The 72,089-nt window shown below is 44.2% G+C and overlaps 1 protein-coding gene and 2 non-coding genes across 3 annotated transcripts; all 3 read left to right on the top strand.

Moving 5' to 3' along the window:
- Positions 1-9,049: 9,049 nt before the first annotated feature.
- On the top strand, positions 9,050-9,154 carry LOC149767899 (U6 spliceosomal RNA). The gene has a single exon (XR_016400099.1). It is a non-coding gene; the product is annotated as a U6 spliceosomal RNA (small nuclear RNA).
- A 20,801-nt stretch (positions 9,155-29,955) lies between these two features.
- Positions 29,956-30,056, top strand: LOC149767898 (U6 spliceosomal RNA). The gene has a single exon (XR_016400089.1). It is a non-coding gene; the product is annotated as a U6 spliceosomal RNA (small nuclear RNA).
- A 1,020-nt stretch (positions 30,057-31,076) lies between these two features.
- Positions 31,077-38,830, top strand: LOC149767897 (ent-copalyl diphosphate synthase 1, chloroplastic-like). The gene is made up of 15 exons (XM_089929463.1): positions 31,077-31,208; positions 32,233-32,324; positions 33,531-33,621; positions 34,068-34,356; positions 34,452-34,635; positions 34,739-34,953; positions 35,045-35,165; positions 35,248-35,360; positions 35,483-35,712; positions 35,964-36,079; positions 36,165-36,263; positions 36,354-36,602; positions 37,269-37,407; positions 37,543-37,752; positions 38,411-38,830. The coding sequence occupies exons 2-15, from the start codon at positions 32,293-32,295 to the stop codon at positions 38,642-38,644; spliced, it is 2,322 nt and encodes a 773-aa protein (XP_089785589.1). The 5' UTR covers positions 31,077-31,208; positions 32,233-32,292; the 3' UTR covers positions 38,645-38,830.
- The last annotated feature ends 33,259 nt before the right edge of the window (positions 38,831-72,089 follow it).

Raw genomic sequence — 72,089 nt, 5'->3', positions numbered from 1 at the left:
ATCAAAATCAATCTTTAAATCAATCTTTGGGTCATCATAAGTATTAATGATACACCGAATCATTAGCGAGAAGGATACATCAAAGCAAGGTGAGGAAGAAAAGGAAGATGACTATAGTTCACCACAACATCAGGATCTACCTAAAGAATGGAGGTATGCACATGGTCACCCCAAAGACTTAATAATAGGTGATCCATCCCAAGGGGTAAGAACTCGATCCTATCTAAGGAATATTAATAACTACCTTGCTTTTGTATCTCAAATAGAGCCTAAAACTTATGAAAAAACCGAACATAATGTAAATTGGATCAATGCCATGCAAGATGAATTGAATCAATTTAAAAGAAATGATGTCTGGACATTAATTGAAAGACCTAGAAACAAATCAATTATTGGAACCAAATGGGTATTTAGAAACAAACTTGATGAAAATGGAATAATAACTAGGAACAAGGCTAGACTAGTAGCTAAGGACTATAATCAGGAAGAAAGGATTGATTTTGAGGAAACTTTTGCCCCAGTTGCTAGATTAGAAACCAATATTACAACTTGCATTTGCTTGTTATATGAATTTTAAATTATATCAAATGGATGTAAAGAGTGCCTTTCTAAATGGTTACATAACAGAAGAAGTATATGTAGAACAACCTTCTGGCTTTGAAGATCATGAATTTTTCGATTATGTATTTAAATTGCATAAGGCACTGTATGGTTTGAGACAACCTCCTAAAGCTTGGTATGATAAACTTAGTAATTTTTGCTAGATAATAAGTTCAGTAAAGAAAATATAGATAAAATACTATTCATTAAGAGAAAAAATAAAAATCTCCTTGTAGTGCAAATATATGTAGATGATATAATATTTGGTGCTACTAACAATTCTTTGTACAAAGAGTTTGCTGAGCTAATGTAGGATGAGTTCGAGATGAGCATGATGGGAGAACTCAATTTCTTCCTCAGACTCCAGATCAAGCAAACTAAGAAGGGGATCTTCATTCACCAAACAAAATACACAAAAAAATTCCTCAAGAAGTTTGGGAAAGAAGACCCCAAGAAAATGGGAACTCCGATGAACTCTACTAGTAAGTTGGATAAAGATGAAAAAGGTAAGAGTGTAGACACTAAACTTTATAGAGGTAGGATTGGTTCTTTGCTTTATCTTACTGCTAGTAGGCTTGATATTATATTTAGTGTTGGAATGTGTGCTAGATATCAGTCTGAACCTAAAGAATTGCATTTATCTGCTGTTAAAAGAATTCTTAGGTATTTAAGAAGTACATCTAGTATAGGACTATTTGTTCGGCTAAAGCCACTGTTACGGGCTAACTTCTCCTTCTGATCACGAGGTACTCTAGAGATTCTTGTTTTGAACTCAATGCATACTCAGATGCTGATTTTGCGTGGTGCAAATTAGATAAAAAAAAGTACTAGTAGGATATGTCAATTTTTAGGTGCCAACTTAATCTCATGGTTTAGCAAAAAGCAGAATTCAGTTGCACTATCTACGGTTGAGGTCGATTACATTGCAGTATAAAGCTGTTGTGCTCAAATATTATGGCTTAAGCAACAATTAGAGGACTACGGAATTAAGCTTGACAAGATTTCCATAAAATGGGATAACACTAGTGCAGTTAATTTGACTAAGAACCCAATTCAACACTCTAAGTCAAAAGCATATTGAAATTAGGTATCACTTCATTAGAGATCATGTGCAAAATAGAAATATAAATATTGAACACGTGTGCACAGAAAGGCAATTAGCTGATATATTTACAAAACCTCTTAGTAAAGATAGATTTTGCATGCTTAGAAGAGAATTAGGAATATGGGACCCTTTTGTTTAGAAAAGAAGATCAAATAATTAATTTAGAGCTTCCTCACATGTGTATCAGTGTCCCATAAAAGTTTGATAATGATCAGAGAACCAAAAAAATCAAAAAAAAAAATTCATGGAGGCCTGAATTGGGGCCAACCCGAGGCCAAAGCGGGGGCGACCCCCTTGAGTTGACCCAAGCAAAAGCTGGGGTCGACACGACGACGGGATCCCCAATTTTAAGGGGGAGCCGTGAGCTAGGTTAGGGCATTTTTCTCCCCTATATCCTCCAAGAAACCCTATTTTCTCCTCTCCACTCCCTTCCAATCACTTTCAAACAGTGGTAGATCCCTCTCCCAAGCCGTTAGATCAAGTTGTAAGGAAGGGTTAGGTCAAAATGAGACCCAAACGAGCCGTGGCCAAGAGATCTAGTAGAGTGACACGCCGTGGAAGAGCAAACAAGTGAACCATCTACAGTACCTCCACGAGCCGAGCCACAAGTAGAGCCTCCCCAACCTCCTTCCCCTTTGGTTTTGCTCGCTAGGTATGAAGGGAGACCGGTTACAAAGGGGAGGCGCCTAAACTTCGACTTTTGGGATCAAGAAGGATTTAGGCTAAGTGGATGGATCAAGCATCAAGGATGGGAGTACCTCTGCTCCCTAGATCTACCGACCTACCTGGGCTTGATCTGTGAGTTTTATGCTACCCTACGGGTCAGTAGTAGAGGGCTCGTGTTCGAGGTCCGAGGAGTTGAGATTCATGTCTTTGAGGACAGTTTAAGATAGTTGCTCCATCTTTCTTGTGAGGGTGCCATATCGGATAGGCCAGAGGATAGGATCTGAGCTCTACAGTTGATCATTGAGAAAGATGAGATCGACTATTCTGATGATCTAGTAGCCAGTGCCTTCTCTGTTGAGATGAGATTGCTTCATAACTTCATCGGTCGGATACTATTTCCGAAGAGTGGGAAATTCGACCATGTATCCGAGAAAAATTTGGCTATTATGGAGCATGTTATCAGGGCATTCCCCTGAATCTCCCAGCTATGATGATCAGATAGATGCGTGAGGCCATGAGTAGGGCGAGGGTCTCTCTACCCTATGGTATGGTACTCACTCTGATCTTCAAACAATATGAGATTTCTTTAGGAACTGAGATCTCCAGAGACCTACGGCACACCGACACCTACACAGCATAGATACTTATTTGTATGGGCTACGACAAGTTGAATGGCCACTAGGTGCGCATAGGTGTAGGGGCACAGGCACCAGAGCATGATGTACCGGAGCTCGGAGACTCGATTCCTGAGCCCGAGATTCCTACTAAGCATCCGACGTCACATGCAGAGGCAGGGTCGTCATCATCTGCACCTACTAGCCTCATGAAGGAGGACTGGAGTAGGTTGACTGATATCATGGTAGCTCAGGTGATGGGTCTCTCTGACCGGATGATGAGTAGATTGGATAACATTACAGCTGAGGTCAGAGGAGTATTTGCCCAAATGACGAGTCTCACAGACTGATTGACCACTTTAGAGAGAGATTATCATGGTCACCCTGGAACTCGAGCAGCTGAGTTAGAGGTCTCGGCATAGAACTAGCCAGTTCATAGGGCTCACAGACCATCACAATCATATCATACCAGACCTCCACTCACCACTTACACCAGAAGATCTAAAGCTAGATCATAGCCTTTGGATGCTACTAGGCCTGCAGATAGCACTATAGGAGCTCACTTAGAGTAGTGCCTTGAGTCATTCTAGATCTCTATGTGTTTTTGCCTTTTGTTGATTGTATCATTTATAGCATTTTGAACATATGGAAGTAATTTTGGCATCTATGAAATACAATGTCTTCCTTTGATTTATAATCTTTGTCATTGGCATGCAATTCACCTTGGTATTACATATTTTTTTGATGATGACAAAAAGGGGAAGAAATATATAAGAAAAAGGGAAAAACATATAAGAGAAAAATATAAGAAGAGAAATCAATATTTAAGGGGGAGAACATTGAATACATGCAAATCTGAATTTTCATTAATATACATCTTATTTTTATAATTTCGATCCATGAAACTGTATAATACATAAGCTTTTGGCACATAACTAAAGAAAGTTTCATAGCCTCGATACATAACTTGAAACTCTCAATTTGGCACAAATCCTTGAAAATTTTTACTCAATGAGACATAAGAGAAAACGAGAGTAAAGTTAAAAGAGATTTGACATCAATCTGATGATGATAGGGAGAGCTATTGGTTCCTTGATACATACTCCAAAAATAAGACTATCTTGAACCAAAAGCACCTTATGATGTTAAATTAAACTTTGCATATGAATGGCAAATCAACGATATGTAGTATTTTGTAATCATCAAAAAAAGGGAGATTAAGAATCAGAATGCTATTTTGATGTTTACAAAACCATGAAGGTCATAGGAAAGTACCAATGCAATTAACAAAATTAATCAAATAAATAGATAATCAAGTGAGAGAGTAGTGATATACTCTCGATACATCCAACAAACTTGATACACTCATGGTACACTTATCTACAATACTTAATATGATCCTCAAGAACTCATCCAAGGATAATTCTACTAAAAGAACTTGAGATAAAATCTAATTTCCAGTTTGATCAAACTAAGAGGGAAGTTTCTCTTGATAAGGGACATTTCTGTAATTCTGTTTATTAAAGAAGTGAAACTTGAATGTGCCATACTTCATCAATTTTATTGAAAAATTTTTTTATTACTTCATTGTGCTAAACTAATATTCAATGCAAAAAAACATGGTTAGAGTCGACCCCAAGTAGTTTGGAGTCGATCCTGATACATTTGGCACGACCTGGCACGATGTGGCACAACCTTGGAACACTTGGCACAGAGTTGGAGTCGATCCCAGAAGTAATAGAGTCGATCTTGGCACTTTTTGGTACACTCTGGCACAAGATGGCACAAATGGCACAGACCTTGGATCGACCCCAGGAAACCTTGAGCCGATCCCAAGTTGAGTCAACCCCAAGACATGATGAGCTGATCCCAATGAAAAGAGCCAGAAAAGCAACTCTCTGGAGTTTCTGAGAGGGTCGACCCCAGATAATCTTGAGTCAACTCCACTAAAGCTTGAGTCGACCCCAAGAGAACATGAGTCGACCCCAGCCTGAAGAATCAGAAAATTGGGTCTCTGCAATCCCTAAAAGGATCGACCCCAGGAAAGCTCGAGTCGACCCCACTGTAGCTCGAGTTGACCCCAAGAGAAGATGAGTCGACCCCAGCCCAGAATGATAGAAAGATAAGTCTCTAAAAATCCTGAGAGGGTCGACCCAAAAAAAGTTTGAGTCGACCCCACTGTAGCAGAAGCCGACCCCAAAAATACATGAGTCGACCCTAGTCTGTGGAACAGTAACTTGAGTCGACCCCAAATTTGCTTGGGTCAACCCCAGCACGACTGACAACATAACGGCTAGTTCTGCATAAGTACTTTTTGAGTCTCCAATGGCTAGAAATGGCTAGTTTCTCCATTCCAACGGCAAGAGAGTTACTATTAGAATTGGGAAAGTATTTAAGGAGAACTATTCATCAGTGGAAAGAATCCTTTTTTAAGAAGAGCATTCAAATGAAAAACCAAGCTTTCAAGTGCTTCATCATTTGCTTCATTCCAAAATCCAAAAAGAAGGTGGTTGAGCACATTCAAAGAGAAATCAAGAGCTCCACCAACTCTTGAAGAGTGAAGCAATCTCAGTAAAGAAAAAAAAAAGCATCTTCAAAGAAAAAACATTTTTCTTTTCTTCTCCTTAGTGCATATTTAATTTATATGCTCATTTAGGAGCTTTGTTTCTTGTATTTTTAATCTTGTTGTAAGGTTTGTTGGTGAGACCATAAAACCAACGGAATAGGTTGTTGGTGGGCCCAAAAAACCAACATAGGTTTTTGGTGAGCTCGAAAAATCAATTGTAAAGATTTTTGGATTGTGAACCCGGAAAACAATCCAACTGTAATCCGATGGATTATAGTGAATTTCCAAAGGGATGCTTGGGGAGTGGACGTAGGTGTTGTGAGGTGCACCGAACCACTATAATTCTTGTATGTTCGTATTATCTTGTTTGTGTTTTCAATTTCACATATATAATTGACACTAACTAAATCACTCACACACACATCACTTAAGAAGAGTGAAGATCAAAATAATTTAGAAAACCCAATTCATCCCCCCCCCCCCCCCTCTTGGGTTGTCACATTGGGCAACACCACCCCTCCAAAAAACAAAAAAATACAGACAGGTCAAGAAGAAAGGATTTGGGTTCACCTCATCACTCAATCACTAGTGGAGTCACTCTGCTTGTCTTCCTCCCTGGAGTACTAATCTAGCGCCTGTCGAGCCATAGATCACATATCCTAGATGTAGAAATATGAAGAGTATCTGATGGTCATGGTTATGGTCATTAAACCTTTATCTATAGTGAACCCCTGCAGTCTGTTGTCAAACATGATTATTCTGAACATGTATTGCTGCTGCTTTTGTATGCTGATTATGTCGATGGATTTTAGAGCACACACCGTCAAACTATTTTCATGCTTGGCCAGGTGGCACCCTGACCACCGGAGAAGGAGGAGGGAGAAGATGGAGGAGACATAGAAGGTTTGGTAGAGGATTGTTCAGAGGGTTGGAAATCTTATAGGGGCTTTCCGAACAACTCACCATCGTGATTCTCGTTGTAGTTGAGCATGATCGGCGGCCGCTCAAGCGGCCATGGTGCTACTAGACAATGGCCGCAGGACTGACACGAAACGGCCGCAGCGCCTTCGCTCCCATCTCACTCGAGAAAGCCGGAGCAAAAGATCTCGATCGTGATCTTCTGCTTCAGTTTCTTCCTGACTATGGACTGAAGCTGGTTGGGCTTGCCGACTTCAGCCCAAATGGCCCATTTTGGGCTGGATCTCACGTTCTCCCCCATTAAGAAAATTTCATCCTAAAAATTTAAAATATCTAGGCTTTGTAAATTTAGAGATGCTCGGCCCATTGAGTAACATAAATCCAAGATCTCATTCTCCTCAATCAAAATCAGTATGATAGATAATTTTGGATCAATTATCAAAAGTTTCATATAAACTAGCAAGATTAGCACTAGATAAGTGACTAAGATAAATCTAAGATTGAACTCATCATCTTGATGCAGGTTCACTCCTGATCAGATTGGGATCGATTCACCACAAAATTGATTAAAATTAATTGTATTTGGGATATGTTAACCCCATGGTTTCAACGGTTTACCATTTGATTTTAATGATAAGAAATAAATGAATTTAGTTCATTATTATGATTAATTATAGCAAACAAATAAAAATTAGAAATTGAGATTTCTTTTGAAGGCAAATGATGGAATTCTGAACAAGTATTAGTATTTTCAGCATAAATTTTTATTGAAATATAATATTAATACAATTTTTGACGATATGGAAAGAAGACTTATTTGTCTATAACTTTTATATTCAATATATTTTCAAATTTGAACTTTAGCTATGAGTATCTATCTGTAGCTATAATTCAGGTTGACATATGTTTACTCTTTTAGCTGTAACTTTTCAACCAAATATTTTAAAATAATTCTTGTCAGGTTGAAAAGTTAACTTAAAGGTATACAACTTCCATATGAAATATATTTTCAAATTTGGATGTTAGCTATGAGTATTAGGGTCTATACTCTATCTATCTGTGGCTGTAATTCAAGCTGACATATGTTTACTCTTTTAGCTGTAACGTTTCAACCAAATGTTCTTTTGAAATGATTCTTATTAGGTTGGAAAGATAACTTAAAGAGCTACAATTTTTATATTAAATATATTTTTGAATATTGACTATGAGTAATAGCGTTTGCAATCTATCTATCTATAGCTGTAATTCTGGCTGACATATGTTTACTCTTTTAGCTATAACCTTTCAACTAAATGTCCTTTTGAGATGATTCTTATCAAATTGGAAAGATAACTTAAAGAGCTACAACTTTGTCTCCACCACTAAGTCAAATTCAGCCTTTTTATTTATCAAAAAGGTGCTGCAAGACAGAAAACTAAATCCAATCCAAATCTGCCTATATTAAATGTGTTGGAAAAGAGTTTTCAAAGCTTCAAATTATTTTAAATGGGAAAATGGCTTCTCAAGCCTATAAAAGGAGATTCATATCTCATATTGCAGTAAAAGAAAAAAAAAGGAAGAGAGATCCATAGAGTTTGAAGAGAAATCAAGAGAGTTGTGCTTATAAGTGAAAATTCTTTCTTGTTGAAAAATTGAGTGTAGTACTTTTATTCTTATTATTTTTAATTAAGTATTGTAAGAGAGTTGTGGAGCTTTTGTTAGCTTGAGTGATAGAGAGTAATTACTTGAGAGGATTGTACTCTAAATAAACAAAAGAGTGTTTGAGGAAGTAGATCACCAAGGGTTAGCTCGGATATCGCCAAGTGTTTAGCTTGGTTGCACCTGGAAGACAAGCGATTTGTAAAGCTTTGGATAAGCATAGTGGATTAAATCTTAAAAAGAAGTTCCGAAGAGTGGATGTAGGCTCACAAGGAGACTGAACCACTATAAATCATTGTGTATTACTTTTCTTCCCTTCTCTCTTTATTTTTCTATACTTAGTTGCATATTTGTGATTATTACTTGTTATACTTGTTGCATCTAGTTTATTTCATTAGATTCAAAAATTTGAGGAGATTTGATTTTATTTCTGCAAAATTTTATAAAATCCAATTCACCCCCCACCCCCCTCTTGGGTTGCCTAGTTGGGCCAATAGCATAGAATTTGAAATGAAATAGATCTTATACACTTATTATGGTAGAGTGTTGATCCCTCAAAAGATAATGACCAACCTTAGCGTCAAATAATCAACTAACATTGTTCATGATATACTCAATTTTCTTAATTCTTACTTCCCAAGCATACTAGATCAAGATTAACCTTCGAGATAATTGTCATATTTGCACCATTATAGTAATCATATTCTAGATCCAATTTGAGCAAAGCCAACTCTAGATTTTCTTGACAATTCCATTCTACAATTTGACATTGATCTCTCTTTTGACGATATCAATTCTATGCTCCAATAATTTAAAAGATTCCAGATTAGGTTACTCATGAGCATATTCAACCACCTCAAATCTTTACTTTGAAACTTATTTAGGCATTTTAATGAAATCCCACTAGTAGTTCACCTGCGATGATACAAAATCCATGATCATATATACACACACACACACACATTCGATAAAATTGGAACGATATAGAGAAGATTAGCATGGGCCCTGCGCATATGATACATAAATCGAGAAATGGTCCAAATTTTTTTATGGAAGAACCCATGCAAGCATATGTTGAGTCCCACATCGGTTATTTACTAAGTAGATCTTGGGTACTTATACTAGATCAATAAACCCAAATAAAACCTTGTGGTTAGCTTTTTTGGGTGAGATCCTAAGTTGCTACAAATGGTATCAGAGCAAACTCGGCCCATAGCCAATATGGACTAGGGGATACTACAATACGAGTTAATGAAGGCAGATCATGGGCCGATCGTGGTGCTTATGATTAGATTTGAATGAATTTGAACGAGGGAGTATGTTAGGATCCGTGCAGACGTGTATTTAGTATCACATCAGTTATTCACCAAAGTGTTCTTGGGTACTTATAGAGGACTAAGAAACTCAAATAATATATTTCGGCTAGCCATTTTAGGTGAAATCCTGAGTTGTTACATCGGTAGCTAATTGAAATTTTTAATTTTTTTAGAATATAAATCTAATTGGTGCCAACTTGGAGGGTGCCTTGTTATAATTTTCAAATATGAAAATACATCAAGATCTTGGATTATCATTGTTGCTGGTGGTCCAAACCGAGAACGATTGACACAGCGGTGTGAACGGGGTTCCGTCTGAGTTGTCTTGGTTGGTGTTGGTTACGCTCCACCTTCCACCGGGAAACCTGCGAGCAAGCCTCGCACCACCACTGGGGTAGTGGGGGCCCTCCGACGATCAAGTCAGAGGAGATTGGAGGAGAATGAGAGATAATAATCGCAAGCAAGAGAGTGCTCTGGAAGATATTGCTTACCCCCCCCCTTCTCCCCCCAGCCGCATATATACCTGGCTGGGGGGTCTCTGAGGGGGGTTTGTCATCGTGGGCGCGGCGGAGTGGCCACTGACATGGCCGTTACAGGGCGTCGTGGAGCAGCGCTGGGTACGGCCATGACAGGGCGTAGTGGAGTTCCGCTTTGTACGGCTGATACAGGAGATCGTGGAACAGCATCGAATACAGCCGTTGCAGGGAGTAGTGGAGCAGGAGGCCTCGGCGTGCCTCTGGGAAGCAGCCTGTCGTTATCAAGAGATCTCCGACTCGGGGTCGGAGTGCTGGATCAGGGGGCAGCCGACCCGGGGTCGGGCTGCGGTGCTGAGGATATCCGACTTGGGGTCGGATTGCTAGATTAAGGGGCAGCCGACTCGGGGTCGGGCCGCGAAGCCGAAGATGTCCGACTCGGGGCCGGACTGCTGGATCGAAGGGCAGCCGACTCGAGGTCGGGCTGTGGAGCCGAAGATGTCCGACTCGGGGTCGGATTGCTGGATCAAAGGACAGCCGTAGTCTTCATGGGCGCGCGTGCCAGTCACGTGGAGCATGGCGGCTTAGTTCCCCCGTAACAGTAGCCCCCCACTTCCGAGCCTGGAACCAGAAGGGGAACGGGTGAAGGGAGTGATGCTTCGAGATTGCCGCCATCCCTCGGAGAGGCGCGCGCGCTTCGAGCTCCCCGCCTTCTTTATGGCGTATGGCGGTTGTTGCTGACCTGGCAGTCTGAGGATTTCGGCGGACATCCTTCCTTAATGGTGTCGATTTGCCTTTGGGGCGCGAGCGACCCTTCGGCGGCCAGGCGTCCTCTGGCGTCATCGAGGCATCACCCGCCTTTCCGCCTATTTAACCGGGGGCCCTCCCCCGTCCGTCTTCCTCTTTACAGACATTTTCGAGTTTCCCCTTTGCGCTGCCGTTGTTGCCGTCGGACTGTTCGCTTGCTTCTCCTTTGACGCTCTCGGAGCCGTTCTTCCTTCTCTTCCGGTGAGTTACCCCATTCTTCTACTTAGGGCTCTTCGTACTTTCTCCTTTTGTACTAGTGTACCCCAGTCGTTCCGGTCTTTCCCCCCTTCTTGTCCCCGTCCTGACCGTAGGTTTATTGGCCATTAGGAATGGGCGAAGTGAGAGCAGACCGCATTAAGTCGGAGCTGGTCGCCGAGGACTTAGACAAACTCATGGCTCGGTACCACCTTCCCGAGGCCTGCAACGTTACGCTCCCGGGGCCTGAGGAGAGGATGTCCCATCCTCCTCCAGGGAAGATCGCCATCAATGAGAGCATTCTCCAGGCCGGGTTCCGCTTTCCCCCTTCGGACTTAGTCGTGCAGGTACTCCGGGGTTTAAGAGTTGCGCCGACGCAACTGGTGCCGAACTCGTGGCGTGCCCTGACGGTCTTCCAGGTTCTCTGCCGCATGCACGAGATTCCCGCCACTCTGAATATTTTTTGGGAGTTCTACAGCCTGAGTGGCCACCCCCAGGACAAAGGATGGTGGTGCTTTGCGGCGCGGCGAGGGTGCGGCCTCGTCAAAGAGGCTCCTTCCTCCATTCACGGCTGGAAGGAGCGTTTCTTCTTCATCGATGTAGATCCCTCTTGGGAAATCAGGGCGACCTGGGAGATGCCGATGAAGTCCCCGATCGGCCTATCGAGACTGTCGAGGGAGGAATCCGATGGCTTGGCCGCCTTGAAGGGGTTGGTTGCCGAGGGCCAGCTCCCCCCGGTGGCCCGCCTTATTTCCGAGGATACCTTGGTGAATGTCGGTCTGAGCTCGGTCCCCACCGACCGTGAGCCCACCACCATTTCTTTTTTGACTCTTTTCTCCTCTTTCGTCTCGTTCTTTCCTTCGGTTTCTCAGCCCTCGACCATCTCGTTCTTGTTGCAGAGATTGACGACGTCATGCGGTCGGACAAGGGACCGGCTGTTGGTAGGTCGTCCCTACTGGAAGCGGTCCGGAGGAGGAATCGAGCTCCTCCGAGCGGGGCCCCGCCGGCGAAGAAGTCCCGCAAGGAGGTGCCTCCGACGCCGACCGACGAGTCCGGGCCCACCGATCAGGGAGACGCCGTGGGCACGGACCGGCAGCTGACGCTGTATCAGCCCTCCGGTGGTGAGACTGCCGCTATTCCGGAGGTATCATCCGAGCCCGCTCGAGACAGACGGGTCGGGCGTGATCGGTCCCCGGTCCGGCCTTCGACTCAGCCGGCTCCTGATGATCCGAGGAGGGACGCGCCGAGGCCCCGGCCGAGTGGGGCCCTATCAATTCCTGGAGTGACCCCCGCCCCGAGCACAATCAGCAGGACTCTTTCCCAGGCGATGGATAAGGGTAAGGCTGCAGAACCACCATCCGGCTCCGGAGAGAAATCGGGGTCGGCCTTCACTACCGATGGCGCCCGAAACCTCATCGAAACAGTGCTGCTGGAGAAGGACCGTCGGCGGGTCCGGGAGTTGGGGGTCTCTGACGTCGGGGCTGCCAGCTGTGTCTGTCTCATGTCGGTGAGTGTTCTTCTGGCTGCTTTTCACCATTTATTAGCTCTGTTGTTCTCCGCCTGACGCCCTCACTTTTCCTATCTCTTAGCTCGCCCAGTACATGATCCGTCTAGAGGAGTGCTACAAGGAACAGGCGGGGCTTCTGGCGAAGGCCGAGCACCGACTGAAAGCAGTGGAAGAGGGAGGCCAGGCCGTGGCGGGCAGGACGACCGGGGACCTCGAGGCGAGGCTCCGGGAGGCCGAAGAGCGGGCACTCGGCTTCGCCGCCCTCGAGAAGCAACTGTTGGAAGCTCGGGAGCAACTCAAAGTCGCCTCGGGCCTCGAAAGCAGGGTTAAGAAGGCGGGGGAACGAGCTGAAAAGCAGTGCCGGAAGGTCGCGGACTATCGAGAGAGGTGGAAGAAGGCTCAGCGGTCTGCCGACAGCGCCCGCAACCGAACCCGGTCTCTTGAAGCCAAACTGGGCGAGTTGGAGTCAGCCTTGGAGAGGTCCCGCGCGAACGACCAAGAGCTCCGTTCGCGCCTGGAGGAAGCTGAGGCCGCTCGCACTGCTGCCGAGGCGGAGCGTAAGGAGGCTCAGGCTAATCTGCTGAGGGTCTCCTCCGAGGCTGAAGACCGGATTGTGGCGAAGGTCTTGGAGGCTAAGGCTCAGATTAAGGAGCGAGCAGAGGCGGCGCTGGCCGAGAAGAGTGCGGAGATCTGGCGCCAGGCGGTACAGGCTTATCGTCAGTCCGCCGAGTTCACCCGTGATATGTCGGAGGCGGTACGGGCCTATCGTCAGTCTGACGAGTTCGTCCGTGACGCGTCGGACGCGGGGTCCGAATCCTTCATCTTAGGCTTCGAGGAGGGCCTGGCAAGGGTGTCGGCTAAGTACCCCGAAGTTGACCTGAGTGGGATTTCCCTTCTCGACTCCTCTCCGGCGCCATCGCCTGCTGATTCTCCTACCGCCTCCCTACCCCCTGCGGACGAGCCCGACGCTCCCGACCCGGGGGTTTCTCCAAGCTGACCTCTTGTACCTTTCGTTGTCCTCTTTTTTTGTATGTCGGCATTTTGCCAAATTGTATGGGCCTTGGCCCTGAAACAATGAAAATTAATACAAGTCGAATGTTTCTTCATCTCGCTTTCGTCCTCCTCTTTTTTTCTTTTTAACTCTTGGCGACGTCTTGCCGACTCCTGACTCTCGAAGTTCTTCCGGCCCTAAGCCAGGCATCCGAGGGTTAGGCCTCAGGAAATTCTTCCGGCGCTAGGCCAGGCATCCGAGGGTTAGGCCTCAGGAAATTCTTCCGGCACTAAGCCAGGCATCCGAGGGTTAGGCCTCAGGAAATTCTTCCGGCGCTAAGCCAGGCACCCGAGGGTTAGGCCTCAGGAAATTCTTCCGGCACTAAACCAGGCATCCGAGGGTTAGGCCTCAGGAAATTCTTCCGGCACTAAGCCAGGCATCCGAGGGTTAGGCCTCAGGAAATTCTTCCGGCACTAAGCCAGGCATCCGAGGGTTAGGCCTCAGGAAATTCTTCCAGCACTAAGCCAGGCATCCGAGGGTTAGGCCTCAGGAAATTCTTCCGGCACTAAGCCAGGCATCCGAGGGTTAGGCCTCAGGAAATTCTTCCGGCGCTAAGCCAGGCATCCGAGGGTTAGGCCTCAGAAAATTCTTCCGGCACTAAGCCAGGCATCCGAGGGTTAGGCCTCAGAAAATTCTTCCGGCGCTAAGCCAGGCATCCGAGGGTTAGGCCTCAGGAAATTCTTCCGGCACTAAGCCAGGCATCCGAGGGTTAGGCCTCAGGAAATTCTTCCGGCACTAAGCCAGGCATCCGAGGGTTAGGCCTCAGGAAATTCTTCCGGCACTAAGCCAGGCATCCGAGGGTTAGGCCTTAGGAAATTCTTCCGGCACTAAGCCAGGCATCCGAGGGTTAGGCCTCAGGAAATTCCGCTCGTTGGTCGGCCAAGGCTGGCGCAAGCCGAGGCGACCGGTCGGGGCTTCAGGCTAGTCTGGTCCTGGGATGGTCATCGGGTTAGCCTGGCATCCGAGGGCCGAGCCTCGGGAGATTCCGCTCGTTGGTCGGCCAAGGCTGGCGCAAGCCGAGGCGACCGGTCGGGACTTCAGGCTAGTCTGCTCCCGGGATGGTCATCGGGTTAGCCTGGCATCCGAGGGCCGAGCCTCGGGAGATTCCGCTCGTTGGTCGGCCAAGACTGGCGCAAGCCAAGGCGACCGGTCGGGGCTTCAGGCTAGTCTGCTCCCGGGATGATCATCGGGTTAGCCTGGCATCCGAGGGCCGAGCCTCGGGAGATTCCGCTCGTTGGTCGGCCAAGGCTGGCGCAAGCCAAGGCGACCGGTCGTGGCTTCAGGCTAGTCTGCTCCCGGGATGATCATCGGGTTAGCCTGGCATCCGAGGGCCGAGCCTCGGGAGATTCCGCTCGTTGGTCGGCCAAGGCTGGCGCAAGCCGAGGCGACCGGTCGGGGCTTCAGGCTAGTCTGGTCCCGGGATGGTCATCGGGTTAGCCTGGCATCCGAGGGCCGAGCCTCGGGAGATTCCGCTCGTTGGTCGGCCAAGGCTGGCGCAAGCCAAGGCGACCGGTCGGGGCTTCAGGCTAGTCTGCTCCCGGGATGATCATCGGGTTAGCCTGGCATCCGAGGGCCGTGCCTCGGGAAATTCCGCTCGTTGGCCATGCGCCTGTCGCTTGCAGCCCGACGGGGTTTCTCCGTGGCCAGCTGCGATCGTGTTTCTCCTCTTCTCCAAGCGTTGCCTGGGGAACACCAGAAGGGCATTAAACGCTAATTGATGCGTTACCTGGGAAATCGGATCGCCAGTTGCTGCTTGCGAGGAGTGTCAGTTAAGCGGCCGCGATGCGCGCGTTCTTCGAGGCGGATGCGGCCTGGGCGCGGGCGGAGATACGTAGACCTAGGGGTACAGGGCACCCGGAGTGTCCTGCACAAAAAATGCGATTAAGGAGAATGACGCTTAGGAAATCGCGGAAAGATACGCCTTGAGAGCCGGATCGGCTCCGGATTCAATGCGCCCGCATTTATTGGAGCCACCCGTATCGGAACGACCGGGGGGCCGCAGTTTGGCTATAAATATAGGTGCAGGTGCGATGGAGCCTGCCAAGCCGGAGCTGTTCAAGTTGCCATGGATCGTGGACCTTCTCTCTGGCGCATGGCTGAGAGACTCCTGCCGAAGGAACGGGAGGTGCGCCCCTCGCGACTTCAACCAACTAGCCGTTTCATCTGGGATCAGCAAGGAGGGTCTCCCCGGCGGAACTCCGCTCTAGGTGTTTCATCCGGGATCACATCTCCCCTCCTTGAAGTTCAGCCTCCCGATTGAGCTCTGCACCAGACGCCTGATCCGGGACCGCGCCTCCATATGCTCTTCCCCCTCGTATTCCTTCTCTCCCCTAACACTGGGGAGGACCGGAATATCCCTTGGAGGTGGCGTTCCTCTGGAGGCAGCGGGAGCTTCGTCGGCGGCGGCTCCTCATCCTCTTCGTGGGGCGTGGATGGCGCCTCCGGTTGGAGGCAGTGTGGACTTCTCCTTCGTCCACTTCTTCTTCATCCGCGCCGGCTCTTCGTCTCTTTCGTGAGACGCCGATGGCGCCTCCGGTTGGAAGCACCCACTTCCGACGGGATTGCAACCGCTTCAGATGGAGGTTTCGGGATCCTAGATCTTCAGCTCCTCGGAGTCTCCACCTCTTCTTTACTTTCTTTACACCCTAATTCTCCCTTGGGAATTCCTTGTAATCACACGAGCACGCCGTTGTAACCAGAAATTATTGAAATGCAAAGCGTTATACATTTTTGAACTATCTTTCTGGCATCGTCGTTCTACTGGTAATACATCCGCAGGTTAGCGAAATTCCAGCTCCTTAGAATTTCTCGACCATCTAGGGCCTCCAGCTGGTAGGAGCCAGGTCGGTTTACCCAGCGAACCTTATATGGGCCTTCCCAATTTGGCGCTAGCTTCCCACCTTCCGCAGGTCGAGATGCTTTAGCTCGCCTTAGCACCAGATCTCCGATTCTGAAAAGCTTCGGTCGGACCTTGGAGTTGTTATATCGGGCCACCCTCCGCTGATACATCGCCATCCGAACCTGCGCCATTTCCCTCGCTTCTTCCAAGAGATCCAGGTTCCCTCGGAGTTGTTCCGAATTGGCCTCGGGTCGGTGCACGGCCACCCGAGGTGAGGGGAGTCCGAGCTCCACGGGGACAACGGCTTCCGTGCCATAGGTTAGGCTGAAAGGCGTCTCCCCGGTAGGGGTCCGATGCGTGGTCCGATACGCCCAAAGGACATTCTCGAGTTCTTCGACCCAAGCTTGCCCCGTCCGACCGATTCGCGCTTTGATTCCTTGGAGGATTGTCCGATTTGTGACCTCGGCCTCGCCGTTGGTTTGGGGATGCGACACAGATGTGAACCGATGCTCGATCCCGAACTCCTCGCAGAAGTCACGGAAATGCTTGTTGTCGAACTGTCGCCCATTATCCGAGATGAGGACCCGAGGTACCCCAAATCGGACAATGATGTTCTTCTTCACGAACTTCCGGACTTGCACCTCCGCGATAGTGGCCAGCAGCTCTGCCTCCACCCACTTGGTGAAGTAGTCGATTGCAACAATCAAAAATTTCCGCTGAGCTGAAGCGACGGGGAATGGTCCGAGGATATCCATTCCCCACTGGGCAAAGGGCCAGGGTGCAGTGATTGGTGCCAGGGGGACAGAAGGGACTCTCTGGACGTTGGCGTGGCGCTGGCAGGCGTCACATTTCCGCACATGATCCTTTGAGTCCTCCAACAAGGTAGGCCAATAATAGCCTTGCCTCATGATCTTATGCGCCAAGGACCTAGCCCCCAGGTGCGATCCGCAGATGCCTTCGTGGACTTCGCTGAGGGTGTAGGCCGCTTCCGAGGGGCGGAGGCACCTTAAGAGGGGGGCGGTGAACGAGGTCCGATACAGCCTCCCTTCATAGAGTACGTAGTGGGCGGACTTCATGACGAGTCGCCGAGCTTGATCTTCGTCCTCTGGGAGGATTCCTTCGGCGAGGTAGGCGACGAGCGGGTCCATCCAAGATGGCTCCGGATCAATCGCCATCACCGCTCCGGCCTCGCCGATGCTCGGGGCATCCAGGGTCTCCAGGTAGATCGCCCTCGACAAGTTGTGCGCGTCTGCGCCCACCAAGCGGGACAGCCTGTCGGCCCTGGCATTTTCGCTTCTTGGGACCTGCTGAATGTCAACACTGCCGAGGTCGGGAATGAGTGCTTGCACCTTCCAGACATAGCTCTGCATGGTCGGGCTCCGAGCCTCGAACTCCCCTCGGACCTGCCCGACCACCAGCTGGGAGTCGGTGAAGACCTTCAAACGCCGGATGCCGAGCTCCTTGGTGAGTTTGAGTCCTGTGACTAGGGCCTCGTATTCCGCCTCGTTGTTGGTCACTGGAAATCCGAACCTCAAGGCATACTCGGCTATCACTCCATCGGGACTGGTAAGGACCAGCCCGGCCCCTCCACCTTCGGGGTTCGACGACCCATCAATGTGAAGCGTCCAGATTGGGAGGTCGAGGCTGGGTGTTTCCGGCGGCCTAGGTTCCGCCTCCTGCACAGTGCACTCAGCGAGGAAGTCCGCGAGCACCTGGGCCTTGATGGCGGGTCGGGGCTGGTAGCGGATGTCGAACTCACCAAGTTCTACTGCCCACTTCACCAGCCGTCCCGCATTCTCAGGATTGCTGAGGATCTGCCGCAGTGGTTGATCGGTCAAGAGGGTGACAGGATGAGCCTGAAAATAGGGGCGAAGCCTCCTGGCCGCAGTGAGCAGCGCGAAGGCGATCTTTTCCGCCTTCGCATACCGCGTCTCGGCATCCCGTAGGACCCGGCTGATGTAGTACACAGGCTTCTGGAGCTTTGCCTCTTCCCGAACCAGTACTGCGCTGACTGCGGTTGGGGAGACCGCCAGATAGAGGTAGAGCATCTCCCCCTCTTGCGGCTTGGACAGCAGGGAAGGAGACGCCAAGTACTCCTTGAGTTGGTCGAATGCCACTTGACATTCGGCCGTCCAAAGGAAGTCTTTCGGACGCTTCAACACCTTGAAGAACGGTTGGCAGCGTTCGGCCGATTTTGCCACAAATCGTCCGAGCGCGGCGACCCTTCCAGCGAGCTCCTGAACCTCCTTCACTTTGGTCGGAGGGGACATATCTTGGATGGCCTTGATTTTGTCCGGGTTGGCCTCGATCCCCCGCTGGTTGACAATGAAACCGAGGAACCTCCCGGCCGAAGCACCAAAGGCGCACTTCGCTGGGTTCAGCTTCACGCGAAACTTCCGCAAGGTGGCGAAAGTCTCCTCCAGATCCGCAATGTGCTGGTCTGCATGGCGATTCTTCACCAGCATATCGTCCACGTACACCTCCATGTTCCGGCCAATCTGCTCCTTGAAGATTTTATTGACGAGGCGCTGGTAAGTGGCGCCAGCATTCTTCAGACCAAAGGGCATTACCTTGTAACAGTACAGCCCCCGGTCTGTTATAAAGGCAGTTTTCTCCTCGTCCTGTGGAGCCATCATTATTTGGTTGTAGCCGGAGAAGGCGTCCATGAAAGACAGCAGCTGATAGCCGGAAGTCGCGTCGACCAGTTGGTCTATCCGTGGAAGCGGAAAGCTATCCTTGGGGCACGCCTTGTTCAGGTCGGTGTAGTCGACGCACATCCTCCACTTCCCGCTCGCCTTCCGGACAAGTACGACGTTTGCCAGCCACTCGGGGTAGCTCACCTCCCTTATGAAGCCTGCATCCAAGAGTTTGTCTACCTCCTGGTCGACCACCCGGATCCGATCCGGGGCACAGTGTCTCTTCTTCTGCTTTACTGGTCGGTGGGTCGGGTCGACGTTGAGGGCGTGAGAAATGACCTCTGGGTCGATCCCAGGTACATCGGCCGCCGACCAGGCAAATACATCAGCATTGGCTCGGAGGAATTCCACTAACCTGAGCCGAGCTTCCGAGTCGAGGTTTGCACCGACCCGGACCGTACGGTCCGGACGACCCTCCTCAAGGGGAACTTCGATCACACCCTCGGCCGGCTCCCCGTGCCGCAAAGCCACCTCGTCTCTGGCGTCAAGGGACTCGACGCTTAGGGCCTCCACGGGCTTCTTCCCTTTGAGAGTTGCTAGGAAACATTGCCGTGCGGTCGGTTGGTCACCTCGGACCTCTCCAATCCCGGCCGCCGTGGGGAACCGCATTAGCAAATGGTATGTAGAGACTACCGCGCGAAGGGCGTTCAGTCCGGGTCGTCCGAGGATAGCGTTGTAGGCCGAGGGAACACGGACGACCAAGAACCCGAGCCGCACCGTGGCTTCTGCGGGTGCAACGCCCGCAGTCACAGGCAGCTCAACGACACCTTCGGCCGAGATAGCGTCTCCAGTGAATCCTATGAGGGGGGTGGATGTTTTGTGCAACACTCGTCGGGACAAGCTCATCTTTTGGAAGGCCTCGTAAAACAAAATATCAGCTGAGCTTCCACTATCCACAAGAACACGCCTTACATCATAGTTCGCCATAGTGAGGGAGATCACCATGGCATCATCATGGGGGGTCTGAACCCCCTTTACATCCTCATCACAAAAAGTGATTACATTTCCGACCCGCTGCCTCTTCGCGACGGCCACCCCTGATGCTTCCACCGAGCCCCCTGCGTTCCTCACAGGCCGAGAGCAGCCCCCAGTGATGGTGTGGATCACGCCCGCGACGGGTCGATTCTGCTCCCGAGGCTCCTGAGGGGCCGGGTCGGCCGGGCGCGGGTCTGCGGGGGGACGTCGGTCGTTTACATATCGACCGAGACGCCCTCGGCGGATGAGAGCCTCGATCTCGTCCCGAAGCTGGAAGCAGTCTTCGGTGTCGTGGCCGTGGTCTCGGTGGTACTCACAGTACGCTCGAGAGGGCCTCCTCCCAGGGATTTTCTTCATCTGCCTCGGGACCGGAAGGTTCTCCCGCCCCTTGACCTCCATAAGGATCTGGGCCCGGGGGGCCAGGAGTGGGGTGTACCGGTTGAAGCGTCGGTGCGGAGAACGAGGGCGTGGGGCGCCGTGGTTCCTCGCCGGTGACGGGCTTCTGCGCTGATGTTGAGGCGTCGGGCTCCTCCTCTGGGGTGCCTCTTTTCGCCTTTTCTTCCCGAGCTTTAGAGGGGCCTCGGCGGCCTCCTTGTTCCGGTGGGCGGCTGCCTCCTCGGCGTCTGCATACTGGTTCGCCCGAGACAACAGCTCCGGAAAGCTCCGCGGCAGGCGTTTGTCCAGGGAGAAGGTGAGTCTGCCCTTCCGGAAGCCACGCTTCAGGGCTGAGAGAGCCACCTCCTGGCTCAGGTTCCGGACCTCCAATGTAGCCTTGTTGAAGCGGGTAAGGTAATCCCGCAGGCTTTCTCCCTCGTTTTGCCGGACATCAAAGAGGGAGTCGGAAACCAATCGCCGCCGGCTACTGACGGCGAAATGGCTGATGAAGAGGCGAGTGAACTGGTCAAAGGACTGGATAGAGTCAGCCTCCAGGCCGGCGAACCACGCCCTGGCTGGGCCACGGAGGGTCGCCGGGAAGGCCTTGCAGAGGAGGGGATCTGATGCTCCATGGAGGAGCATAAGAGTCCTGAAACTCTCCACGTGATCCCGCGGGTCCGCCGCCCCGTCATAGGGCTCGATCGCCGGCATTTTGAATCCCGGCGGATTTAGGGTCCGCAGGATCCTCGAGGCAAGCGCTGGTTGGGAGGAGATCTCCATGTCGGCGAAGAGATCTTTGGAGTGGCCCTTCAGGACCTGGAGTTGTCTGTGGAGATCGTCCACCCGCCGGTCCAGGGAGCGCGACCGGTGGGTGGGAGACAAGGAGCGGCGCGAGGGGGACCGACTGGAGTGCGGGCCCCTCGAGGACTGGGGGGTCGGAGAACGCGCCCGGGTCCGCCTCTCGTACCCCGCGCAGCTTCGATGAGAAGGTCCTGGCAGAATGGACCGTGCTCGAGAACCTTCCTCGCGCCGGCGCTCCTCCCCATGGGAGAGGAAGGAGCGCGGGTTGAGGAAGACAGGTGAGCGCTCGGGGGGCAGCGGCTCCTGGGCCCGCTGTGGCGCTCGAGACATCACACCCTGCAGGTTCTGCACTACCTCCGCGAGGGTGCGAACCTGCTGGGCTAACTGGTCGAACTGAGCGGCTTCGACCATCTGAATGGGGGGTGGAATGGTGGAGTGTTGCTGAGAATGTGTTGGAGACGCAGCGGCCTCCCGGCCGGAGGCGCGAGAGGCCCCGCGACCGGAGGCATTGGAAGCTCCACGACCACCTCGCCGTGCCATTACGATCGCTCTGAGATCAGGCCCTCCTTCTAGCGCCAACTGTTGCTGGTGGTCCAAACCGAGAACGATTGACACAGCGGTGTGAACGGGGTTCCGTCTGAGTTGTCTTGGTTGGTGTTGGTTACGCTCCACCTTCCACCGGGAAACCTGCGAGCAAGCCTCGCACCACCACTGGGGTAGTGGGGGCCCTCCGACGATCAAGTCAGAGGAGATTGGAGGAGAAGGAGAGATAATAATCGCAAGCAAGAGAGTGCTCTGGAAGATATTGCTTACCCCCCCCCTTCTCCCCCCAGCCGCATATATACCTGGCTGGGGGGTCTCTGAGGGGGGTTTGTCATCGTGGGCGCGGCGGAGTGGCCACTGACATGGCCGTTACAGGGCGTCGTGGAGCAGCGCTGGGTACGGCCATGACAGGGCGTAGTGGAGTTCCGCTTTGTACGGCTGATACAGGAGATCGTGGAACAGCATCGGATACAGCCGTTGCAGGGAGTAGTGGAGCAGGAGGCCTCGGCGTGCCTCTGGGAAGCAGCCTGTCGTTATCAAGAGATCTCCGACTCGGGGTCGGAGTGCTGGATCAGGGGGCAGCCGACCCGGGGTCGGGCTGCGGTGCTGAGGATATCCGACTTGGGGTCGGATTGCTAGATTAAGGGGCAGCCGACTCGGGGTCGGGCCGCGAAGCCGAAGATGTCCGACTCGGGGCCGGACTGCTGGATCGAAGGGCAGCCGACTCGAGGTCGGGCTGTGGAGCCGAAGATGTCCGACTCGGGGTCGGATTGCTGGATCAAAGGACAGCCGTAGTCTTCATGGGCGCGCGTGCCGGTCACGTGGAGCATGGCGGCTTAGTTCCCCCGTAACAATCATGTTAATCACAATCAACGCGGAATATAAAACTATAAAGACATACCTGTATCCATTAGGTAAAATCTGTCCTTGCTTTTAGAGAGAAGGATCACCCTAACAATGTTCCTCAAGAGTGTCTCACGATGGTTAGAGGCACAAATTATATTGTAGGTATGAACCCTAGAGTCTCTCATTTCTTTTATAGGTCTCCCACCATCAAGAAGACCAAAGGACTCTTTTAATAGGTTTTCTACCAGCAAGAAAACCAAAAGGCTCTTACGAGCAAGAAGACCAAAAGATTCTTTTAATAGGTTTTCTACCCATAAATACAATTGGACTAGTAATGACCCATAATCCTTTAATTGGGTATTATAGGGTGTGTGGGACACTTTAATAGAATATTAATTTATAATATTCTTACATTCTCCCACTTGACCCATACACCCATAAAACAAAATAAAACATTCTTCGTAATTTGAAAATACTTCAAATTTTTTTTTTATATAATAAACGACTATTATGGGTTATGACATTAAAATCATACACGTGCACGCTTTTCATTAGAAAACCTTCCTAGTCCAATATACTTCATATGAGTTCCATTATATCAATGTCAAATTGGCTACCAATGCGAGTCATGGCGGTCATTTGTTATTCAATCAACAAAATTCCTTCCATGTACCACAACACTAGCAACTTCATTCAACATGATCTTTTATAGGGGTTTAAGGCTACTATCATTATGCCTTGGGTTCATATTCATGCCTATTTCAGACATTTTTCTTGTCATCTTTCATCCACACAATTCAATGTACATATAAGTGGAAAACAAGAAAACAGAAACAATTATACTTGGATATCCATGTATGTCTTGAAGAAAACATTCAATACATTAATGAGCTCACTAACATGTTCAAAACATGGATAAATACATAAGACCCATACTGTCAACATGTTCTTTAAATTTCTTTCCTGTTAATCCTTTCGTCAAAGGATCAGCAACCATAAGTGAAGTCTCAATGTGTTCTATGGACACTGTTTGTTTCTGTACTTCCTCCTTGACACTAAGGTATTTGAGCTCCATATGCTTCGCACCATTAGAATACTTGTCATTCTTGGAGAAAAAGACTGCAGAGGAATTATCACAATAAATTCTCAGCGGCTTGGCTATAGAGTCGACAACTCCAAGTCCTGAGATAAAGTTCCTCAGCCATAAACCATGCACTGTGGCTTCAAAGCACGCCACAAACTCAGCCTCCATTGTAGACGAAGCAGTAATAGTTTGCTTCATACTCTTCCAGGAAATAGCTCCACCTGCTAGCAAAAACACATTACCAGAAGTGGATTTTCTGCTATCTGAGCAACCAGCAAAATCAGAGTCTGAGTATCCGATCACCTCTAGATTATCAGTTCTTCTAAAGGTGAGCAAATAATCCTTAGTTCCTTGCAAATAGCGCAGTACCCTCTTCGCAGCTTTCCAATGGGACATTCCTGGATTACTTTGGTAACGCCCAAGCATGCCAACTGCAAAACTGATATCTGGCCTCGTACAAGTTTGCGCATATATCAAGCTTCCCACAACAGATGCATACGGAATCTTTTCCATCTCCTTCCGCTCCCAATCAGTCTTTGGACATTGTGAGATGCTGAACTTATCACCTTTCGTTATCGGGGTATCTAAAGATGAACAATCTTTCATGCCAAATCTCTCAAGAATTCTTCCTATGTAACTTTTCTGAGACAATCCCAACAATCCTCGTTTTCGGTCTCGAAAGATTTCGATTCCAATCACGAAAGATGCCTCACCCATGTCTTTCATTTCAAAATTCTTTGAGAGAAAACTCTTAGTTTCATACAGTAAACCCATATCACTACTGCCCAACAATATGTCATCAACATACAGGACTAGAAAAATAAACTTGCTCCCACTGACCTTTAGATATATACATCGATCAACGACGTTTTTCTTAAATCCAAAGGTAATAATGGTATTATGAAACTTTAGATACCATTGTCGAGAAGCTTGTTTAAGTCCATAGATTGACTTATTGAGCTTACAAACCAAGTGACCTTTACCCTCTTCAGAGAAGCCTTCCGGCTGCTCCATGTAGACCTCTTCATCCAAACTTCCATTCAAAAAGGCCGTTTTCACATCCATTTGGTGCAACTCCAAATCGAAATGAGCCACCAATGCCATAATAATTCTGAAAGAGTCCTTTTTAGATACCGGAGAAAAAGTCTCTTTATAATCAATGCCCTGTTTCTGAGTAAAACCTTTCGCCACAAGTCTGGCTTTATATTATTGCACATTGCCTTTAGAGTCATGTTTTCTTTTGAAAACTCATTTACATCCGACTCTTTTGCATCCTTCAGGCAATTCAACAAGATCCCAGACTTTGTTTTGGGCCATGGATTTTAACTCTTCCTTTATGGCATCAATCCATTTATCAGAATCACTTCTTCCTTTAATTTGTGAAAACGTAACTGGATCATTACTTGTTCCAATGTCAAATTCATGTTCCTGGACATACATTACATAATCAAATGAAATAGCAGGTCTCCGTTCCCTCTGAGATCTGCGTAACATCATCTGTTCTGGTATCTCCATAGCTTGTTCATCAGTGGCATTCTCATTATGAGATGGATCATTATTTACTTGTTCCACAGTATCATTAGAATGATCATTAGGCGGAACAATAATGCTTTCTGAAAAAGTGGGTATTGGAACATCAACCTGTACTTCCTCAATGATTACATCTCTCAATTCTTTACTCCACTGACTTCACTAAGCTCAAGGAATTTGGCATTTCCAGTTTCTACTATTCTCGGACTATGGTTGGGACAATAAAACCTATACCCTTTGGATCTCTCTGGGTAACCAATAAAGTACCCGCTTATAGTTCTAGGATCCAATTTCTTTTCATGTGGACTGTAAAGCCTTGCTTCAGCTGGACAACCCCAGACATGCATATGTCTCAAACTTGGTACCCTTCCAGTCCATAACTCAAAAGGAGTTTTTGGAACTGACTTACTAGGGACACGGTTTAAGATATACACAGCAGTCTTAAGAGCTTCACTCCACAATGACTTAGGTAAGGTAGAATTGCTTATCATACTCCTAACCATATCCAGTAATGTCCGATTACGCCTCTCAGCAACACCATTCTGCTGAGGCGTACCAGGCATAGTGTATTGTGCCACAATGCCACGTTGTTCAAGAAGTTTGGCGAATGGGCCAGGGTTACGACCCGATTCATTATATCTACCATAGTACTCACCACCTCGATCTGATCTTATGATTTTCACCTTTCTATCTAATTGCCTTTCAACCTCAGTGAGAAATATCTCAAGGACCGTAGCGGCTTGAGATTTTTCATGTAGCAAATAAATATATCCATACCGTGAAAAATCATCTATAAAGGTGATAAAATACTTTTCTCCCCCAAAATATTCTGTGGAGAAAGGTCCACATATATCTGTATGAATTATTTCAAGAAGCTCCCTACTCCTTGTGGCACTTTTCTTTGTATGTTTGGTTTGCTTTCCTTTAATGCAATCCACACACATACCGAGATCAGTAAAATCCAAAATCGGAAGAATCCCTTCCTTTACTAATCTCTGTAACCTTTCTTTGGAGATATGCCCCAACCTTTTATGCCACAAGTCATAAGACTTTTCATTAATCATGTTCCTTTTCATTCCAATACAAACTTCATGGTGTTGGGTGTAAACATTTTTAATAAAGGTATTATCAAGGCAAAGCTGATAAAGGCCATTAGAAAGAAAACCAGAACCAATAGGAATAACATTCTTAAACAAACTAAAACAACCATTCTGAAAGGAAAAAGAGTAGCCGTCAATGTCAAGTCTTGACAAGGAAATCAAATTACGCCTTACAGAAGGCACAAAAATAGTATCATGAAGGTCTAAACAATGACCGGTACTTAAAATTAAACGAAAAGTTCCAATGGCCAAAACTTCTGCCTTATTCTCATTTCCCATGAAGATGAAACATTCAATTGGATTTGGTGTACGGCTTGCAAGGAATCCCTGCATTGTTAAGGAAACATGAACATTAGCACCCGAATCTAACCACCAAGTATTAGTAGGAACGCTTACAAGATTTGATTCGAAACATACACAAGCATAAAGCTTACCCTTCTTTTCGAACCAAGCCTTACGCTTTGGACACTCAGCTTTCATGCGTCCAGGCTTCCTACAGAAATGACATTTTGTATCCTTTCCTTGAACCTGATTGCCTTTAGCAGGTCCCTTTCCCTTTGGTGGTGCTTGTTTCTTTCCTTTCCCATAATGATGCTTTTTCTTTCCAGCTTCTTGAGTCACAAAATTAGCAGAAAAGTCCCTTGTTGTTTTAATCTTATCTCCTCCTGAACCACCATACTAGCCAACTCATTCACATTCCATTTATCCTTGATAGAATTGTAGTGCATCTGGAATGGACCATACTGAGGTGGCAATGAGTTCAGGATGAATTGAACAATAAAGGACTCCTCTACTTTCATTCTTAGAGTTTCAAGTTTGGCAGCTATATTTGTCATCTCAAGGATATGCTCTTGCATTCCCTTAGCCCCATTATATTTCATTGTGGTAAGTCTAGCCATTAAGGTCCCCGCTAAAGACTTATCTGCTGAGCGAAATCTCTCCTCAACACTTGTCAAAAAGGTTTTGGCATCCTCTGTACTAGGGAGTGAGTGTTTGATGTTTCCAGCTATGGTCATTCTTAAAAACATGAGGCTCAACCTATTTGATCTCTCCCAGGCTATGAAATTGTCTTTCTCATCTTTGCTACTATTTTCAGTAAGAGCAGCTGGTTTTGGGGTCAAAAGGGATAAATCTAGATCAAGAACTCCTAAGGTGAATCTGACCCTCTCCATCCATTCTGAAAAGTTACTCCCATTCAGCATAGGGACAGATGATGCTTGTGAATGTAAAGAGACCGGTACACTTACTGCAAAGAATTTCAATTTAATCACATTAATGCTTTGAATTAGACACTCATAAATATAATAATCAGAATTTAAATCATAATGGATGAACTAGGGTATCATTAAAATCCAACCTTTGGGAGGATCCTAACATACAAGTGTTCCTTCCGGCATTTAAATTCTGTGGATGAACTAGTAGTATCATCAAAATTCCTCCTTTGGGTAGGAAATTTTCACATACAAATTGTTCCTTCCAACATTAAAAATTAGTGGATGAACTAATCGTATCATTAAGATCCAACCTTTGGGAAGATCCTAACATACAAGTGTTCCCTCCAATATTATCCATTCATAATTATGATGTCAAATATTTGCCATCTAAAATCAGGTAAGATTTTGTACCTTTGGGCAAACGAATTCTCACATGATTTTAGTACAAATAGATTACCTCAAACAATTCATGTCCAATCAATAAATAAAATTCATCAAGTAATAATGGAATTTTACATATAATGGACTAAGATTTCTACATACAAATACATGCCCAACCATAATAAAATTCAATTAATAGTTAAGAATTTAACACATAATGGGCACAAGGTAATCTAGAGGTAATAAGAATAATTTTCAAATTTTTTTTTTTATATGTCAGATGAAGTCAGATGCACTATTATTTAAATTACATAAACAGATATTATCATCTATCAAACCAGTTAGATGTCCTTATCATTGCTGATTAAACAAGAAACAAATTACTTTGAGGGCCTATAAACCAAGATCTAATTCTTTCATGTTTTGGGAGAAACACCATTACGTTCATGAATCAAGACATCACCTTGTTGAAAGATGGTATATTGCAATGAGTAATATACTTCCTTCTCATGAATAGATGCCTATAGTGTTTTTTCACATGAACAATATGTTCCAAGAATATAGACAGACCCATGTTTTACACAACAGGAAAGAAAAACATAATAGAAAAACTAACAACTTGGTTATTAGCAGACCTGCATAGGAAGCTAATAACAGCAAGCTCATAAATCAGCATTCCCAGCTAAGTGTATCAAAATAGTGGGAGGAGTTACAAGGACGGCCACATACAGGTTTATCTTCATTTTCCTATTTACTCTCTAGAGGTGGGAGATGATAAAAAAATGGTGTTGATGTCCACAGGCTTTGCTCAGCCAGCACAAGCATTTGATGCATTCTAAGTGAGTGTTCATTTCTGTCAATATAACACTGTAGGCATAAGCAGTGGATTTGTCATTTATGCATAAAATACAATGTTCCAATTTCCAAGCCTGTTGGGTCAAATTTACGTCAGGTCATGTAAAGATTCAAATTTAGTATACGGAAACCCTGCTTTTATAAGCCCAAAAACAATTCAGACCAAGCCAAACTGTATTAATAATAACAGGCACAAAAACCATAGCAACTGTATCCACAAAGAAAATGTTGATGAGTCAATTTGACAAACATGTGGAAGGCATGCATATTTATATAGCTCTAGGACAAATTTTTGATAATAGGTTATAAAACTAAATAGACAGAAATGAAGTACATAAATCCATCATAATCTCCAAACCTTATTTGATGGCAGATTCTTAATATCAATGGAAAAACATAATAATCCACAACAATGGCTCTGATACCAAATGTTATAATTTTCAAATATGAAAATACATCAAGATCTTGGATTATCATGTTAATCATAATCAACGCGGAATATAAAACTATAAAGACATACCTGTATCCATTAGGTAAAATCTGTCCTTGCTTTTAGAGAGAAGGATCACCCTAACAATGTTCCTCAAGAGTGTCTCACGATGGTTGGAGGTACAAATTATATTGTAGGTATGAACCCTAGAGTCTCTCATTTCTTTTATAGGTCTCCCACCATCAAGAAGACCAAAGGACTTTTTTAATAGGTTTTCTACCAGCAAGAAAACCAAAAGGCTCTTACGAGCAAGAAGACCAAAAGATTCTTTTAATAGGTTTTCTACCCATAAATACAATTGGACTAGTAATGACCCATAATCCTTTAATTGGGTATTATAGGGTGTGTGGGACACTTTGATAGAATATTAATTTATAATATTCTTACATGCCTCTGTAATGTTTCTTTAATTTTTCGTTTTGTACCTAAACACAATAAGCGGATGCTATCTTTACAATTTCACCACCCTTCAATAGAGCACACAAGCATTAAATTGGACAGTGATATTGGACCTGTGGCAGAAAATTATCATTAGCGATCTAGATGTAATCCAATTTGTCTTGCCCTGAGAGCTTTGTCCAACATCGTCGCCTAAACACGACTACCACACATTCCCTTTCACTTCTTTCCCAATGATTTAAAAGATTCCAGATTAGGTTACTCATGAGCATATTCAACCATCTCAAATCTTTACTTTTAAACTTATTTAGGCATTTTAATGAAATCCCACTAGTAGTTCACCTACGGTGATACAAAATCCATGATCAAATATGTATATATATATATACACGATAAAATTGAAACGATATAGAGAAGATTGGCATGGGCCCTGCGCATATAACACATAAATCGAGAAATGGTCCAAATTTTTTTATGGAAGAATTCATACAAGCGTGTGTTAAGTCTCACGTCGGTTATTTGCTAAGTATATCTTGAATATTTATACTAGATCAATGAATCCAAATAAAACCTTGTGGTTAGCCTTTTTGGGTAAGGTCCTAAGTTGCTACACATGGTATCAGAGCAAACTCGGTCCATAGCCTATATGGACTAGAGGATACTACAATACGAGATAATGAAGGCAGACCACGGGCCTATCGTGGTACTTATGATTAGATTTGAATGAATTTGAACGAGGAAGTATGTCAGGAGCTGTGCGGGCGTGTATATAGTGCGACATCAGTTATTCACCAAAGAAATCTTGGATACCTATAGAGGACTAAGGAACTCAAAAAATATATTTCGGTTAGTCATTTTAGGTGAAGTCCTGGGTTGTTACATTGGTAGCTAATTGAATTTTAAAAAATTTTAAAATATAAATCTAATTGGTCCAAACTTGGAGGGTGCCTCTGTAATGTTTCTTTAATCTTTCGTTTTTTACCTAAACACAATAAGCGCATGCTCTCTTTGCAATTTCACCACCCTTCAGCAGAGTACACAAGCATTAAATTGGACAGTGATATTGGACCTGTGGCAGAAAACTATCGTTAGCCATCTGGATGTAATCCAATTTGTCTTGCCCTGAGAGCTTTGTCCAACATCGTCGCCTAAACACAGCTACCACACATTCCCTTTCACTTCTTTCGTCTTCTCTGCATCCTCCTAAATCCCATCCATCTTATACCGAAAACATATCGATCCGATCACCCTCGTAAAGTTGTTGCTAACCGCGACTCCCCCAGCGCCACCTTTTCGTGGAATGAAAGAAACAGGCGTGACTTTGTTGCGCAACAGACACTGATAGGAAGACGGATTCTCTGCAAGGGACACCTCTTTATCCCTCTCCTTATTCCTCCCAGGCCCCCATCCCTCCCATTATTTTTCCCTCTTAACTTCTTTGGCCTTCCATCTATCCCTTTAAATCCCATCGATCCATCTTATACCGAGAAGCGTATCGAACCCCCGCCACTCCCCCAGCGCCACCTTTCTGCCCCCCACGTAGCCATGCTCCTCTCGGCCGCTGCCCGGATACCGCCCTCGTCGTCGACGCTGCTGCGGCCTCATGTACCCATATCTCTTCCCAGTACGCCCCCTTCCTTTCGTCCATCAATCTCTTGAAGTCTCGATTTCTTTGCTCTTGGTTTCTCGTTCTTTCTTCATCTCTTCATCGAGGCAGCAAACTAGAGTTTAGTTTTGTTTTGTCCGCTTTTTGTTCATTTTTTGGTGCTCGAAGTGTATCAAGAAAAAGGGCAAAGATCCATGGAGCAATGGTGCGTCATTTCATCCACATGAAAAAGGGTGCTTAAGGCTGTATATGAACCTGAATGCACCCCTCTTGGTCTATTATGTTGTCTTCTTTTTTTTCTTCTTTGCGGAAGTGTATCATGAAAATATTATAAATAATATTTATTTATACACATAACATTAAGAGCTTGTTTAGTTTGCAAAAGAATTTTTCTTTTTAGAAATATTATTCCTGAGAAGCAGATTCCAAAAAAAAGATGCTTGGAAAAGTATTTTTAGCATGTTTGACTGACTATGGAAAAGTGATAGATTTTCAAAGTGCTTATATTCAGTTAACCATCCACTTTTTTGAAATAGTTATGTGTAATTCCTATTATACTCTTAACAAAAACTAGGTTTTTAATGCCTCTTTAATGTTGAAGGATCTTTTTGAAAAAAAATAAAAATGGAGTGATCTCCGGTTCATAAAAAAGTAACTTTTTCATGTTTCTTATAGAAAAGTTTTTTTCATAAAATATAAAAATTATATTTACATGAGAATACAACTTTATTGCTTCTCTTTTTTGAAAATTCTAATTAAACAACTCATTATTTTTTTGTTGGCTATATTTTTTTTTTTCTTTTTCCACCAACCAAACGAGTCCTAAAGTTTAATCAAATGAGATTAAGGCCATCCATCCTCGTGTCATGTGGATCTCGCGTGACCAGCACTACATAGTTTGTCTTCATTGTTTTGTAATCCAGGCCTGATGCAGGAAACTAATAAATAAAATAATAAAACTTACTTTTATGAGCTGCCTGTTCAAGGTGGTCCGAAGTACGGGGATGGAATAAATGATTTCCTGCTTGTGTTCGTGTGCCAGGTTCGTGTAATATAGGTGCGCACGGAGGCTAGATGATATCTTGCGTCTTGCCCGTTGGAGATGCCATGCAATATCCGAACCAAGCACTCCAGGTACAGAATCTCTTAAAAGCTCTTCTGGTTCTCTTCTATTTTTTTTGAAAAAAAAAAACCTTCTTGTCCTTTATCTAAAAAAAATAATTTATTTCCTAGTTGCACCTAAAACAGAATTTACTGTTCCATTCGGTACAGCAAACAACAAAGCCATTCTTGATCAGTTGATTAGCATATTGATTAATTGTCACAACGACAACATCTATATAAAGTCAGGCACTTGAGATATGTAAAGGGTAACGCCCTATAAAAATTGCAATAACAGTTACAAACATATAACCTTTAAAAGATTGTAATATTAAAGAAATGCTAAAATAACAGTTATTATAGCTCTGTTAGGACAGAACAAAGCAGGCAATAAAGAAAAAAAATAGTAGTCTCATCTTTTCTTTCATTTTTCATTAGATAAATAATTTTTATTTTTGGAGCGTATAATCACTTTTTTAAAGAAAAAATTGATTTTCTGAAAAATTATTTTCATTCAGGAGATGGTAAAATGAAAATAATGACTGTTGGTTATAAGGGTCTATTGTAACAAGAGATAAAAAAATTAATAAATATTATTTTCTCATATTATTTATCCCAATAATTGGACAAGAGGTGGCCAAAACTATCACAGAAAAAGATGTATTGCCATAACATATTCTCCTAAAATTTTGAAAACGAGTTTTGTTATGAGTTCCTAAGGATAAAATGCAATATTTATCTAAAATGAAAAGCTACAATTTTTATTAATTATTTTTATTTTTTAGGGGAGAATGTGTAGGCGACAAGGCAATACTTATATGTAACGTCCATATAAGTATTAGAATGCCCGAAGAACTCATCAGCCATTGAGATCCTTTGTAAAAAAATTTTATTTCAAAATGTGTTGGATTCCAGATAAGAGAATGAGGAATCAAAAGGAGCTAATTGTAATTAATCCCATTTTTGAAAGATATTAAAAGCTATGATAGAGGTGATTTTCCGTGTTCCTAGAAATCATGAATAAATTATAATCAGGAGGGTTTCCCCTTCTCTCCCAACTCTTTTTTTCATAAGTTGCAATGGAAAAACCGGCACCAGAAGGTCTTACAAGATGATCGAATCCTCCCACATCCAAAGAGCCATTTTGGTTCTAGCTAGCATAACGCCAAAGAAAAATTGATTATAACGCCAAAGAAAAATTGACAACTTATTCTTCATTTTGATGAACTCTATTTACAGAATATGGTGCAAATTTAGCCCACAACGGGTTTCCGTCAGCAGATGGCCAGAGAAAGTTGCTAAATTGAATGATGAGGACCAAGTGCCGGAGGTAATTGCCTATAAATCTACAGCTTAGGTATTAGTGAAAAATTAAGGGCCTGATTCAATGCCAGCGAGCTTATCCTTGCGATATAATATCCTATGCATATAGATTGGCTTGAACAGCGCGGGTCATTTTTGAGCAGTTGTACAGAGTGGATAACACTTCGAAGAAGAACCGAGTGCGAGGAATTGAGGGCACGATCTGTTGATTGCCACGAATCCAATATTTTCTACACATTATAAGCCATCCATCTTTAAAGGTGGATTTGCCATTGATTCCTCGCACTATTCTCTTCCCGTCCTCTCTCTGCTTAACAGCTCCCACCAGTGCTGGAGATATCAAACAGATAGCATATCCGAGTGTCAAACATGTTACAGGATTGAAATTATAAATGATCAGATGATGTTTGGTAACAAGATATACTTTGTTTGATGGTGGTCTCTTGCCTGTAGGACATGGTAGGGATGATTAATGGAGTGAAGTCGATGCTTAGCTCGACGGATGATGATGGAGAAATAAGCATTTCGGCATATGACACAGCATGGGTGGCCTTGGTGAAGCACCAAAATGGAAGTGGAGACCCTCAATTCCCATCTAGCCTGCAATGGATTATCGAAAACCAGCTGCCTGATGGCTCATGGGGGGACTCAATTTTCTTGGCTCACGATCGGATAATCAGCACTCTGGCTTGCGTCGTCGCGCTAAAATCATGGAATACTCACCCTGATATCTGTGACAGAGGTTTAGATACCCATATCCCTTTCTAGAACTAGTCCACTGCATTCTAGTCTGTCTTTGAATGAGTAAAGAGTTGCTGAAAGAAATTGTTTTGATAGGAATTTCTTTTCTTCGCGACAATATGTGGAGGTTGGCTCAGCAAGAAGGAGAGCTGGTGCTCACGGGCTTTGAGATCGCCTTCCCTGCTCTCCTAGAGAGAGCCAAGGCCTTGGGGTTGGAACTCCCTTATGATGATCCTGCCTTGCAGGATATATATGCCAGAAGAAACCTAAAGCTGAAGAGGTAGTGGAATAGAAAGTTCTCTCACTCCACTTGTATATCTTGTGCACTTGCCATTACTGCATTATATTCTCAAGAGAAAAAAAAAACCAACATTTTATTGCAGGATCCCAAGTGATGTGTTGCACAAATTACCAACAACACTGCTCTATTCCCTAGAAGGATTGCCTGGTCTGGACTGGGAGAAGCTTTTTGGGCCCCAATGTGTTGATGGGTCCTTCCAAACTTCTCCTGCTTCGACGGCCTATGCTCTCATGCAGACGAACGACGAGAAGTGCCTCAAATACCTTCAGAAGATCGTTGAAAGATTTGACCGAGGAGGTAAATCTATTTGATTCATAAATAATATATACAGTTTTTGTTTTTTTTTTTTTTTTGTCTAAATTAATTCTTGTGATATTATGCTCTGCAGTACCCAATTTATACCCTGTGGATCTTTTCGACCGTTTGTGGGCTGTCGATCGGTTGGAGCGCCTTGGGATCTCCCGGTACTTCGAACCCGAGACCAAACAATGCCTGGATTTTGTCTATAGGTAAAAGTTTTTTGTGCACGAGTTATGATCAGCATTAGAATTTACCGATCTTTCGAGTTTTAAACATTTGATTAAATGACAGATACTGGACCGAGGAAGGGATTGGTTGGACGAGGTATTCTACAGTAAATGATGTGGATGATACGTCCATGGGATTCCGTCTCCTCCGTTTACATGGATACCATGTGTCTCCTGGTGAGTAGCAGCAAATTAAAATTGTTGAGGCCACAACAAGAAGTTTAATTATAAGTAATGAGATATGAACTGTGATTATGGTTGTGGTCTGGGACTATTTTTTCCACTTGCCATCGTTGCAGATGTTTTCAGGCATTTTGAGAAGGAAGGTAGCTTCTTTTGCTTCGCTGGGCAGTCGAGCCAAGCAGCAGTCAGTGAGATGTACAACCTTAACAGGGCATCTCAGGTGGCCTTCCCTGGGGAGAAAATATTGGAGCAAGCCAAGGATTTCTCATGTAGATTTCTCCGAGAAAAGCAAGCTTCCAACCAGTTCCTGGACAGGTGGATCATAACGAAGGACTTGCCCGGTGAGGTAAGTAGCCTACAAATCTCACTTGCTGAATTTTTTGCTAGAAATTTCTTTTGCTTCTGTGTAGAATAGTATTTTATCCTTTTCTTAAAAGTATCTTAAAAGGTCGGGCAGTCCTGGAAATTCTTAGATTGGAACCGGATCGTTCAGGGGAATAGTTGACTAGTCCTCCATATTTGTGTCAATAATTTTCCTCGGAAAGAAAGAGGCGGGTGTGGTTGCTTACGGGTGTCAGAATCCATTAACTCGCGCAGGTGGAGTACGCACTGGATTTTCCCTGGTACGCCAGTCTCCCACGCATAGAGGCGAGGCTGTACATCGAGCATTACGGAGGTGCAGATGTCGTTTGGATTGGCAAGGCCCTCTACAGGTAAAGGAAAAAAAAGCGACTTATAGAATTGGCTCCTTATCACTGCTAGAAACCTGATGGCTCATACGTGTGATGGTGGTTGCAGGATGCCACGCGTGAACAACGATGTGTATCTGGAGCTTGCCAAGTCCGACTTCAACCGATGCCAGGCACACCATCAGGTGGAGTGGGAAGGCCTTCAGAAGTGAGTAAAATTTTATTTTCCTTTTAATTACAGGACGAGAATACTATTAGTCATGTCTCATGCGGGGGGATAATATATGAATGGGTTCAGGTGGTGCGAGGAGAGCGGCCTGGCGAAGCAAGGGGTGCGAGCGGGCGGCGCGCTCACGGCCTATTTTCTGGCAGCAGCGTGCATATTCGAACCGGACCGGGCGGCGGAGAGGCTGGCATGGGCTCGGACCGCCATCGTCGCCGACGCCATCTCTTCGTACTTCCGCAGCGAGTCGTGTTCAGATGAAATGAGTCAGGCCTTCATCCACGACTTCCTCGATGGAGGACGCAACGACCAAAGCCCTACCAGGTGCGTCACCACCACCCTAGTGACATGCCATGTGACGTGCAGCTTCCTGTTGCTCTATTATCTGATCATCGGCATAATGGTAGCTGGAAAAAGGGCAGCATGGGAGCCACGTTTTCACGTAATTACATTTTATTTGCTTTGAGAGAGAGAGAAAACAAAGATCCATTCGGTACAAATCGTCTGCAGTGAAGCCGTTTAGAAGTCACCAACCCGTCACAGTTCCATGTTTCAAGCGTGGTACCTCGTTTCAGTGGTAAAGGGGCATAGCACCCGAGCTATGACAGCAACAAGAGCACAAACATATCCTCAACTACCACAAAAAAGATTCCTCTCGCATGCTTGGCTTCTCTTAGGAGCTCTACTTATAATTTACATGCATCATTGGTGATAACAAGAATACTTAGTAGTCAATTGATGCATGGCCGACTTGTGTGTGAAGTTCGGTTTCCCTTGGATTTCCCGCTTGAAGTGACTTTTTTTTTTGGATTTCTCTAGTGACAACCAAGATAAAAACAGGCTTGTTCTCTAGCGGCATTTCACATTTTGTTTCTAACAAAATCAAGGAAAATAAACTGGGGAGTGAAACTATGCATATTATTTTCTCTTATTAGCTAGGTGCATGGCACCTGCCAAACACTAGTATAATTACAACTATAATGGATGCAGGTTGGGGTGGAAGAGGAGCGGACTAGGAGGCGGAGAAGAGGTGGTGGGCCCAGTACTCTTGCAGTTGCTCGATCGCATCGCGTCCGACGCACTGCCGACTAACCGAGGAAACCATGTCGGCCGCCACCTGAGAGAAGCTGTGAGCATTCCTTTTTCTTCCTTAAAATAAAAACCTTAGTATGTGCCATCAGAGCCAACAATCGAGGATCTGACTTCCAATAGCTTCTCCCCATTTTTTTTCTTTTTTCTTTTGTTGTCTGTTGTCTTCTGGCAGTGGGCTGAGTGGTTGCTGGCATGGAAGCACAAGGACGAGGGAGAACACGCGCGGGAGGAGACTGGGTTGCTGCTGGTCCGCACCATAGAGATATGCGCTGGCCGGTCCGGTTCGGTCGAGGCAGCGACGGCTCACTCGGAGTTCGACTGGCTGGCAAGGCTCACCTCCTCTGTCTGTCGCCGGCTCCAGCGCCGTTTGCTGCTTCAGCAGGTAGGATTTATCGTTATGCCTTCTGTAAGCTGCCCAACCTATACATTGTCTATTTTTCCCCCTTCTTTATCATCTCATGCTACAAATTAAAAGGTTTAGTTCAACTTAAATTGTTTATGCTTAATTGATGATAGATGACCAAATAAGGTGAGACATATTGCAATATAGGCCTTTATCTAGGTCGTGATGCAAACTAGAGAGGGTTTATAGTTCAAATGTCCATTTAATGAAGATGATCGAGCAAGATGATACATATAATGCAAGTGGGTGCACGTCTATTTAATCATCCACCGTAAATAGGCTCATACTCCTTACCTACGTAAGCTTTCAAAATAGAGATGTTTGAGGTGGGACCAATGTCAACAGGCCTTCACTTGAACTCCTTTGGTTTCCTTTTGGGATGATTGGACCTTCATTAGATTAACTTCAGCTGCTCAACATTCTTGGTTTCTCACATGGTGTGATTAGCCCACACAAATCCTTTTTACGAAGAAGATTAGCTCTGAATCTTTTGGTATCTGGTAATCAATGTTTGAATTTGGAATACTTACTAGGGCTTAAAGTTTGAGGTGTCATTTGGAAACAGTGTTGTTCATTGTCTTGCATAATTGTTTCAGTAAGTTGTAAGCTGACAGGGATTTCATACCCTTCTGACCAGGGCACCCCAAAGAACTTAGCCACATCCGAGGAGGACAAGGCAGTAGAAGCAGAAATGCAAGAGTTAGCACAGTGCGTGCTTCAAAGATCCCCTAGTCTCAGCAGCCAAACCAAGCAAACGTTCCTTACCATCGCAAAAAGTTTCTACTATGCTGCCCACTGCCCATCTGCTGCTCTCGACCATCACATATCCAAGGTTCTCTTCAAGCCAGTAGCTCAATCTGGCTGCAAATAAGATCAAAATCAGTTCATCAAGATGTAAAGAAGTTGCTGCTATCAATGTTCTGAATTCATAGAATTATTACACCTACAAGCAAATTTTAACCACCAACTACCTTAGCATACATGCTATGCGCAACACTACCTATCTAGTGGAATCCCTTGTAAAAACACTTTAATGAATAATATTCATGTTCATCGAGTGTGATTGGTTTTCTGTAGGATATTATTGGTTGATATCATTTATAACAACTTAGAACCTTACCCAAAATTGCGAGCCAAAAAGTATTATTTGAGTTTTTGGGTTCTGCATAAGTATTTAAGATCTACCCAGTGAATAACTGATGTGGGACTAAACACACACCTGCATAGATCCTCATGAAGCTGCTAAAAAAGTATGCATGCAATAGGCTTTCCATCATGCACCCACCCTAGTAGCATTAGTATCACTACTTGAACACTGCAAGAGATGAATGTGGGCTTTCCGATTCGAACCCACATGGCACAATCATGTGTATACACTGGTCTCAAAGTGGGCAATGCTTTTGTATGAAATATGAAGAGTATACAATGGTCATGGTTATGGTCATTAAACCTTTATTTATAGTGAACCCTACAGGCTGTTGTCAAACATGATTATTCTGAACATGTTTTGTATGCTGATTACTGTTGATGGATTTCAGAGCACACACTGTCGTACAATTTTCATGCTCATAGTGGGTAATGGTTCCACTCATCATAGTGATCCCAAGGCATATTCTCATAATGCCTACGCTGTCAGCTGATCACCTAAGGTTCTCATCATAAAAAGTGGACAAGTTGGTAAGATTTATGTGGTAAAGCTGGTAGAAGGCATACCTTTCGTTACGTTTATGTGGCCGGCATGTTGGATGCCCTCACAAAGAGATCCACAAAGTGAGCCTTATCTCTGCTCAGAGAAAAAAAAAGAAGAAGAAGCTGTTTTTAATGCATGAGGGCGGAAACCATCAAACAGACCCAGAACAAAGCGTCAGTACCTAGCATGAGCCCATTATAACATGGGCGTGGTCTGGAATCACGAGGTAAAATACTCGACATGGGTACCTTCAGCGGAAGGCTAGAAGACTGGGTGCTGTACTTGCTTTTTTATGGGCATACAAGTAACCAAGAGACCTCAACAAAAGCTTCGACAGTAACCCATCATCACCATGAAAGGGAATGGACTGAGAAAGAAAGTCATAGTGCCTTCAATCATACAACTAGTTGCCACATCCTTTGTTTATATTTAGATGTATGCAAACAAGTGTTTGTGAGTGCCTGTCTTTTAGCATGTGGAAATAGGCAAGACACCACATCCTACATGTTCAGTAGTCACTTTCAGATTCCAAAGAGAGAAAAAAAAACTCGGACTGTTTAATTATACTGACAAAATAATACTGCAAGCATAAACAATCACCATGTGAAGACTTGAATTGGGCCCGTTCTAGGGCCCAACGAACTAAAGTCGGCAAGGGGTGCCGACTTCAGCTGGGTCATCGTGGGGGTGACCACGATGACCACGCCGGCCGAACGGCCAGCGAAATCACCGCATCACCCCCCCTCTTCCCTCTTCCCCTCTCTCCCTCTCTCTCTCTCTCTCTCTCTTTCTCTTTTCTCTGAGAGCCCATCCCTTCCTCTTCTTTTTCCCCTCTTTTGAGAAGATCGCCGGAGCCCCATCGTCGCCGGAGCCGCCATCGCCACCGGGGAAACAATCGTCGACGACCGGAGGTGAGCAAGACAACATAGACCTATTTTTTTGGATTTAAGGGGAGAGAAATGATGGGAATCAGTGGGTTTTACTTCCCCTGTTAGGGGAAGTTCCTTTTTGGGAGATTCGGCCGGCCGACGACGGCCGGCCGGGGTCAATCCGGGCCGAAATAGGTTCAGCCGGAGGTGGATGAACGGGGGGCCGGGCCTTCCAGCCCCAGCCTCTCTCTTTCCTTCCCTTCTTCCTCCCTTTCTTCCTCTCCTTCTCCTCTTCTTCTTCTTCTCTTCCGCCGCTCATGATGGTGGGGTAGCCGACGGCAGCTAGCCGAGCGCCGCCGCCGAGGGCCACGGTCGACTGCCGAGGGCCGACCGGAACCACCAGCCACCCTCCTCCCTTCTTCTCCTTCTTCTTCTTCTTCTTCTTCTTCTTCTTCTTCTTCTCCTTCTTTATTCGGCCTGGGTTTTTCCTTTCTTTGAAATCCGTGCCTTAAGGGTGAACCAGACTTTGAACCGGGTTTAAATTGTGAACCGGTTCCACCTATTATATGAATGGGTTTTGTTATGGTCTGATCAGACCTGGTTTGGGTTGGGCTAGGGATCTGTGTTGGGCTGAGTTGGACCTAATTGGATCTGTGGGCTGGGTTGGTTTGGGCCCGAGATCTGATCTGGACCTGTAATCTGGTTTGGTTCAGTTGGGCCTAATCTGTGTTGGGCCACAATTGATTTTGGGTTTAAAGGATTCTGATTTTTGGAATTTAGTCTATTTATTCTTAGGGTCTATGCTTGATTTTGGGGACCCATTCTTGGATCTTTGAACTTAGGAGTTTAAGGGGTTGGAATTATTTTAAATTATGTTTCTAAATTAATTAAATAATTAATATTTATGTTTAATCAGGGGTTCGTGATATCTGTGGCAGGAATTTTAAGCGAACCCAGGTAGGTGACCTATTGCTCTAAAGTAGAATTTTAACATGTATATTGCATATGTTGATGTTATGGTTTATTATTGGCATTATGTGTTAGAATTAGAATTAAGTATGTAATTTCGCAAACTGTTAATTTATTATTAGCATTATGTGTTAGATTTAGAATTAAATATTTAATTTCATAAATTGTTATGTGCTTTACTGTTGGGAGTATGATTATGACTTTGATATAGAAAGTTGATTTATTGATTTTTAAAATCCGCGTGACTATAGTCTAGACCCCGCCAATTGGATGATACGTTGGCCCTGTCGACTTGTACTGAGGAACTAGTTCCGACACCGCGACCACCGGTGATAAAATAGTGGCGGCACAGGGGTGCGTTTTGCTCTTCGGAGCGGCTCGGTGGAGCGTGAGTTTGGCACCAGGGGGTGCGGCACAGTGGTGCGTTGGCTCAGTGGAGCGGCTCTTCGGAGAGTTGTATTGGCACTTCGGTGTAACCATGCCACTAGGTGATGTGGCCGTAGTCATGCGGTTGAGATATTTTGAGTCTCAGATCGGGTTTACGGATTATCGTGTGGATTTTGGATTCATGAGTTTAGTTGCTTTTTATATGCATCACGACATGTTATATGATGACTTTACTGCATTATGTTGCCTACTGAGCTGTTAGCTCACTCCTACTATTTACATTTTTTACAGGTAATGATATATGACTATGGGGATTATGGGATGGAGTGATCATGATGTATTTAGCTAGTGGATATTGACTTTCTCTTTTGACTTATGTATATATGGACATTTGATATGAAAACTGGAATTTATCTTTAATTAGTTATTGATGGTTGATCTGATTTATCTGCCTTGCGTGCCTGCGGGATCCGCCCTATAGGTGCGCGGCGTCTGCTCGCGCCCCGGGCCCCGGGTTCGGGGCGTGACAGATTTATTGGTATCAGTGTTGGGAACCCGCCCATGCCGCTGATATTTCAAAAAAAATTCAGATGGTAGCGGAATCGGCATAAGCGGGATCGACGTTCATCGCATGAACGTTGTTTCATGAACCGTTCGTAGTTAGATAAGAATTAAAACTTTTAAATGCATTTAGAAGATCAGATCTTCACCTTGTGCGGGTAGATGATCACCGCAAACTGAAGTTCGTAGTCTAGGATGAAGGTTCGCTTGAAGCCGTTCAAGTGCCCGGCCTCTACGGGTATCCACACGAAGCAGTGATCCGATCAAAGCTCTCTTGTCTTCCCGGGGTGCTAGCTCCCTTACAAAGACTTCTTTTTGATGGCTGATTTCCTCTCTTTCAATCAACCCTTGATTGTGCTTGAGAGGAGGAAGAAGAAGGATGAAGAAGAGGAAGAAGAACGAAGCCCCTTGCAGTCTTTCTTTTTCTCCCTGCATTGGAGCCAAGGAAGAAGACCAAGAGGAGGGAGACGCCTCCTCTTCTTTTTCCCTTTGCTGATGGCGGCTGAACCAAGGAAGGGAGAGGGGTGGCCACGACTTGGAAGAGGAGAGGGAGAGCTCATCTTGGGCGCCGGCCCCCTTTGCCCCTTTTTATAACCATCTAGGGCTCCTACAATCTAGGAGCCCTAGAGTAATTACCTTTCTCTTCTCCCTTCTCCACATGGAAAAGGGAGGGGCATATTCCCCTCCTCATGGTTAACCCTAATCCACATTAAGTAGGGTTTGAAATGCCCTAATGTGGTCAAGCCCTAATCCAATTAGGCTTAGCCCAAGGGTGAACCAATTAGGATCCAATCTAGGTAAGTCCTAATCCAATTAGAACTTAAATCAATTTTGACTCAATTGAACTCTTCAATCCTAATCCAATTAGGAGTCTTATTGATTCATTAGATTAATAATTAATTGTGACTTAAGAAACCCTAATCCAAATTAGGACATATTTAATTTTAGTCCTAATCCAATTAGGACTCTATTTGAATCCGAAGTCCTAATCCGATTAGGACTCTAGGAATCCTACTCCAAGTAGGAATCCAATTTTGATTCAAAACTCCTAATCTCATTAGGATTGCAGGAATCCTATTCCAAGTAGGAATCCCAGTCCTACTCCAACTAGGATTCCCAGTCCTAATCCAATTAGGACTCTAGGAATCCTACCCGAAGTAGGACTCTTGTTTTAAGTCCAATTAATTAATTTCCTTTGTTCCTTCTTCAACTTCTTATCAATCAAATTGATTACTTGTGATTCATAATCACTTTTCAACCATCGGATCGGTCAATACTTCTAGTGTGTGTGACCCCATAGGTTCTACTCTGACTGGTAGTGAGATATATTATGATCTCTATCACAATATCATTGAAAACTCCTTTCAATGGGTTGGAACGATTCCAACTCAACTCATTAGGGTTTATCGATCATCAAGATAATCCCTATGAGTCCCACCATCCACCAGTGACACCTAGCAGCATGTAGTGGCTACCCAGTAGAATAGAAAGATGAACCTCTAGGTGCAGTTAACGTGTGATACAGTCCTACTATCGTGGATCCCTACAGGACGGAGGTCATGGACAACTCGTCAAACCCCATCGTCTGTCATATGTCAAGATTTATTTGACTTGAGTTCGATAGTGGAAAACTCTTTTTCCACTTTATATTACTGCCCTGGCCAAGGTCTTAGAACTCAGTCTAACAAATCACATAGGATCACTCCTCTTCTATCAAGGTCGATAGATTCCTTATAGGTGCATACCCTACTCCTACAGTGAACTTACTGCAGCCAATCTACACTGCATGGACCCATATGGCTAGAGACCATGTATGTGTGCAGTCAAACTACAATAACCTCACTGTGAGTAGCCGAAGCACCGCAGGTCAAAGGACCAGTCACACTACTGCAACATCAAGCAAGTCACTGACGAGTGGATAGACATCCAAGTGACTTCTTGTCTTGGTCACGCTCAGTACCCTTGTTCTCTAACAAGCACCTGCACTATCACTTCAGTGTCCCTACACTGTGGACTCAAGTCTCGTCCATCCAGAAGGAAAGTGATCTGTGCACTGATCGGATCGATCACCGTCCTCATGATGATTCATTGATCAGGAGCATTTTAGAAATTAATCACCAATGATACATGGCTCAAATTCTCAACTCTTGAGAATATGTATCATCATCTTATTAATTTCTTGGACGATTCATAGACACATAAATAATATGAATGAAAAAGATGCCTTTTATTTATTCAATAATAAACAGTCAAGTACAAAATTATGTCCCTAGAATCAACAATGTGTCAGCCAAATTGGCTTCTAGGGCATACATCTAACAATCTCCCACTTGCACTAAAGCCAATTGGTCATATATCTTAGGCCCATCTTCTCAAGGTGGGCTTCAGTCTTTTGCTGACTCAGCTGCTTAGTGAACGGGTCCGCCACGTTATCCGCGGAGTCTACTCTCTGCACCTTTACATATTTCTTCTCAACATAGTCGCGTATGAGATGGAAGCGCCGCTCTATATGCTTAGACTTCTGATGAGACCTTGGCTCCTTAGCAAGGGCTATGGCGCCATTATTATCGCAGTAGAGTGTTATGGCATTTGATGTCATCACGTCTAACTCTGCAATGAATTTCTTGAACCAGAAGCCTTCCTTAGCAGCTTCAGAGACGGCGATGTATTCAGCTTCCATAGTAGAATCAGCAATGATCGGTTGTTTGGAACTCTTCCAATTTATCGTACCACCATTGCACAAGAACACATATCCAGATGTTGACTTCCTGTCATCGACATCAGTAATGAAGTCTGAATCTGTGTACCCTTCTACCTTTAACTCTGATGATCCTCCAAAAACCAAGAATAAATCTTTAGTTCTTCTCAAGTACTTAAGAATATTCTTCACAGCTGTCCAGTGTTCTTCACCTGGATTCGACTGATATCTGCTTGTGACACTCACAGCAAGAGCTATATCAGGTCGTGTACACAGCATGGCATACATGAGGCTTCCTATTGCCGATGCATAGGGAATCTTGCTCATGCGTTGAATCTCTTCAGATGTGTTGGGGCACATCTTCTTGGAGAGATGAATTCCATGCCTAAGGGGTAAGAGACCCCTCTTGGAGTTTTCCATGCTGAACCTCTTCAGCACCTCCTCTATGTACATTTTCTGTGAAAGGCCAAGCATCCTTTTAGATCTATCTCTATAGACCTTTATTCCCAAAATATAGGATGCTTCCCCAAGGTCTTTCATGGAGAATTCTTTTGACAACCAGACCCTAACCGAGGTTAGCATGGGAATATCATTCCCAATCAGGAGAATGTCATCTACGTACAGTACGAGAAAAACGACAGTAGTCCCACTAACCTTTTTGTAAACACACGGTTCCTCTTCGTTTTTGATGAAATCAAACATTTTGATTGCGTCATCGAAACGAGTGTTCCAACTCCGAGATGCTTGCTTTAGTCCATAGATGGACCTTTGCAGCTTGCAGACCTTGTGATCTCCATCACTGGAAGTGAAACCAAAAGGCTGTTCCATATAGATGTCTTCATTAAGATATCCATTCAGGAAAGCAGTGTTGGAATCCCTCGCACGCCGCAGAAAATTTCAGAAAAATTCTGCGCGCAGCGGAAGACATGCGCGAGATTCCGTTCATCGCATGAACATATTTTAAAACCGTCGTTCGTAGATAGATTAGGATTAAATACCTTTTATATGATTAAGAAAGATCAGATCTTCACCTTGTGCGGGTAGATGATCACCGCAAATCTGATGATCGTGGACTTGTTGAAGGTTCGCTTGAAGCCGCACACGCGTCCGGCCTCTACAGGTATCCACACGAGGCAGAGGACCAATCCAAACTCTCTAATCTCCCCGGGGTGCTAGCTCCCTTGCAGAGATATGTTTTGATGGTTGAAATCCTCTCTTTTGAATCAACTCTTGATTGCCTTAGAGAGGAGGAAGAAGGATAGATCAAAAGGAATAAGGCAAAACCCCTTTGCAGCCTTTTCCTTTTCCTTTTCTTTTGGAACCAAAAGAAGAGAGGGAGGAAGGGCTGCATGCCTCCTTCCTTTTCTTTGCTTGCTGGTGGCTGAAACCATCATGGGAGAGATGGGTTCACGGCACAAAAGGGAGGAGAAAAATCCCACGTCCTTCCAAAGGAGGGGATTGTCAAGCGGGCCCATGAGAGAAAAGATGGGTCACCTGCCACCTATCTTTCTTCTCCTCCTTTTTTTTTTTTTTTTGCAGCTCCAAGGAGGCTGAAGGGAGGGGGTTCACGGCTGGATCACCAAGATGGGAAGATGGTCCTTCACGGCTGAAAAGAGAGGGGGAGGAAAAATTAGGGTGCTGCCCCCTTTCTCTCTCTTATATATGGCATGTGGAGCTCCTAAAATTTAGGAGCTCCCATCCTTATCTCTAAGAAAAGAGGAGGGGCGTAGCCCCTCCCTCTTCTCCCTATTTCACGCACGCCCACTTAATCCAATTAAGTGGGGTGTGGGGCCATGTACAAGGTGGGTCTAATCCTCTTCCAAAGAGGATTGAGTGCGCCCATTTTCTTTTTCCTTCAAATCCTAATCTAATTAGGATTCAATTGAACTCTTCAATCCTAATCCAATTAGGAGTCTTTTAATTAATTAGATTAAAATTAATTAGGACTTAAGAAATCCTAATCTAATTAGGACTTATTAAATTTCAGTCCTAATTCAATTAGGACTTTAGAAATCCTACTCCAAGTAGGACTTTAATTTAATTTGAAATCCGAATCCAATTAGGACTCTAAGAATCCTACTCCAAGTAGAACTCGTAATTAAGTCCAATTAATTAAATCCAATTAATTAAATTAAATTGCAATCCAATTGCAATTATTCCTTCTTCAACTCACTAACTCTTAGCGGGTTAACCAATTATCAATCAAATTGATTATTTGTGATTCCTAATCACAATTCAACCATCGGATCGGTCAATACCTCTAATGTGTGTGACCCCATAGGTTCTATTTTGTCTGGTAGTGAGATATATTGCGATCTCTATCACAATATCATTGAAAACTCCTTTCAATGGGTTGGAGCAATTCCAACTCAACTCACCAGGGACCATCGATCATCAAGATAGTCCCTGTGAGTCTCACTATCCACCAGTGACACCTAGCAGCATGTAGTGGCAACCCAGCAGAATGGAATGATGAACCTCTAGGTGCAGTTATCATATGATACAGTCCTTCTATCATGGATCCCTACAGGACGGAGGTCATGGATAACTCGTCAAACCCCATCGTCTGTCATATGTCAAGATTTATTCGACTTAAGTTCGAGAATGGAAAACTCCTTTTCCACTGTACATACTACCCCGGCCGAGGATTTACGAACTCAGTCTCATAAATCACATAGGATCTCTCTTAACCTATCAAGATCGATAGATTCCATCTAGATGCACCCCTACTCCTACAATGAACCTACTGCAGCCAATCTGCACCACAAGAACCCAATTGGCTAGGGCTCATGTTTATGTGCTCGTCAAACTACAGCAACCTCACTGTGAATAGCCGAGGCATCGCAGGTCAAAGGACCAGTCATACAACTGCAGCATCAAGTAAGTCACTGACGAGTGGATAGACATCCAAGTGACTACTTGCTATGGTCACGCTCAGTACCCTTGTTCTCTAACAAGCACTTGCACTTGCTCCAGTGTCGCCACACTGTGGACTCAAGACTCGTCCATCAAAGAAAGCGATCTGTGCACTAATCTCAGCAGATCGATCACCGTCCTCGTGATGATCCATCGATCAGGAGCAATTCAGAAATTAATCACCAATGACACATGCCTCAAATTCTCAACTCTTGAGAATATGCGTCATCATCTTATTAATTTCTTGGACGATTCATGGACACATAAGAACATGAATGAAAAGAATGCCCATTCTAATAAATTCATTATTAGGTCAAGTACAAATTTATGTCCCAGAATAAAATAATGCGTCAGCCAAATTGGCTTGTAGGGCATACTTCTAACAATCTCCCACTTGCACTAAAGCCAATCAGCTATAAACCTGAGCCCCATCTTCTCAAGATGCGCTTCAGTTTTCTGCTGACTTATCTGCTTAGTGAATGGGTCCACCACATTTCCTGTGGAGTCTACTCTCTGATCCTTTACTTATTTCTTTTCAAGGTAGTCGCTTATTAGGTTAAACCACCGCTCTATGTGCTTCGGCTTCTGGTGAGACCTTGGCTCTTTAGCTAGTGCTATGGTGCCTTTGTTATCGCAGTAGCGTGTTATGGCATCTGATGACATTACACCTAACTCCGCAATGAACTTCTTAAACCAGAAGGTTTCCACTGCACCCTTAGATACGGCTTTAACATTCAGCTTCTAAGGTAGAATCTACAATAATCGGTTGTTTGGAACTCTTTCAATTTACTGAACCATCATTGCATATAATCTGATGTAGACTTTCTATCATCAATATGTGTGCATCCTTCTACCTTCAACTCTGATCTTCTTCCAAAGACCAAGAACATGTCTGTAGTTCTTCTCAAGTACTTAAGACTATTCTTCACAGCTATCCAGTGCTTCTTGCCTGGATTTGACTGATATATGCTCGTGACACTCACAGCATGTACTATATCAAGTCATGTACATAGCATGGTATACATGAGGCTCCCTATAGCCGAAGTATAAGGGATCTTGCTCATCCACTGAATCTCTTCAGATGTGTTGGGGCACATCTTCTTGAAGAGATTTACCCCATGCCTAAGGAGTAGTAATCCCCTTTTAGAGGTTTCCATGCCGAACCTCTTCAACACTCCCTCTATGTAATATTCTGTGACAGGACAAGCATCCTCTTAGATCTATCTCTATAGACCTTAATTCCCAAAATATAGGATGCTTTTCCAAAGTCTATCATGGAGAATTCCTTAGACAACCAAACCTTGACTTAGGATATCATCCACGTACAATACGAGGAATGCAATAGCCCTCCCACTAACCTTCTTATAAACACATGGTTCCTCCTCGTTCTTGAAGAAATCAAACGATTTGATTATATCGTTGAAACGAGTGTTCCAACTCCGAGATACTTGTTTTGTCCATAGATGGACCTTTGCAGCTTACAGACCTTGTGATCACCATCACAATATCATGATATGCTACAACAACAAGCAATATTCGAATGGACTTCAGCATGGCTACAGGTGAAAAAGTATCCTGATAATCAGTGCCTTCGCACTGACTATAACCTTTCGCCATTAGCCTTGCCTTATAGGTCTCTACGTAGCCATCCGAACTTAATTTTCTCTTGTAGATCCATTTACACCCAATAGGTACTATACCTTCCGGTGAATCTACTAAGGTCCAGACTTGGTTGGAATGCATGGAGTCTATCTCTAACTTCATGGCTTCCAGCCATCTCTCGGAATTGATGTCTAACATCGCCTCGTTGTAGGTATTGGGATCCTTACCTTGATCCCTATCTCCCATGAGGAACACTTCCTCTACATCCTCTGTAAGTATACCTAAGTACCTTTCAGGAGGATGGAAGATCCTACTAAATCTACGAGGTGGAGGAGGTACAACATGTACTGGCTCGATATGAATAGGTTCTATAGGCACAATGGCTCGTTGCTCTTTAGAGACTTTCTCTTCGAGCTCAATTTTTCTCCTACTGCCTCAATCAAGGATAAACTATTTTCCATGAAGATAGCATGTTGGCTCACAAACACTTTGTGATTCTCTGGGACGTAAAATTGTATCCAAATAACTCTTTAGGATATTCTATAAAACGAGCACTAATTGTCCTATCCTCTAACTTGTCCGCCTGTTGTCATTTGACTTGGGCCGGACATCCCCAAATCTTGAAATAACCAAGACTCAGCTTCTTACCATGTCATATCTCATATAGTGTGGTAGGAACAGACTTAGAGGAAACACTATTCAATATGTAAATAGCTGAAAATAGGGCATCTCTCTAAAGAAACAAGGGTTGATCAGTGAAGCTCATCATGGACCTGACAATATCCAATAGGATCTGATTCCTCCTCTCCGACACTCCGTTAAGCTGAGGTGTACCAGGAGGGATCCATTATGAAACTATACCATTCTCCTTGAGATAATCACGGAACTCTCCACTAAGGTATTCACCTCCTCGATCTGATCGAAGAATCTTAATGAGTTTTTCTGTTTGTTTTTCTACTTCATATCTGAACTCTTTGAACCTTTCAAAAATTTCAGATTTGTGTCTCATACACATATCCATACCGTGAGTAATCATCGGTAAATGAAGTAAAAATTACAACCCCTAGCCTGCACATCGAATGGGCCACACACATAAGTGTGTACTAGGGTAAGTATCGCAGTGGACCTCTCCCATGTCCTAAAAGGGATAATTTGGTCATCTTTTCTTGAAGGCAGAATTCACAAATCGGATATAACTCGAAAGTCAATGAGCTCAGAAGCCCATATTTCTTCAATTTGTTTATTCTGTCTTCTCCTATGACCAAGCCTGAAGTGCCACAAATACTTTAGATTTATCTCATCTCTAGATCCTTTTGGATCCTATGGTACTCACTGTTTGCTCAGATACATTCACAGGTACATCCAAATGTAAGTGATAGAGACGGTCAATCATAAAACCATATGCATCCAATTTATTTTTCAAACAAATTGAACAATAGTCTTATAAAAATCTTTCTGTGCTAAACAAGATACAGAAATCAAATTTCTGTTTGCAACAGGTAACAGTCCCTAAGTATCCTTTTAATAATGAGCATATCTGGCATACCTTCTGAAGGTCTGTCACCCTTCTTACTCTTTATGCTTTCCATGTATGTAGGACAGTTCCTCTTCCAATGGCCGTCTTATGATGCAATGGAAACACTTTTCCTTGCAATCGGCCTTTTTTCTTGGAACTTCCTTACTTGGCCTTTTCTCGGTCTTCTGCCTTTTCACAAGTTTCTTCTTCTTCCAAGTAGACTCTCTCTTGGAAGTAGAAACCAACTCGACAGCGAGAACGATGCCCCTTGAACTCTTCAAGGTCCCTAAGGTAGTTACCAATTTTATTTAACAATTCTATTTTGGTGCATACAATCTTGTTCATATGGTAATTTACTATAAACTGTTCATATGAAGCTAGAAGGGATTGCGGGATCAAATCCGTTTGCAATTCCTTGTGCATGGTCATGCCGAGCTTCTCAAGCTCCTCTAAGTCCTTTATCATGGTCAAACCATGATCATGGACAGACTGCCCATCACGCATCTTAGCCTTGAAGAGCCTCTTGGACACTTCAAAACATGCTACGTGACTCTGTTCACCATACAACTCTTGTAAGTGATATAATATGTCCCTGGCAATCTTCATGTTCTCATGCTGGCATTAAAATTCATTGGACATGGATGCCTTTGTGCAGCACCTAACTTTATTGTCATTGTTCGTCCACTTAGCATGCGTCTTATGCTGACCAGTAATCGGACGGATTGGTAACACAGGGATTCCATGGTCTAGCATATACCCTAATTTCTCACAATTCAAAACTATTTTGAAATTTGCTGAGCTAGTTTTTATAATTGGGTTTGGTCAAACAGTTGATCTATAGGATATGAGTTAAGAGTCTAGAAGCTGACTTTATAATCCTCAGAGAGTAAAGATTCTAGTTAGAATTTTGTACTTGAACTCTATTTGTTTTAGGGCCTTTTAAAACAAATATACCTCCCACTATTTTTTCGAATCTCTCACACTCCTCTAGTAGAGAAACGGAAACCTTGCGACTCTAGGTTTCAAGTGGGGTGCTACGGTCCCACCAATTTACATACCACCTCACCTAACAGTTATTGGTGACAAATAAACGATGAGTGTACAACTCTTGTACAATGCTTCTCAAGCAAGTTGTAGCGCTATCCGGTCTCTAAGTAATGAAGACCTCACCTAACAGTTATTGGCCCCATTCCTTAGTTAAGTCGGACCCACCGTATAACCGCAGAAGCAAAGCCGTCATTGGGTCCCTCACCTAACAGTTATTGGGCCCAACCCCATCTTTACCCCTACAACATCTCATGCCTAATAGAGAGGTCCAGTCCCCCGATGCAACTTGCCCACTGTATCCAGCCGAGACAAATCAACGCCGGAAAGACCTTAGCAGCTCTACTACGGTGGAAGACCGATGGACTTAATATTTTCGAGGAGATTTAATTTAGGTCTCTTTTATTTAATTATCTACATCTCATGCAAATAATTATCTAACCGCTATGTATAAACATAAACATAAACATAAACATCCAGGCATAATAACAAAAATTAAACTGGTGATGATCCTGGATCCAGGATGGGGTTATAGTACAAGCACATGCACGTCAATTGGTTAGATCGTCTTCAACTCTTGACTCGATCTTGAGCACCCTAGGTCCAATTGCGATCAACTCCTTGATCCATCTCCAATCAACCCTTGATCTCGATCTGCACAAATCGTGCTTGTAGAGGCATGCACCGATCAACCATTGACGTGCAAACACATCACAGATTACATCCCAGATAACTTTAAAAATAAATAAAATTAAATAATAGTTACAACCCTTTTTCATGAGACACGCAGGTCTCTAATACATCAATATAAGATGCACGCAGGCATCTGAAAATCTGATTTACATGCATCACATAACATCACAGAACATCTCAGACATTGCAGAACATTTCAGAGAATGCATTAAATAAAATTTACAGATCTAAATATTTAACAGATTATGTCATCTTATGAGTTGCTGATCATGCAAGATATGATTCTAAATATTTTTAATCTCATTAACAAATCAATAGAATCATTAATCTAATCGCATAGAAAATCAGCATGCAGAAAAATCAGCAAGCTGAAAATTCTGCATGCAGAAAAATTCAGCAAGCATAATCTTTAAATTTTCAGATCTATTATGCCTTAATCATTTAATCCTAATCTTAATCTACGCAACCATGGCTCTGATACCACTGTTGGAATCCCTCGCACGCCGCAGAAAATTTCAGAAAAATTCTGCGCGCAGCGGAAGACATGCGCGAGATTCCGTTCATCGCATGAACATATTTTAAAACCGTCGTTCGTAGATAGATTAGGATTAAATACCTTTTATATGATTAAGGAAGATCAGATCTTCACCTTGTGCGGGTAGATGATCACCGCAAATCTGATGATCGTGGACTTGTTGAAGGTTCGCTTGAAGCCGCACACGCGTCCGGCCTCTACAGGTATCCACACGAGGCAGAGGACCAATCCAAACTCTCTAATCTCCCCGAGGTGCTAGCTCCCTTGCAGAGATATGTTTTGATGGTTGAAATCCTCTCTTTTGAATCAACTCTTGATTGCCTTAGAGAGGAGGAAGAAGGATAGATCAAAAGGAAGAAGGCAAAACCCCTTTGCAGCCTTTTCCTTTTCCTTTTCTTTTGGAACCAAAAGAAGAGAGGGAGGAAGGGCTGCATGCCTCCTTCCTTTTCTTTGCTTGCTGGTGGCTGAAACCATCATGGGAGAGATGGGTTCACGGCACAAAAGGGAGGAGAAAAATCCCACGTCCTTCCAAAGGAGGGGATTGTCAAGCGGGCCCATGAGAGAAAAGATGGGTCACCTGCCACCTATCTTTCTTCTCCTCCTTTTTTTTTTTTTTTGCAGCTCCAAGGAGGCTGAAGGGAGGGGGTTCACGGCTGGATCACCAAGATGGGAAGATGGTCCTTCACGGCTGAAAAGAGAGGGGGAGGAAAAATTAGGGTGCTGCCCCCTTTCTCTCTCTTATATATGGCATGTGGAGCTCCTAAAATTTAGGAGCTCCCATCCTTATCTCTAAGAAAAGAGGAGGGGCGTAGCCCCTCCCTCTTCTCCCTATTTCACGCACGCCCACTTAATCCAATTAAGTGGGGTGTGGGGCCATGTACAAGGTGGGTCTAATCCTCTTCCAAAGAGGATTGAGTGCGCCCATTTTCTTTTTCCTTCAAATCCTAATCTAATTAGGATTCAATTGAACCATGACTCAATTGAACTCTTCAATCCTAATCCAATTAGGAGTCTTTTAATTAATTAGATTAAAATTAATTAGGACTTAAGAAATCCTAATCTAATTAGGACTTATTAAATTTCAGTCCTAATTCAATTAGGACTTTAGAAATCCTACTCCAAGTAGGACTTTAATTTAATTTGAAATCCGAATCCAATTAGGACTCTAAGAATCCTACTCCAAGTAGAACTCGTAATTAAGTCCAATTAATTAAATCCAATTAATTAAATTAAATTGCAATCCAATTGCAATTATTCCTTCTTCAACTCACTAACTCTTAGCGGGTTAACCAATTATCAATCAAATTGATTATTTGTGATTCCTAATCACAATTCAACCATCGGATCGGTCAATACCTCTAATGTGTGTGACCCCATAGGTTCTATTCTGTCTGGTTAAGTGAGATATATTGCGATCTCTATCACAATATCATTGAAAACTCCTTTCAATGGGTTGGAGCAATTCCAACTCAACTCACCAGGGACCATCGATCATCAAGATAGTCCCTGTGAGTCTCACCATCCACCAGTGACACCTAGCAGCATGTAGTGGCAACCCAGCAGAATGGAATGATGAACCTCTAGGTGCAGTTATCATATGATACAGTCCTTCTATCATGGATCCCTACAGGACGGAGGTCATGGATAACTCGTCAAACCCCATCGTCTGTCATATGTCAAGATTTATTCGACTTAAGTTCGAGAATGAAAAACTCCTTTTTCACTGTACATACTACCCCGGCCGAGGATTTACGAACTCAGTCTCATAAATCACATAGGATCTCTCTTAACCTATCAAGATCGATAGATTCCATCTAGATGCACCCCTACTCCTACAATGAACCTACTGCAGCCAATCTGCACCACAAGAACCCAATTGGCTAGGGCTCATGTTTATGTGCTCGTCAAACTACAGCAACCTCACTGTGAATAGCCGAGGCATCGCAGGTCAAAGGACCAGTCATACAACTGCAGCATCAAGTAAGTCACTGACGAGTGGATAGACATCCAAGTGACTACTTGCTATGGTCACGCTCAGTACCCTTGTTCTCTAACAAGCACTTGCACAATTGCTCCAGTGTCGCCACACTGTGGACTCAAGACTCGTCTATCAAAGAAAGCGATCTGTGCACTAATCTCAGCGGATCGATCACCGTCCTCGTGATGATCCATCGATCAGGAGCAATTCAGAAATTAATCACCAATGACACATGCCTCAAATTCTCAACTCTTAAGAATATGCGTCATCATCTTATTAATTTCTTGGACGATTCATGGACACATAAGAACATGAATGAAAAGAATGCCCATTCTAATAAATTCATTATTAGGTCAAGTACAAATTTATGTCCCAGAATAAAATAATGCGTCAGCCAAATTGGCTTCTAGGGCATACTTCTAACAAGCAGTTTTCACATCCATCTGCCAGATTTCATAATCATGAAATGCTGCAATGGCAAGCAGTGTTCGGATGGATTTCAGCATGGCTACAGGTGAAAAGGTCTCCTGATAGTCAATGCCTTCGCGCTGACTATACCCTTTCGCCACAAGCCTTGCCTTATAAGTCTCTACCTCTCCATCCGAACCTATTTTCCTTTTGTAGATCCATTTACATCCAATAGGTACAATACCTTCTGGTGGATCTACTAAGGTCCAGACTTGGTTGGAATGCATGGAGTCTAACTCTGACTTCATGGCTTCCAGCCATTTCTCGGAATCGATATCAGATATCGCCTCATCGTAGGTTTTGGGATCTTGTGAATGATCCCTATCTCCCACTAGGAACATTTCCTCGGTATCCTCTTCTAGTATACCTAAGTATCTATCGGGAGGATGGGAGACCCTACTAGATCTACGAGGTGGTCGAGGGACATCGTGTACTGGCTCTGTATGAATGGGTTCGATAGGATCCATGACTCGTTGCTTTTCAGAGACTTTCTCTTCAAGCTTAATTTTCCTCCCACTGCCTCTATCAAGGATAAACTGATTTTCCAAGAAGATGGCATGACGGCTCACAAACACATTGTGATCCTCTGAGACGTAAAAATTGTATCCTAATGACTCTTTAGGATATCCTATAAAATGAGCACTTATGGTCCTGGCCTCTAACTTGTCCGCCTGTAGTCTCTTGACGTAGGCCGGACATCCCCAAATCTTGAGATGACCCAGACTTGGTTTCTTACTATGCCATATCTCATACGGTGTGGTAGGAACGGATTTAGAGGGAACTCTATTCAATAAATAAATCGCTGTGAGTAAGGCATCTCCCCAAAGAAACATAGGTAAATTAGTGAAGCTCATCATGGACCTGACCATATCCAATAGGGTCCGATTTCTCCTCTCTGACACCCCGTTGAGTTGAGGTGTACCCGGAGGTGTCCATTGTGAGACTATGCCGTTTTCTTTGAGATAGTCCCGAAATTCTCCACTAAGGTATTCTCCTCCTCGGTCTGATCGAAGAGCTTTAAGAGGTTTACCGGTTTGTTTTTCTACTTCATTCTTGAACTCTTTGAACTTTTCAAAAGATTCAGTCTTGTGTCTCATAAGATACACATACCCATATCGTGAATAATCATCGGTAAAGGTAATGAAGTAAGAATAACGTCCCCTGGCTGGCACATCGAATGGGCCACATACATCTGTATGTACTAGGGTAAGTATTTCAGTGGTCCTCTCCCCATGTCCTACAAAGGGCAATCTAGCCATTTTTCCTTGAAGACAGGACTCGCAAACTGGATATGACTCAGAAGTCAATGAGCCTAAAAGCCCATCTTTATCCATTTTGTTCATTCTGTCTTCTCCAATATGGCCAAGCCTGAGGTGCCACAAATATCTTTGGTTTATCTCATCTCTGGATCTTTTGGATCCTTTGGCACTCACTTCTTGCTCGGTAACATTCACAGATACATCCATATGTAAATGATAGAGACTGTCGATCATGAGACCACGTGCGACTATTTTATTTCTTAAATAAATAGAACAGCAGTCTTTGTCAAAAGTAAAAACATGACCTTCCTGTGCTAGACATGAAACAGAAATTAAATTTCTGCTAGCAGCAGGTACATAATAGCAGTCTCTAAGTAATAAACTAAATCCAGACGGTAGTCACAGATGGTAGGTGCCCACAGCCACAGCAGCAACTTTTGCCCCGTTGCCAACCCGAAGGGTTACCGCACCTTCCGCCAGCCTTCTACTTTCCTTTAGACCCTGCATGGTAGTGCATAGATGAGCACTAGAACCAGAATCTATAACCCAACTAGAAGTAGAAGAAACCATTAGATTAGTTTCAATTATGAGCAAGTCTATACCTTCTGTGTTGGGGTATGTGGAGACCTTTGGTGATGAAGAGAATTGAAGAAAAATCAATTCTGCATAGTTTTCTGTCTGGCGGACTGTCGGAGTCGACTCGAGCTTCAGTCGAGTCAACTCGGGAACAGTCGAGTCGACTCGAGGTCCATCGAGTCGACCCGGGAGAAGAAAGGCCGAAAAACCATGTTTTCTGTCTGGACTGTCAGAGTCGACTCGAGCTACAGTCGAGTCGACTCGAAGCATCGTCGAGTCGACTCGAGCCACAGTCGAGTCGACTCGAGATCGTGCCAGTCATACTGAAAGTTGTCCAGACGTGCCCGAGTCGACTCGAACTAAAGCCGAGTCGACTCGAGCTCGCGAAAATCATACGGATGAGTTTTCTTTTGGTGTTTTGTTGGCGTTTCGACGGCTATGATCATCTGAAGGTCTTGAGACTATATATAGGACTCATGAGAGCCCTAGGGTATAGCGATTGGCCGTATATTTGAGAGAGACTCTTGTTTGTGAGGCTAGGGTTCTAGAGAAGAAGAGGATTGGGATCCTACTTCTTGTGCAAAGAGAATTCTGTGTGAATCTCTTGTAGAGCGATCTCGTGTGATCGTTCGGGTGTATGCCATCTCTGTAATCTATTCATCCTAGTTGAGATTTGGAGCGGTGGAGAACGTAGGCTATTTGTAGCCGAACCTCGTTACATCTTTGTGTTTGCTTTGCTATCTTCTTCCTATTTCTTCTTCCTTTGGTTTGATAATCCGCTGCGGTGCTCAAGTGTTTTACCCTATTGATACCACGGGGTAATCTTTTGCCCTTCGTAGGGATAAGCGAAGCGGTGATCCTTGAGTCCGGTGTCGAGGGAGCGAGAGAGTTATTCTCTCTTTGTTTTCCGACGTTGGTGAGCAGTGCCGGTGTGAGTGGGTTCCGGTGCGGTCGGACGCCAACAATTGGTATCAGAGCTATTGGTTTTCTGCAATGGCGGATGAAGGGAAGTTGCGAATTGAGAAGTTCAATGGAACGAACTTCGGGTTTTGGAAGATGCAAATAGAGGATTACCTTTACTAGAAGGATCTCTATTTACCTCTTGGAGGTAGAGCGAAGAAACCAGAGAAGATGTCCGATGAAGACTGGGAGGTCCTCGATCGGAAGACGCTCGGCACCATAAGATTGTCACTTGCATCCCAAGTGGCATTCAACATCAAAAACGAGAAGACGATGATGGAGTTGATGGCAACATTGTCGCGGATGTACGAGAAACCCTCAGCATCAAACAAGATATTTCTCATGAAGAGGTTGTTTAATCTTCGTATGAAAAATGGCGGCAGCGTAGCAGAATACCTCAACGAGTTCAATGGACTCACGGCCCAGTTGGAGTCAGTGGAGATTAGTTTTGACGATGAGATTCGGGCATTGCTAATTCTCTCCGGATTACCTGATAACTGGGAGGGCCTGGTGATGGCGGTGAGCAACTCTTCGGCAATGGGGAAGTTGATCTTTGATGACGTTGTGGGAGTGCTTCTGAGTGAAGAAGCAAGAAGGAAATCTTCTGGAGCTGCGGAGTCGTCTGGAAGTGCACTAAACACCTCTGACCGGGGAAGACAAAAGAAGGACGGTCGATTTCGAAGCGACTCGAAGTCGAGATCCAGCAGGTCTCGAGCACCTCAGAACAAGGGAGCGAAGTGCTGGAACTGCGGGATGATGGGGCACTTTAGGAGGGACTGCAAATCTCCTAAAGGGAAGCAAGGCGACCACACCGAAGGAGTCAGCAAGGATCTGGCAAATCTTGCTGAAGACGGTGATATGGATGCCCTCGTTCTATCTTTATCTACCGGTGACGAGTCTTGGGTGATAGACTCGGGCGCGTCCTTCCATGCTACATCCCAACGGAAGCTTCTTGGAGGATATGAGAAGGGAGACTTCGGCAAAGTCTACCTAGGGGATGGAGAGCCTTGCACTATACAAGGAAGGGGAAGCGCGGAAGTGAAGTTGATTTCTGGATCTTCACTTGAGCTTGAGGACGTACGGCACGTGCCTCAACTGCAGAGGAATCTGATCTCTGTTGGACAGTTGGCGAGCAAAGGGTACAAGACTACTTTCACAGCTGATCAGTGGAAGGTATCCAGAGGTTCGTTGACGGTGGCTAGTGGCAAGAAGATTGGGACACTTTATGTCGCCAATGGCACAGAAAACTCTATTGGAGTTGCTGCAGCAGATGTGGACGCCAAGTTATGGCATTGCAGACTTGGGCACATGAGTTATCAGGGACTGGAGGTGATGCACCAGTTGGGAAAGCTGCAGGATCTCAGGAGTGTTGAGATGGACTTCTGTGAGGATTGTATTCTCGGAAAGCAGAAGCGTGTTTCATTCAACAAAGAAGGTAAACCTCGGAAGCAAGAAAAGCTAGATCTCGTGCACACGGACGTGTGGGGGCCTGCACCGGTTTCTTCCATTGGTGGATCTCAGTACTATGTTACTTTTATTGATGATGCTACCAGGAAGCTTTGGGTGTTCTTCTTGAAGCACAAGTCAGAGGTATTTGGGGTCTTCAGGAGATGGCAGGCAATGGTAGAACTCGAGACAGGAAGGAGGTTAAAATGCCTGAGATCAGACAACGGTGGTGAGTATTGTAGCAGGGAGTTTGAGGACTACTGTGCAGAGGCTGGGATCGTCAGGCAGAGGACAGTTCCAGGGACACCACAACAAAATGGAGTTGCTGAAAGGATGAACAGAACAATTAATGAGCGTGCCAGGAGTATGAGGATACATGCTGGATTGCCACAGCAGTTTTGGGCGGAAGCAGTTAACACTGCTGCCTATTTGATCAACAGAGGGCCATCAAAGAAACTTGAATTTGGGATTCCTGAGGAAGCATGGACAGCAAAGAAGATTGATTTGGCGCACTTACGAGTATTCGGTTGTACCAGTTATGTCCATGTTGATTCCAGTCAAAGAAGCAAACTAGACGCCAAATCAAAGAAGTGCATTTTCGTTGGATACGGAGGTCAACAGTTTGGGTATCGATTTTGGGATCCCGAACACAGGAAGATCATTCGTAGTAATGATGTGGTATTCAATGAGAAAATGCAGCAGAGCACTGAATCAGAAACAAAACCTGTTGAGCCGTGTTTTGTGGATCCTGAAGAGGAGTTTACAAATTCTGGTCAGAAGACTCAGTCAGAGCAAGAACCTGAAGTATTGGCACCCCCTCCACAACTAAGAAGGTCCACTCGTAGTACTCATGGGAAGCCTCCTCAAAGGTATGATGGGACTCTTAGTTATTTGCTGCTCACAGATAATGGCGAACCTGAATGCTTCACGGAGGCATTGGAGGTTGATACCAGGAAGGAGTGGGAGTTGGCCATGGATGATGAGATGAAGTCATTGGAGCAGAATCAAACGTGGAATTTGGTGGATCTGCCCAAGGGGAAGAAAGCACTGTCAAACAAATGGGTTTACAGGCTGAAGGAAGAGCAGAATGGGAAGAAGCGATACAAGGCCAGGCTGGTTGTAAAAGGGTTTTAGCAGAGAGCAAGTATCGACTTCACGGAGATCTTTTCTCCTGTAGTCAAGATGAGTTCTATTCGGGCGGTGCTGAGCATGGTGGCAGAAGAGGATCTTCACTTAGAGCAGCTTGATGTGAAGACGGCTTTTCTCCACGGAGATCTCGATGAGGAGATATATATGCAGCAGCCGGAGGGATACATTGCAGCTGGCACGGGTGACTTGGTTTGCAAATTAAAGAAAAGCCTCTATGGTTTGAAACAAGCACCCAGGCAATGGTATCTCAAGTTCGATAGCTACATGCTTAAGATAGGATACAGGAGATGTCAGGAGGATCACTGTTGCTACTTCCGAGACTTCGGTACATCTTACATTATCTTGCTATTGTATGTTGATGACATGTTAGTTGCAGGAGCTAGCATGCATGAGATTGCAAAATTGAAGCTGAAGCTGTCAAGAAAATTTGCAATGAAGGATTTAGGAGCAGTGAAACAGATCCTTGGAATGCGGATCAGCAGAGATAGGTCTAAATATATCCTCAGACTATCTCAGGCGGAGTACATCAGCCGAGTACTCAGGAGATTCTGCATGGAGGGTGCCAAACCTGTTGGCACACTGCTGGGTGCCCACTTAAAGCTTTCCAAAAGGCAAAGTCCGAAGACGCGGGTGGAGGAGCTCAATATGTCAAAAATCCCGTATGCATCGGCGGTGGGGAGCTTGATGTACGCTATGGTCTGTACAAGACCAGACATTGCTCAAGCAGTGGGAGTTGTGAGTCGCTTTATGAGCTGCCCAGGCTTGGAGCATTGGCGCGCGGTCAAATGGATACTGAGGTATCTGAAGGGCATGGAGCACATGTCATTGTGCTATGGAGGTTCTGAGATCCAGTTACAGGGCTTTGTGGACTCAGACATGGCAGGGGACTTGGACGGCAGGAGAAGCACGACAGGGTACTTGTTCACCTTGGGCAGTGGAGCCATCAGTTGGATTTCCAGGTTGCAACCAGTTGTTGCATTGTCGACTACGGAGGCGGAGTATGTGGCAGCCACAGAGGCGTGCAAGGAACTAATATGGCTTCAAGGCTTGATGAAGGAGCTTGGGAAGGAGCAGAAGGATTGCATGTTATATTCAGATAGTCAAAGTGCAATTCATCTGGCGAAGAATTCAGCTTTCCATTCGAGGACGAAGCATATTGACATACGGTACCACTTCGTGAGGTCATTGCTCGAGCAGGGACTCGTCAAGTTGGAGAAGATTCATACAAGTCAGAATCCTGCAGATATGCTGACGAAGGTCGTCACGGTGGAGAAGCTGAGGAGTTGTTCAGCTTCTGCTGGTCTTCATGCTTGAAGACGTTGAGGAGGCATCGTACCTATTTCACTAGGATGATTCAGTTTCAGTGGGAGCACAGAGGAGAGCCAAGTAACAAGAGGATATACCCAAGGTCTCCAAGTGGGAGATTGTTGGGGTATGTGGAGACCTTTGGTGATGAAGAGAATTGAAGAAAAATCAATTCTGCATAGTTTTCTGTCTGGCGGACTGTCGGAGTCGACTCGAGCTTCAGTCGAGTCGACTCGGGAACAGTCGAGTCGACTCGAGGTCCATCGAGTCGACCCGGGAGAAGAAAGGCCGAAAAACCATATTTTCTGTCTGGACTGTCAGAGTCGACTCGAGCTACAGTCGAGTCGACTCGAAGCATCGTCGAGTCGACTCGAGCCACAGTCGAGTCGACTCGAAGCATCGTCGAGTCGACTCGAGCCACAGTCGAGTCGACTCGAGATCGTGCCAGTCATACTGGAAGTTGTCCAGACGTGCCCGAGTCGACTCGAACTAAAGCCGAGTCGACTCGAGCTCGCGGAAATCATACGGATGAGTTTTCTTTTGGTGTTTTGTTGGCGTTTCGACGGCTATGATCATCTGAAGGTCTTGAGACTATATATAGGACTCATGAGAGCCCTAGGGTATAGCGATTGGCCGTATATTTGAGAGAGACTCTTGTTTGTGAGGCTAGGGTTCTAGAGAAGAAGAGGATTGGGATCCTACTTCTTGTGCAAAGGGAATTCTGTGTGAATCTCTTGTAGAGCGATCTCGTGTGATCGTTCGGGTGTGTGCCATCTCTGTAATCTATTCATCCTAGTTGAGATTTGGAGCGGTGGAGGACGTAGGCTATTTGTAGCCGAACCTCGTTACATCTTTGTGTTTGCTTTGCTATCTTCTTCCTATTTCTTCTTCCTTTGGTTTGATAATCCGCTGCGGTGCTCAAGTGTTTTACCCTATTGATACCACGGGGTAATCTTTTGCCCTTCGTAGGGATAAGCGAAGCGGTGATCCTTGAGTCCGGTGTCGAGGGATGGTGGAGTAGCCGACGGCGGCTAGCCGAGCGCCACCGCCGAGGGCCACGGTCGACCGCCGAGGGCCGACCGGAACCACCAGCCACCCTCCTCCCTTCTTCTCCTTCTTCTTCTTCTTCTTCTTCTTCTTCTTCTTTATTCGGCCTGGGTTTTTCCTTGCTTTGAAATCCGTGCCTTAAGGGTGAACCAGACTTTGAACCGGGTTTAAATTGTTGTTGCCCAGAGATGGTCACCCAAGAGGGGGGTGAATTGGGTGTTTTAAAACTTTTTGCCTAATTAAAAATAAAACACACAAATGTATGAACTAAAGTAAAGATAGAGGTATGAGAACAATCAATCGCAAACACAAGGTTTTATAGTGGTTCGGAGCTTCCACTGCTCCTACATCCACTCCCCAAAGCACCTTTGGGAATTTCCACTATAATCCAAGATTACAGTCCGGTAGTTTTGCGAGTGCACTACCCAACTCGTTGTTTTACACGGGGCTAACAACGAACCCTATAACCCCCAATTTCACCTAGGCTTGGGACGCCTTTCCCTTGTTCCAAGTCCCTTGACTGGAACAAGCACAATATTGAAAAAGTTTTACAAGGATTTAAAAGCTCTCAAGAAGCAAATAAAACAGTGAGAAATAATAGAACCCGGAAGAACCCTTTTAGCCGTTGGAAGCGTGGGAAATGGTGGTTCTTCCGATGTGGATCGCGTTGGCTTGAATGTGAGCTTTGAATGCCTAGCGGAAGAGAGTAGTTGAGCACGAAATCACTTGGGAAGCTTGAAGGCACTTGATTTCTTCACTTGAATGCACTAACTCCCTTGAACCTCTTTTTCTTTCTTCTCTCTTGAATGATCTTGTGTTGGGTTGGTGAGAAGTTGTTGGAAAGCACTTAAGAGCTCCCTTTTATAGCCCAAAAAACAAATATAGCCGTTAGAGATAAAGTTAAGGGAGTTTGAAATTCAAACCAAACCTGAAAAAGTTGTCAGTCGCGTCCCAGGCGCTTCGGAGACGTCTCTGCTTCAACGCGAGACGTGTCGGCTGTAAGATTTTACTTTTGACGTTGTTTGGGGTCGACTCGGTGCTTTACGGGGACGACTCCGATGATGAACGGTTTGAATCCTTGTTTTTCTATTTTTCTGAGAGGGTCGCCTCGGCACTTTACGGGGACGTCTCGGTTTGTTTGCGCTTTTTGCATGGGGACGACTCCGCTGCCTTGGGGACGACTCCGCCGTTATATCTCCGAAAAACAAGTCTTCTGGAATTCTCTGAGAGAGTCGACTCCGCTCTTTCAGGGGACGTCTCCGCTGCCTTATCACCGAAAAAGACATCCTCTGGAATATCCTGAGAGAGTCGACTCCGCACTCTCTGGGGACGACTCGGAAACTCAGCTTTTACTTGCGGGGACGACTCCGCGTACTGTGGAGACGGCTCGCGCGCATCTCTTGAAATCGGCCTTTCTGCCGCCACTGAGAGAGTCGACTCCGCTTCTGAGAGAGTCGTCTCCGACCCTGCGAGACGCCTCGCCAGGTGCCGGGGACGTCTCCAAACGTGCCAGTTCTTCCTGTTTGTGCCAGAGACGTCTCTGGAACAAACCGGAGACGTCTCGGCTGTCCCTGATCTGTTTTCTTCATCTCAAAAATTCTTCAATAAATTCATAAAAATTATGGGAACTTGCCTAGACATTTCTTAACAATATTCTTAATTAAACACATGAAATCCTCAAGTAAATTGTTAAGATAAATAGAATTATACTCTAGTGTTTTGTATTCATCAAAATCCATTAGGGAGTCAACAATCTCCCCCTTTTTGATGATGACAAAACACTGAGTATATGCAAAATTCGAAATTTAAATATATACACAGTATTTGATCAGATGTACAAGTATAATGTTTTGATTAGAGCTAGATACAGTGTGCATAATTCAAAATAGTCAATTTTCAGTTCTATCCTTATGCATAAGATTGATCTTAATAGCTCTTAAGCAATTTTAGCATATCAACTGAATTTGAATCAAGTTAAAATGAAATATTGATGCTAAAGATAATTGAAAGCTAAGTTCTTTTTGACTCCCCCTTTCTTTTCCAGAAGGGCAATTATCTTAAAGCCAATATTCTTCAATTTTATCTTTTCTAATTCAACTTTAAGTATGAGTGTAAATTTTGCATTCCATATTCAGGTTCTACTCCATATATAAGTTCTATATATCTACTCCCCCTTTTTGTCATCAACAATGAAGGGGACAAATTATACGTAGGTACTTAAAGCACAATTCCTAGGGAATTCAGCATATTACAATGAACCACTCAAGGATATTCAAGTTATGCTCCCTCTGTCTATTATTTTATTAATGAATTCAGAATTCATTTCACTCCCCCTTTGATATTCAGGTTGTGCTCCCCCTGTTTCATATGCATTGATAAGTTGTGTCAAATTTGAACACTTAAGGTATGTTATGAGATTTTTATGGCACAACACAGATTTATATACACAAGGTTTCAAAAGGAATTGTATGACATTCATATATCATTGTAAACATTTGAAGTCATTACAAGGTTAAAATGGAAATCATTACAAGTATTGATTCCTAATACAAAAGAAGTTTCAAAATGAGCCTAGGGTTTTACAAAAACAGATGAACTCTATATGTCTACAAAATGTCCCTCATCGGCGACGTTGCTCATAAGCCCTAGCAGCTGCATCTATAAATGCATTAATTGAGTCTAGTAGAGTTTTGAACTGCTCTCCTTGAGATTGATGGAAGGCTGCCACTAGTGCTTCAAATTCAATGCTTGCCCTTTCAATTCTTCCTCTAAGTTGGGCAGCCACGGTGCTCACATTGCCTCCAGGGCTTGTCAACTCTTGAAGACCATCTGAAATGTTCCTCAAGCTGTCTTGTAGCTCAATTGATCTGAAGGTTTGGGTGGCACTCACACTAACTAGTTCTTGCGCTGTAGCTTCTATCTGAGTTCTGATTTCCTTCAACTCTTGTAGAAGCCCTTCATGTGAGGCTCTGATGGGGGCCAACTCAGTAGAGATCATCGATCTCATTTCCTCCCTCATTTGCTGGCATATCACAGATGCTAAAGTGCGCATCTGTTCTTCTGATAGGGAGAAGGGCCTAGTGACTGTAGGAGGAGGTGGCATAGAGGTGGAAGGTCCAGCTGAGCTGGAGGGTATATCAGGGAAGTCCATGTGGCTGAGTGGAGGAGAGTGGTGGTCAGGCTCCTGATGTGGGATCTCAAGGTCTAAGGTTTGAGCTTTTCTTTTTGGTACCTTAACCCATGACCCATCTACCTTGTGAAACTCCATTCTACGCATTGTACTCTCATTATAATAGTCGGTGTTTCTCAAGGGTTTTGTAGGTTCATTTTCTGGAATGTGAACCTTAAAATGTTTGAATACTAGGGTAAAGATCATCCCATAGGGTATGCTAAACCTAGAATACCTATGACATATAGCAATGTAGTTCAACATAAGTCTAGGGAGGTTTAGGAGAATCCCTAGTAGGATGTGGTGCATGATAACTAGGTCTCGCTCCGAAACAAAATCGAAGCGACCGGTTTTTGGAAACAAGACCCGGTTGACAATACTCAAAAGTAGTCTCATTTCGTTATTTAGGTCTTGTGAGTTCACTACATCAAGAGGCCCGCAGTCCTCTCGTCCTAAAAGCAAGTTTAGGGCTATTTTCCTTTGGGGATGTGAGGTCGGAGCCTCACCGTCCTTAGGGATTTGCAAGACGCTAGATAGGACATCCTCATTAATCTCTACCAACGTCCCCCGGACATGTGCAATGTATCCTAAGTCCCCTAAGGCCATATTACTAAACATCTCTCTAACTAGGCCGGGGTAGGTCGATGTATTGAGGGTACAAAGGTATTCCCACCCTTGGGCACGGAGTTTCTCTCCAATAGAGAACCCCTCACTATCTAGAAAATGGAAATCTATGTACCTACCGGTGGTTACTGTGCGATTCGCACAGGAAATGGTCGTGGTTGGCGGAGCAACCGGAGGGGACGGTGCGGATGGCTCTTCCCTCCATTCCTCACCGTCGGTTGCTACCCTAGGACGCCTCCCACCGGTTCGTCTAGCCCTCTTAGGTGCCATGGATGCTAGGGTTTGTGATGGAGAGCAAATGGAGGCTAGGGTTTGTGGTGGAGAGCAAATGGAGGCTAGGATTTTTGTTTTTGTCGGGGATGGAAGAGAATAGCTCGGGTCGGCTCGAGCTGTTTCACCTATTTAAAAACCCTCGTTCGGTCCCCGAGACGTCTCCGCGACTGATGCGAGACGTCTCGCCGGGGGGACGTCTCTGCGATTTGCCAGAGACGTCTCCGGCACTGAAAAATTTCAGACTAATTTCTATCTTTTCCCAATTTATTTTACTCAATCACACTAATCAACATGATTTCTTTTGGTGAATACAGAGTGAGTTTGTTTGTGATCCTCCCCCTTAATAATACATCCTATAAAAGTTTGATAATGATTTTTTGAATTATTAACATTGAAATGAGGAATGTTTGACCAAATTTCGAATACCTATGAAATAGGCTCTGAAAATATCTCCATGAAGAGTCCAAGGGAGGGTAACCATCCTCCGGAAAGTCGAACAATTCGTCATTTAACTTAGATAGATTCATGCTTTCACTTATGTTGACCTTGAGGTGGATTACTAGTTTGAGTAGCAAAGCATTGCAATGCAAGTTCAATTTAATTGCTAGGATCATACAAGCTCAATGCATTCCTTAAGAAGTTGAACCTATCTTTACAAAGGGGCTTTGTAAAGATATCGGCCAATTGATTTTCAGTACATACATACTCAATCATCACATCATTTTTCAGCATATGATCCCTAATAAAGTGATGCCTAATCTCTATATGTTTTGATTTTGAGTGTTGGACAGGATTTTTTGTTAAATTAATTGCACTTGTATTATCACATTTAATTGGTATATTGTCCATTTTGATACCGAAGTCTTCAAGTTGTTGCTTAATTCATAGAACTTGGGCACAACAGCTTCCAGCTGCAATGTACTCAGCCTCAGCTGTGGATAAAGCAACTGAATTCTGTTTCTTGCTAAACCAAGAAACCAAATTAGCACCCAAGAATTGACATGTGCCACTTGTGCTTTTTCTGTCGAGTTTGCACCCGGCAAAATCAGCATCGGAATAAGCAATTAAATTTATGTCAGATTGTTTAGAATACCATAAGCCTACATTAGATGTCCCTACTAGATATCTAAAAATTCTTTTAACAGCTTGCAAGTGTGATTCCTTAGGACATGCTTGGTATCTAGCACACATACAAACACTGAATAATATATCTGGTCTACTAGCAGTAAGGTAAAGTAAAGAGCCTATCATACCTCTGTACAATTTGCAGTCTATACTTTTACCTTTTTCATCTTTGTCAAGCTTGCAACTTGAGCCCATGGGTGTGCTGATTTTCTTTGCATCCTTCATCTTGAATTTTTCCAACATCTCCTTGATATATTTGGACTGACTGATGAAGATGCCTTCCTCTGATTGTTTTATTTGTAGCCCAAGGAAGAAGTTGAGCTCACCCATCATGCTCATTTCAAATTCTCCCTGCATAAGCTTGGCAAACTCTTGACAAAGACTATCATTAGTAGCACCAAAAATTATATCATCCACATAAATTTGCACAAGCAATAAGTCATTTCCTTTTCTTTTAATGAAGAGGGTTTTGTCCACATTTCCTCTCTTAAATTTATTTTCAATTAGAAAATTACTTAATCTTTCATACCATGCCCTAGGGGCTTGCTTAAGTCCATACAATGCTTTATGTAATTTATAAACATAATCTGGATGTAAGTGGTTTTCAAACCCTGGAGGTTGTCCTACATAAACTTCCTCCATTATATAACCATTTAAAAAGGCACTTTTTACATCCATTTGATAGAGTTTGAAATCCATAAAGCATGCATATGCCAAAAGTAGTCTAATAGCCTCTAATCTAGCAACAGGAGCAAAAGTCTCATCAAAGTCTATTCCTTCCTCCTGATTATATCCTTTGGCCACTAGCCTAGCTTTGTTTCTTATTACTATTCCATCTTCATCTAGTTTATTTCTATATACCCATTTGGTGCCTATAATTGAAACATTAGGAGGTCTTTTCATTAGAGTCCAAACTTCATTTCTTTCAAATTGGTTTAATTCCTCTTGCATAGCATTCATCCAATTATCATCTTTTTCGGCTTCTTCTAGTGATTTAGGCTCGATTTGTGAAACGAATGCAAGATAATTACTCGTGTTTCTTAAAGAGGATCTAGTTCTTATTCCTTGTGAAGGATCACCAAGGATTAGATCCCTTGGATGACCATGTGCATACCTCCATTCCTTAGGAAGATCTTGATTTCTCGATGGAGGTTGATCTTCTTCATCTTGCTGAATTGTATCTTCTTTGATCTCATCCTCATGTTGTTTGTCTTGTATGGAGAATTCCTTCATTCGGTCTTCAAGTATACCTGCATCACCATCTTCTTCTTTTCTAGAAGAATCTCCATTAGCTTCATCAAAAACAACATGAATGGATTCTTCAACAACGAGAGTTCTCTTGTTGAAGACCCTGTATGCTCTACTAGATGAGGAATAACCTAAGAAGATTCCCTCATCTGATTTAGCACTAAATTTACTTAGATTGTCCTTTCCATTGTTTAAAATAAAGCATCGACAACCGAAAACATGAAAATAGCTTATATTTGGTTTCTTACTTTTTATCAACTCATAAGGTGTTTTCTTTAAGATGGATCTAACTAAAACACGGTTTAAAATATGACATGAAGTATTTATTGCTTCAGCCCAAAAGTACTTTGGTAAATCCGATTCGCACAACATGGTACGAGCCATATCTGCTAGTGTGCGATTCTTCCTTTCTACCACCCCGTTTTGTTGGGGTGTCCTAGGTGCCGAGAAGTTGTGATTGATACCATTTTCTTCACAAAATTTTTTAAAATACTGATTTTCAAACTCGGTACCATGATCACTCCTAATTGCCTTTAGTTTAAGATTGAGTTCATTCGAAACCCTATTATGAAACTTGATAAAAGCGGGAAAGGACTCATCTTTGTGTGCAAGAAATGAAACCCATGTAAAACGTAAAAAATCATCAACAATTACAAGACCAAATTTCTTACCCCTTAGACTAGCAGTTCTAGTGGGTCCAAATAAATCCATGTGAATTAGTTCTAAGGGTTTTGATGTTGAGACTATGTTTTTAGACTTGAAAGAGCTTCTCGTTTGTTTCCCTAATTGACATGCAGCACAAATTTTGTTCTTTTCAAAATCTATTTTTGGTAGTCCTTTGACTAGATCTTTTGTAATCAATTTAGAGATTAAATCCATGCTAGCATGCCCTAACCTACGATGCCATAACCAACTAGTCTCATTGACTTTGGGATCCATGGCTACAAAACATTGGCCATCATTCATGGTGAGATCATCAAGATCTACCATGTAAACATTTCCATGCCTATGTCCTGTAAGTATGATCTCATTGTCAACTGGACTACTAATTATGCAAAGTGGAGATTCAAATGACACTTTAAAGCCCTTGTTACAAAATTGACTTATACTTAATAAATTATGTTTGAGTCCATTAACTAACAATACATTGTCAATAAATGAGGAGGGTGATATGGAGATTTTACCAACACCAATGATTTGACCTTTAGCATTGTCTCCAAATGTGACTACTCCTTCTTTTGATTTTAAAGTGACGAAGAGACTCTTGTCACCGGTCATATGCCTTGAGCAACCACTATCAAGATACCACATTCTCTTTTTATTCCCGGCTGCAAGGCATACCTGCAAAATGATCATGTGAAGCTCTTAGGTACCCAAGTTTTCTTGGGTCCTTCGTGGTTAGTGTAGTTGGTTCCCTTAGGCACCCATACTTTAGTTATGTTTTTAGCTTTTACAAATGTACTCTTGTTAGTTTGGATCTTTCTTTGAATACAAGAGTAGGCTTTATGTCCACTTTTTCCACAATGAAAGCATGTAGTTTTTCAGTTTTGACATCTTTTGCTTTCACAAAGAAATTCTTTAGATACTTTTGTTGCTTGTTAGTTTTATATCCTAATCCGGCTTTATTAAAAACAGCTCTTTGATTTGAAAGAATAAGATTTAATTTTTCAGAGCTTTGTGTAAATTTTTCAACAATTGGTTTGTACTTATGTACCTCATTCTTAAGATCCAAATTTTCTTTAACTAGTTCTTCCTTATCCTTTTTAAGGGATTCAACATTTTGTGCAAGTGAGGTATTATTATTGAGTAGAGATTTAACTTTTAGATTCAATTCCTTAATTAGTGTTTTTGCCGTTTCATTTTCAATGCTAAGTTTTGAATTTTTATTTTCTAGATCAATGGTGTTAACATTTTCAACGCGCTCTTTCTCAATCAATAGTTTTTTAATGTCATCCTTTAGTTTTTGATTGGAGGCCTTTAGTTCTTTATTCTTTGCTCCTAACATACTACAATCACTCATAAGTTCTTGAAAAGCTTCATATAATTCTTCTAAAGTAAAATTTATAGTTGAGCTCTGACATACCTCGTCGTTTTCAAATGCCATGAAGCACAAATTTGCGGTCTCTTCCTTCTCTTCCTCGGAGGAGGATGTGTCACTATCGTCCCACGTTGCCTTCAACGCCTTCTTCTTCTTCTTTCCAAAGTGCTT

Source organism: Phoenix dactylifera, chromosome 3, assembly GCF_051530095.1.
Source record: "Phoenix dactylifera cultivar Ajwa chromosome 3, Ajwa_hap1_PhDact_Kaust_v1.1, whole genome shotgun sequence".
Taxonomy (NCBI): Eukaryota; Viridiplantae; Streptophyta; class Magnoliopsida; order Arecales; family Arecaceae; genus Phoenix; species Phoenix dactylifera.
Note: the sequence above shows the minus strand (reverse complement) of the source record. Positions and strands in the feature narration are given on the sequence as shown.

Excerpts from the sequence above, each read along its gene's own strand:
- LOC149767897 (XM_089929463.1), top strand. The coding sequence starts at position 32,293 with ATGCCATGCAATATCCGAACCAAGCACTCCAG. Across the intron at positions 34,357-34,451 it reads CCCTGATATCTGTGACAGAG|GAATTTCTTTTCTTCGCGAC; the intron begins GTTTAGATACCC and ends TTGTTTTGATAG. Across the intron at positions 36,080-36,164 it reads ATTGGCAAGGCCCTCTACAG|GATGCCACGCGTGAACAACG; the intron begins GTAAAGGAAAAA and ends TGGTGGTTGCAG.